The following is a 71,332-nucleotide window of genomic DNA, read 5'->3' as shown; positions in this document are numbered from 1 at the left end:
TTTTTTAAATTAATTGTGCTAACTCCCACTCTCCCATAATCTCTCTCTCTCTCTCTCCCATAATTTATGTTTCAACCGTTTTTTTTTTAAAATATAATTTTATGTTTGAACATTTTCTTTTCTCTCTCTAAACTAATTATATGGTTTAAGTGTCTTAACTATTTCTCTCTCCCATAATTTTCTCTCTCTCTCTCTCTCCCTCTATCTGCATTTAAATGTCTTAAATCTTTCTCTCTCCCATAATTTATGTTTGAACCGATTTTTTTATTTTTTATTTGTAATGCATTGAATTGTCTTAATGAAGAAAACAAAAGGTTTTCAAATTCTCTATTTCTCTCTCTTTATTTAATTTTCTTTTTATCTTCTCTTGCTTTATGTTTATATCTCAATATGAGACAATTAAAATGTATGAGTTTTATTTGTAATATATTTAATTGTCTTAATGAAGAAAACAAAAGGTTCTCAAATTCTCTCTTTCTCTCTCAGTTTATTTTTCTTTTTCTCTTCTCTTGCTTTCTATTTATATCTCAATGTTCCTCTATCAATTTCACACTCAAATCAGGAAAAAGACAAGACTACAAGAGAGAGGTAGAGAGAGTTTCTAATCATTGTTTCTCAATGATTTCTTTTCTTTATTTTATTTTTTTGCAATAACAGTTCTTTTCAATTTTTCAATCGTTATTTCTCAATGAAAAATTATACTATTCTCAATGAAGAATATAATAGTTATTTTCAATTATATTAGTATTTTCATTTTATTCGTTTTTTTTTTTTTTATCTTTATTTTCGGTGCTTATGTCCTTCCATTTTTGTTTTTGTCCCTTATATCTTTTTCTAATTTTTTTTTCTTCTCTTACTTTCTATTTATATCTCAATGTTCCTTTGTAAATTTCACAATCAATTTAGAAAAAGACGAGAGAGAGAGAGATTTGCATTGCTGTTTCTCAATGAAAAATTATACTACAGTTCTTTTATATATATATATATATATATATTTTTTTTCTAGAACAGTTTTTTTCAATTTTTCAATCTTTCAATCGTTGTTTCTCAATGAAAAATTATACTACAGTTTTTTTTTTTATTATTTTTTTTATCTAGAATAGTTATTTTCAATTAGTATTTTCATTTTTTTTTCCTTTTTTTTTTTTTATCTTTATTTCCGGTGCTTATGTTCTTCCATTTTTTTTTTGTCCCTTATTTTTTTTTCTAATTTATATATTATTTTTTATTCAAATGATTACTTTTCTTTGGTAAATTTTACATTGAACTCAAGAAATAATAATGAGAGAGAGAGTTTCTTATCGTTATTTTTGGTTGATAATTTTTTAGTTTGTACATGTTGTTGTTCATTGAGTAATTTAATTTTTTTTTTATATGTTTACATGCTTAATTAATGGATGACATTGGTTTTTAAGGTTTCATTGAAATCGGAAAACGTATACAGTAAAAAAAAGACAATTCTTTCAATTATATTAAAATTTTATTTTTAGTTTTTTATTTTATCTTTATTTAATGTATTTATGTTCTTCCATTGTTATCCCTTAAATTTTCTACTAATTTATATATTATTTATTCAAATTGAATATTTTTCTTTTGTAAATTTCACATTGAATTAGGAAATGATAGTGAAAGAGTTTCCTATCATTATTTTTATTTGTTTACATGCTTAATTAATGGATGACATTGGTTTTTAAGGTTTCAATGGAGTCGGGAAACGTATACAGTAGAAAAAGACAATTCTTTCAATTATATTAAAATTTTATTTTTAGTTTTTTATTTTATCTTTATTTAATGTATTTATGTTCTTCCATTGTTATCCCTTAAATTTTCTACTAATTTATATATTATTTATTCAAATTGAATATTTTTCTTTTGTAAATTTCACATTAAATTAGGAAATGATAGTGAGAGTTTCCTATCATTATTTTTGGTACGGTGTATGATACTTTTTTAGATTATGTTAATGTTCATTGTGTAGATTTTTTCGTCTTTATTTTCCTGTATGTCTTAAAATTAGTTTCATTTACTTTATATATGTGAAGGATGGTTGTTAAAAAAAAAAAATAGTGGTTATGTTCTTCCATTTTTTTCCCTTAAATTTTATACTAATTTATATATTATTTATTCAAATTGATTAGTTTTCTTTTGTAAATTTCACGTTGATTTAAGGAAAATGATAGTGAAAAAGTTTCCTATCATTATTTTTGGTACGATGTATAATTAGATTATGTCAATATTCCTGCCAGTGTTTTTTTATCTCTTTCATTTTTAAAAAGAAAAATTAAACTACCAACATTCTTTTGTTTACAAAATTAGTAAACATAATTGTAATAAAATATCAATATGCTCATATATTTTAGGACACTTCTTTATTTTTGTTCGTGTAATAGAAAAATTTCTCAAAAAAATTGTTTATGAGGATAAAGTTCAACTCCTAAAGACAAAAGTTTACCATAATGGATTGTGTAATGGAGGAGAAGTGGTGTCATTGTTGGAATATAATGATTAATCAATCATTTTGTATAATTGATTAATCTATGTTTTTATTTTGAATTTTTTTCCTTTATGTTTCGTTTTAAACTAAATATATGGGAACAAATATTTAATATGTTTCAGTTTATAAGAACTAAAATTTATGAATTTTTAAATTTCTTAGATATGTATTAAGTAAAACTATGGTTTAAAAGGATCTTATGAACATTTGTCATTTTTGGTAGCTAATTAGTTTATTAAGAGAAGAAAATAAAAATTGTTGTTGATAATCTTTTTAAAGACTTTTTGAGTAAATTACAAAATAAAAAAAAACCCGGCGCGTAGCGCGGGCTCTAAGCTAGTAAAAAGTAATCTTTGAGAAACAATAAAATAATCACCTAGTGTGCTGCAGTAAATAGTAAAATTGTGCTATTTACTGTAGCAAAATTTGCATTTTAATTACTCTAGAGCTTATCTGTCGGAGACAAAAAAAAACAAGAAGTTAAATGTTGCTATTATGAGTCCTTTAGCCAATTTTTTGGAGTTGCTCTTAAATAGCTAAAATAGTTAATGTCGTTGAACATGTTCTAACTACCTGGTCCAATCGATACAATTGCCTAAATCGCACAGTATTTGACTAGGGTCCGTTTAAGATTGTAATTTCAAAAAGTATGATTTTAAAATGTGTGATTTGAATTTTTATTTTTTTTAAAAAAAATGGTTAGCGGTTATTAGAGTTACTAAACGCTAACCGCCGGTTAGTGGAGGCGGGTAGTGAATTTTACTAATCGCCTAGGTAGTTACGTTTAATAGTTTTAGCCAATAACCGCTAACCGTAACCGTCTTTTCACCCCTAATCTCAAGAGACAAATACATATCTTTGAAAAAATATTAAGGTTTTTATGAGAGGAAGATAACTCAAAGTTAAGCTTTTAAAATTAGACAACTTGTGAATTTGAACCTTAAAAAGAGAAGGTCTATTGCTAATTAAGCATTTGAGTGATTTTCAAGACTTGGTGAATGAGTTGATCACAATGAAAATAGTGGTAGATGATGAATTGCAAGAACTGTTTCCCCCTTCCGACTCTGGGTTTAGTGCTCTCCATATACAATGTAATGAACGGACCACTAAATTTGTCATTCATTTGAACATTGTCAAAGGGAATGATGTGAAATTTCAAGACTCCTTATGACATTGACTTTAAATCCTAAGAGTATTGAAGTCTCAAATGTAAAGTTGAGGTCACTTTGATTCATCTAGGAGTCAACATACTTGATGCATTGGGTGATTACATGTAGGGTTGTGGAAACTCCATCCTCAAGAAATAATCTAAATCATTTGACTAGATGATAAAGATAAGAAATTTTCAGTTGAGATAGATTTAATGGAATAACTATTCTAAGCCCCGGCCTGACCATGACATTTTATTATGAGGTACTAAAATACATATTCTTAATGAAATATAATTTCACAAGTGAGAGGATAATTATATGATTAAATTGGATACTCAAAGATAAGAGGTAATGAATTAAAATGCCAGTCTAAATGAATTTATATCAACTATGGAATATTTCATAGAGCAATCAAATGTCAAAATAAGAATTATTTATGGGATTAGTTGAGTAAATTCGAAAATATTTACAAGAATTCAATTACAATTATTTAGTAAAAATTAATTGTAATTAATAATAACCCGTAACAATTCATAAGATAACAAGTGTCACTGGTGTATTGGAGGTAAAAATATATATTTGAACGAAGACTAAGTCAATGGTCTCCACACCCCAAAATGGACATCAATATGATCATTACTCTTACTGATGTACATGATACTAGAGCGAGGTTGCATAGAAACTGGCTGGCTTTCATGCAGAGACGGGACTACGTACATGCAGACGGGAGTGGCCCACCCCCAGTTTTGAATTATTATTTTTCATTATTAATTATTCTTTAAAATGTGAATTTGGGCCAAAAATTATTAGTTTGGTCCCGACCCATTAAAAAGTCAATCCAAAGTTTGGTCTTGGCCGGACGATAAAAAACAGTTCAAAAATTTTAAGTTTTAATACGCTTTACATTTGTGTTGCGTGACTGTGTGTGATGTTTATCTCTGATAAGTTTTAATACACTTTACATTCAGGGGATTAAATTAAAAATTGAATTATATTAAAAAATAATTAATTTTTATTTTGCTTATATTTTCTAACATTGAATGAATACTATATATATATATATATATATATATATATATATATATATAGTCTTTAATTTTAATATGTTTCCCATCAATTACTTGGTCCCCTATTTAAATATATTTTTAATTCATACTTTGGCCCCCTATCAATAAAAATTCCTGATTCCGTCTCTGCTTTCATAGCTAATCTCTTATATATTAGTCATTCCCTGCAATATAATTTCAAATGGAAGCTTTCCATAAAGGATTTGGCTTCCATATATACTTTTGTTTTAATAACAAGAATCTTCTCAAGTTTGAAAGAAGGGTAAAGCTATTAAACATGCATGGTTTAAGCACCGTAGACTAAAATTAAAGATTTGTGTTGCCCTGCTCAAGAATATGCAAAAAAGAGTGAGAAATTTCTAACCTATATGAGCGCATGTCATTTACTGTACAAAGCAGATTCCATGCAATATAATTTCAAATGAAAGCTTTCCAGAAAACATCATCAAAACATGACATTTTTTGGGCCTCAGAAGTCAGATCTTCATAAAGCTTGGGCATCTTCCCTGTAGGCCATAGATAGGATGCCCATTGGTGTTCTTCACAATTCTATTACTACGTACATGGAAGATGGAATTACTGCATTAGCTTGAAACTCAATCAACTTGAATTCAGTTCATATTTAATACATGAGTCAATCGTGAACATAAAATTAGTCTCAATTATTAAACGAACTATACTCGTATAAGCTCGTGTAACTTCATTTTTATTATTTTTATAGCATTACTTTTAGTTACGTAATTAGAACATCTTAAGGATAAACTATCTTCTGAATATAATAGATATATTTTGAATTATTGTTATTGTGAGTCTTGATATTAATATGTGTGTGTGCATAATGAATTTATATACATACTCATCATTGATGTACTTTATATAAGGAATTAATAATTAAATTAACTGAGCAACTCATGAATAAATTGGAGTTTGCTCAAAAAATAAATGAATCAAAGCTCGAACAAATTATCCAATTCGGCTTGCATGTGTTCGAAATAAAACCTAACGAACAAAACTTGAACATTTAATAATCGGCTCGATTACAACCCTACTCCCGACCAACGAAAGGAAAAGAAAGCGTTGCACAAGTACTAACCGATGTGCAAGCATTTACATGACATCCCACTTACATAAACATGGAGAAATAGCAAAACATGCTCATGCAGCGAAATTAAATGAAAGATAAATGGTTTATTCACCCTTCGACTCTACAACTCAAGCAGTGGGAAAGGAAGATTCCATGGCGATGCCACATAGACCTTCCTTAGCATCAACATCTCTTTCCATTCTTATGTATCCATCTTCGCCCCAACTGGTTCCCCATGAATTCTTCACCAACCAATACTTCTTCCCATCTGATTTCCCATAACCAACTGCAGTGACGCCGTGGTCCAAATCTTTTCCACAATCTCCTGTGAAGACCCCCTTGGAGTAAAACTGGAAGGGGTAGCCGCCGGCATCAATGGCAACAGAAACCGGCTGGTTGGCGACCGCCATTTTCAGTGCCTTCTCGCTATTGGCAGTCACATCTTCATATCCTGTGATCTTGGCCGCAGAGGATGCTGTCTCGCTCTTGCTGCAATTTCCGTCTGATCCCTTGTAGGGATACTTGTCTTCAGTTGTAAGGCCTTTGTTGTGGATGATAAATTTGAAGGCATTGTCCATTAGACCACCTTCACAGCCTAGGTCTTCCCCGCTGGTGTCACAATCAACTAATTCTTGCTCGGAAAGAGATACCAACTTTTTCTTTTGGATTTGGGTGATTCCTTCGATGGCTGCAACCGCTGAAAATGCCCAACAGCATCCTACAAATATTCATGCTCATTGTTAAAATAACTAGAGAATAGAAGCTTGAGGAATGAGGAGAATATTACATATATAATCAAATTTTAAATGTTAGAATAAGTGGCTCATATTCTCTCAGGCACTGAACTATTAGTATGGTTGACTAGTTGTCGAAGCGCAGAAGTACGGTACGGGGTATTTTGGGGTTTTTCAAAATACATCCGTACAATTAAGATTTTCCTATAAGTATATTATGTTGTAACCCTAAATCAAAGAATAGTGAAATATAGTTGTACTCTCCTGTGAAAATAGGCACATTATCGAACCACGTAAATCTGTGTCTCGATTTTCTCTATCTTTTTCTTTTCATTTCCATATTATTCATCATTATTGTATACAATAAGAACAACAAACATCCCTCAAACTCAAGGTGGTAGTGTACACAAGATACGAAAATGTTTAAGTGGATGTGCTTTTGTGATCATGAACACATCAGTCAACTGATTAGCAGATAAAACAAGACAAAAGCGGAGAATTTTTTGCTCTGATACCAATCTATACAATATTATAAGGATATGGAGTATCTTTGCCTTACCACATTCGCCCTGGTCCTTAACAGGAGTAACAGCTCCATACTGTCTCCAATCAACTCTAGCTGGCACTCCAGTCATGTTCTCATACCTGAATGGTGTCATTGCAGATGGCCTAGAATAGGAGGACCTCTTATATCCATTGCGAGAGGCCCGGAATTCTTCATTAGTTTGATCTGCAAACTCATTGATGCGCAGCTTATACGGCCGATTCCCAGCACTGTTGAAAGACTCAATGAAGTCCACATTTTGCTTGAAAAGCTTCAAACGCATTTCCTTCTCTGCATTGTTCTTGTAAGCTCGGCCATAATAAGCCATCCATTTTTCATGTCTCTCTGACATGGAGGCTTCATGCAACGTTCGGCTGGTGGCTTGGCAAGCCCGTATCGCCAGCAGCACCAGGAAGATAAATGCTCTTGCAGCTGTCAAAGCCATTAATTAATTCTTTTTCCAACCTGTTTAATTGATAGTTGTACGTTTCTGATGAGATTTTAGAACACAAAAAGGGATTCAGTCACACTACAATCATTCAAGAAGAAAGGGGTATATATAGAAGATTCCTGATGTTTCTGCTTCAACGCAGAATCCCCAAATAGTAAGCTTTGGAGATGAAAGATGTGGAAGGAATAATGGTCAAACCTACAATCATTGCTACAATCATTGATCATATGTTTGACTTTTGAGGTGATTAACAGCATCTCTTGTTTCTCCTACTAACACTACTGCCCGTAAAAGTTGCCTAGGAATTTGGACTGTTTCAACAAATCTTACAGAGTCTTCACATTGTGAAGAGATTCTGATACTAGGATTCCATGGAAAGCAAATATTGGACAGAATGTATCTTCCACATGGTAAAAAGTTGTCCCTGGTCTTAATGCTACATTGTTGCTGCCATACAACAACAGCCTAGGATATTGGCCACTGTTGATCTACCTAAAAATCTGTCTTTCACTAGGAATATTGCTAATGCATATTAGGATCCTCTTGGTTTTAAAGAAATAGTAGATTTTCAAATTACGTAATTTTGGTTAATTTTAGGCATCGAAACCCTTGAAAAATGCCATATATTAAAAATATGGTATGTTATAATTGAAACTTGAGTATATTTTCATCAGGTTCTTACTCTCTATGTTGCAAAAAGCTTTGAGCCAAAAATTGTCTTTTGATTTTATGAAGAAGAAGCGTCTCTACAAAAATGAAAATGAAGCTTTTTTGGAGGATTTTTTTTTCTTCTTTTGGTTAGCTCGATAAGTACTGCCACATTTTTAATAGATAACATTGTTCCAAGTGTTTTGATGCTTAAAAATGGCCTAAATTAAGTAATTTGATAATCTACAATTAATTTTAGAGAAATTGTAGAAGATCTTGATCCAATTGGGGTTAATGCATATTAGGATGCTCTTGGTTTATTCATTTCATGATTAAGATTTAATGTTGTAGTATTTAGTATGATAAATATGTTGATACGCTATTAAAGAAATTAAATGATGTGACATTATTTACATAATTAGATGTAACATTGTTAAAGATCCTGGCCTTGTCCTGCTAAATGTCTCGTGTTGGTAAAGTAGTAACAACATTAATAACTTAGCTCGAGATTTCCGGAAATGATAATACTGCATTTTCTTGTTGTTTCAAATTAGACAGTAACAATTAGGAAAAAATTAAAAAAATGTTAGACAGTAACTTCTCTTAATTAGGAAATAATTGTATAGTAATCACCCTCAAGGTCCTAAAAATTAATATTTTCGAATTTTTTTAATGATTTAGGCATGAAAAACCTAGGAAAAAAAACCCTTTTGCCCCAAAAATTTGTTATTGGATACTTGATTTCTATTTTTCTAACTATTTGAAATTAATCAAAAAATATATATTATTATGTAATGTACTCCCTGATCACTTGAAGCAAAATGCATCAAAATTTGAGTTTAATTCTAAGAAAATAAAGCAAATAATTTACCAAAACTGAACAAGCTAAGGAACAAAGGATTCGTAAGAAAATAAGGTAGAATAGCTCAACTAGTTGGCAGTAGTAAACTATTTTTAAATAAGAAAATACTAAGTGTTCTTCTAGTGTTCTCATGGTGTTCTCCCACCTATGATGTGACTTTTAAAATCATCAATAGTAATTATATTTTTTTATAATTAAGCGCCCAATGGTTTTTTTAACGGTTCCTTTGCATCAAACAAAAGTAATTATATTTTTTTATATATAAAAAATCCTAGTTAATTAATTTGTGGCAAAAAATATTTCGGTGATCAACGTATAATATTTTTTTAATAAAAGGGAGGTAAATACTAAATAACGTGTAAAATAAGAGGAGAACATGGTATAATTTCACGAAACCTTAATGGAGCTCAATGCAACTTTTCCTTCCGAGTAAACTGGCGTGTATAGATTGGCAGATTTTTATTTTATTTTTTTAAGAAAATTGTTAAATTAGTCTCAATAGTTTAACCTTATAACAAATAAATCTTTGTGGTTAAAATAAGCTTATGTTAGGCTATGCGGAGTCTGGGTCCTACAGTTGAGAGGGTCATGGTCGAGAGTTGGGCATCTTAATTGCACATGAGTAATTGAAAGGGTCATGGTTGAGAGTTGGATATTTTAAATGCACATTGGTAGTTGAGGGACCTGGATCCTCTCCATTTGAAATGGAGCGGAACTGGTTAGTTGCTTTTAGGGGGGCAGTTTTGTCATTTTATTTTTTGGGGACAAAAATGTCCTCTTAAAACAACTAAATGAATTCCCTCCATTTCCAAAATCCTTCTCTGTAGTTTGAGAGGTTCATGGTTGAGAGCTATGCATCTTAATTGCACATGAGTAGTTGAGAGGCTCATTGGTGGAGCTTGCCTATAAAAGGAATGATAGCTCATTTGTGAAAAAGCATTCCTAGAGAGCTAGAGCATCAAGTGAGTGATAGCAAACACCATTCCAACTTTAGAGAGAGACATCTCTTGTAAAAAGAGTGAGATAAGCTTCCTTGTAATTTTTCCTCCCCAAGTATAGTGAAATCTATGCAACTCAATGGATGTACCTCACATTGAGGGAACCACATAAATCTTGTGTTTATGATTGCTTGTGTTTCTTTCTATTTTTGCATTCACGATATTTCTGCAAAGTGGGAATAGTAAAATTTCCCAACAGCTTACAAATCTCTATAGTATGGATTGGCTACGTAACAAAATGATCCCTTCATACAAATTTCAGCTATTTTTTCAACAAATTCCTTGTGAAATACTATTTTACCCCTAAAATAAAAAAATAAAAATAAAAAACTTGGTTCGAGGGTGGTTGGACTAGCCCCATTGCTCTTTGATGTGGTTCAACTGTCCCCTCCAACCAATTTTGAAGGTGACCAAACCGTCTCCATTGATTAATCTCAAGGAAACAAATCACTCTTACGAGTAGTTTAAACATCCCATTCGGCCAATTTTAGAGGTGGTCAAACCATTTTCAAAACTCTTGGCAGACTTGTCCATCCTTATAATCGATTTTGGAAGTTGTTGAACTATCGTACTTGAAAAGATGGTACGACTATCCCTTCTAGCCAATTATGGAGGCAGCCAAATCCCTCTCATAGCTCTTGGAGGTGGTCCGGCCACTTCCAATGTCAAATTCTAGAGCTATGAGCATTTATCTGTTATTATGTCAACCCACACAAACCAATTTCATAATTTTTTTATTCTTTTTTAATGCATAGCAACTGGTTCACTAGTCGTTTGCGGTTCAAATTTAATAGTTTGTATTAAAATAAGTAGGGCTACTCTTCACACCCATTTTGCACCAGATAACATGGCTTGTTTTAAATGGCATCTACTAAAAAATAAATAATAAATAAAATAATTAAAAAAAGAAAGGGGAAAAGTCGAGCACTTATGAACGCAATCTAACTACAGCAACAAACTTATATACCAAGCATTCTACAGCATTTGAAGATTGGCCTGTAAGGTATAGCCTGTCTCTGATACTGTGATGAGCATAAAGTTGCAAAAATGTAAATCAAATTGAGCTACCAGTATTGTTACATAATATTCACCTGTAATCAGAAAATAATTTCAAATTAACAGTAAGAATAGGAAATGCAGCACATTCATGGGAAGTAAGTAGAATATGATACAACTATGGACTGAGAAAAAAGATTGAATTTCTGTAACTTTTACCTCAGGAACAATGGACCTACAAGCAGAAAGGCTTCAATATCCACATCAAAGCAATAACGCTTGCCCCTGACCATCATTTGAATGGTCAAGCTCAGTAACATTTGCACTCAAATGTTTGCCAACCGCATCGGCTAGAGCTTGTATTAGGGACTTGGGGTCAAATATTACACCCACTTTTGGATCATGTATAGAATCAACAAATATCTGCAAAACTCAATTTGTTTTAGAATCTAGGTCCACAAATGAAGCAGATTGTCATCGTTAAGTCAAGTAACTACATGTAAAATGATTAAACATAGTTTTCTGCTTAGACTACTAATCCTTATTGAGGCAATACTAAAATTCTTCCGAATACAGAGCGCTTAAAATTAATAACACCATAAGAAATCCTGCCCGGTTGACTTTCAAGTTCCAGCTGTTAAATTTCGGCCTCATCAGGCAATTCTTCTGGCACCAGAAATATTCAAAACTAGCATTTTGATCAGAGGTGCTAAATCAGCCTCATTGGGGAACTTCAGCAGTCTAGGGCTAGTTTAAAGAAAATTTTCAGGGACATGCCCTCAGTGCCTCACCGTAGTAACTCTGAACAAAACATTAATGTCTCATCCTGGAATTTTCAAATGAGTAATGCTTGATTTTAAAATGGAATATGGAACTTCATAAATGATATTTCCTGTAAGGATGTTTTCTTTAGCACTTTTTTCTAGCATACTAGTCAAAACAAATGGTAAGAGGCGTACATACCACATCAATGATTCCTTGAGCAGCCAAGCATTGAACATCAACAGGAATTTCACCATCTTTGGGGACCAAAAGTGTATTAATGTACTGGCTTGGCTGCACAGAAACATAAACTTCAAATAAAGTTAATAAACGACATGTTTCCTCTGATCTCAACATTTCCTTCATTCTAGTTAACCAAGGAAGATTTTTTTCTTTACCTATATAGTACAGTCCCTATCATAAAGATAAATTTCAAAAAGCCCGTTGTTGCTGTAAAGGGTGAGTTGATACTTCTATAATGAAAATCTCACTATTCAGCAATTTGGGGAGTGGAGGGGCTTGGGGATAGAAAGAAACCATTCATCAGACCTATGGATCACCAATGTGGTAAAAAGGAGAAAAAGAACGCCAACAAGAGGACATGGCAGAGACACTGACATCTCTCAGAGGAGGTTAGACTCTGTCCAGAGGAGTGCAGCTCAATTTTCAGAAACCCCAACTACAAGCTAAAATCACCTTTAGGCATGCAGTATAGAGAGGAAGGTAAGATAACTGCAGAGAAGGCAAGTCTAATGGAGTCTAAAGAGGAGAGGTTAGATAATTACGCTCACTAGCCCCTGGGCTTGGGTCAGGTGTAAGGAGTGGGGGATGGGTTGGTTAGGTGTTAGGCTTAGAGAGAGACAGAGAGACAGAGAGACAGAGAGAAAGAGAAAGAGTATAGTGATTACTTGAATTACTGAGGAGAGAAGAAGAGGGAAGATAAATAAAGGTCACCCCTGGTAGTTGGCTGTTTGTGTCAAGTGTTCAAGGATACCAGAATCATATGAACTTTATTTTTTATTTTTTTATTTTTTTATTTTTTTGAACGACATATGAACTTTATTATAAGAATGGCATTTCCAATGACTACAGTGATTTATCATTCAGCTTCAGTCTGAAAGGAGGGAGCAGTTTTCAAGTTACTCTAAAGTCATTCAACCTAATAATTGAAAAACTTTGCAAGTTACAAGTCTAAACCCACTGTTTATGGCATTCATTTTACAGGGCAACTTTTAACTAACTTCTACAACAAGCATCTCCATATTCATCAACAAGCTGCTGATCTTGAGAATTAAGGTGACAGCAATTATATACCATGTACTAATTATAAATTAAACTTGCTTTCTTATGACACAATCAAAAGTTAATAGAATGCAAGTTACTTCTGATTATGATTATTGAATTTAAACAGAACACTTGATTATCATGCTACACCACACCAAGTCACTCAGCAAAATTTACTTCAAAGAATTACTGTATCTACTCACGTACAAGGTTTTTTAGACAATTCTGAGCATCTCCATATGTTCGGTTCAGAGCATCTGTAATTGCAGTTACGAAGCAAGATGCTGAGAAATCACTAGTTTCTCGATCATGTGTACCATTTAACAAAAGAACCTGATATCCAAATGAATTAAATAAGTACAACACATGCTGAACATTGCAAAACATGGAATGTCGACGTCCATGTCTAAAATATCACATTATATATATATTCCAAATTGCCAAGCAAGAGATACTAAATTCAACCAACCTAGCCATTCTAAAGGTGTAATTTTTCAGGGAAAACGCTATCCGCATTTACATTATCACTCTAAAATGACTAGTTAAGTTGCAATTGAAGCTCCCTAGAATTGCTTATAAAGCCCAGTCTCACCTAGTAAGGGATTAATGTGGAATTTAACATCCATGAACTATTTTATAATCCACCTACTCTGTGAGTTATTCATCTCCCTAACATGGGCCAGGGATGTTACAAAAAGGCATTGGCATATCCCATGAATAAGAAGAATGAGCAATAAACCATATAACTTGTACTAGATAGTCACATGTATCAAATAACTTGATAGCGTGATGGAAAGATACCTTGCCCTATGTGAGTTATTCATCTTCCTAACATGGGCCAGGGATGTTACAAAAAGGCATTGGCATATTCCATGAATAAGAATGAGCAATAAACCATATAACTTGTACTAGATAGTCACATGTATCAAATAACTTGATAGGTGATGGAAAGATACCTTGCGGCAGGACCTTGAAGAAATAATCTCTCCAATGCCTAGTAATACCTAGAAATGCATGATCAATCAGAAAATATAAAAAGTTAAGTTTCTGATGTTGCTTAACAAAATTCACAAATTAACTGCTGATAACAAGCTGGACACGAGAAAGAAAAACTTAGGTGAATGAACTTCAAGATTTGGACAAGTTCATAAATCAGATTCAAGAGATAGAATTGGTAAACAAGCTAGCGTACTTATTTTGATGTGTTGTTTCACTTGGGCCAATAAAAAAGGAAAATATTTCAAAAAAGCAGAAATCTTCAAAGAAAAGTTCTGAAGCCTACTCTCCTCCACTAATTTATGCCATCTTCCCTCTTTTCTTCTTCTTTATCTAATTGCCATTTTTCTGCTCTACTGTGTTCTCCAGCCATATCACCAGAAGAACTGGTTCCTTTAATATTACAACTTTCTATAAATCATCTTCCTAACATAGCTTCAGCCAATAAATTTCTTCAGCACAATTATTAATTTCCAGCAGCTTCTCAGCAAATTTATATTAGCCTTTTTCAAACTATAATTCAACTACAAGCCCTAAACCACTGTCCAAGCCCTAAAATCATATTTTCCGAAACCTTTTGAACCACTAATTAAGCAATAAAAGGTAGCTCAATCCTGTTCATATTCGTAAATACACCAGATAAGTGTTTAAGGTCAAAACAACAGTTTTCTTATTCATTCGTGTATGCCAACTTGCTGTGATAGAATATATGAATAAAACTGACAACTCAAAACTACTGGGTCAGTGTGGTTCCAAATGTTGAGAAACCAACACTCGTTGGGTCAATCATCAATGTTGTGCTATGTAGTCTGATGAAACCCGACCCAGTCAATATTCATTAAAAACCAAATTTTAAAACTCATTTAACCATTTTACCTTCCCCAGATCTCCTACTTTTTCTTCTCATCACTCGATGTCGATCCTAGATCTCTCTCTTTGGTTTCCTCTGTAAGTTAGTGTTAAGGTTTGGAGTTGGGTTTGGGAGGTTGGAGAGAAATGGGGAAACAGAGAAGGCCATGGTAGCGTTGGTGGTCATCGTGTTGATAGTCTTGTTTGGTGCAAATCGGGTGAGGTCGGGTGCAGTGGATCACTGTTACAAGGAGACCTGCCATAGTTGGATCTATTGCCGCCACTATTTAGTATGTGCTTTCATATCTTCCTTTTTCTTCTAAATTGCTTGGTTGTCTGCTGTTCTAGGATGATCGACTTTGTTCAGATCTTCAATTTTCTTCTAAAATTTCTAGGTTGCTCTAATATTCTGGGTCGATAGGCTTTGTTTGTTGCTGGTCTTGGTGTTTTGGGAGATGGAAGTATCATTTAGTATTATTTGATAATGTTTTTGAGAGAGGTGAGCATATTTGGGAATTTCGGGCTGGCGTGATTCGGATTAGTGGGTAATAGCCAATGATTGGGTGCCACTATGAAACAATCACGATGGGAAAGTCATGGGTTTATGGGGGTGTGGGTGTCAGGTGACTTTGATTTGAGTTGTCAGGGATGATGCCTAAGAATTTTCAGGGCCATGGGATGGGGTTGTAGAAGAGATGACGTTTGGTAGGATGGGCCAAAAACGAGCAGAACCAGATTCAAAAGAAACCCAAAATAGGCCAAACATGCCAAAATGTAAGGACCCAAGGGCAGAACTAGAAGGTTCATAAAACCTGAATTGGGCAAGACGGCCACTGACATAATGGGCCCAAACAAATCAGACAAAACCCAAAACCCGACCCAACCAATTAGTTGAATCACTCTACTCCAACAGCAGTTGATGAGGCACAGTTCAAATTCCAACCACCAATCAGTGCAGTTTGGTGGCCAATTTTCAATGACTGACTGTCGGATCAATTGTTGGAATCCGGCGAAGTCCAACTGATCAAGTTAGTGCACACCCCTATAAATATTAATGTTGCATGAAACAAGATGACTATAGACAAATTAGCCTTCTGCAAAGTAAAGAGGTATCTCATGGAGTAAGCAATACAGTCCATATGGCCGCCCACATTAGTTTATCTTAGCATATGCTAGCAAATGGTAATAAGGTAGTCCAAAGTATTAATCATCATTATCTCTCATAATTTATCTCACATATGGTAGTAAAATCATCAGAGTGCCATAGCATAAGCAAAATGCTAGCAAATGGTCAAGAATGTTACCAATGATGGACAATTGGAAGTGAAGAGAGATCCCATAGCATAAACAATACAGTCCACGCTACTCAACTGGTCCAGGACAGCTGGGTTTGCTGCAGGGAAGACCTAGTCAATAAAAGAATTGAATTATCAAATGGTCAAGATATCAGGAATTAGTGCACATATTACAACCAATAACAGGCACGTTTCAGGCAATTAGCAAAGGGATGAATCATATAATGGCACCGTTGCCAAAACGCTGCTCTTTTCTATGCATTCCTTTTTCTTTCGTTTTTTTTTTTATAGTTTTTTTAATGCAGGACACAAATGAAAAAGCTTTTTTAGGAAAATACAACCACACATCAATATGGGACTGAAGCCATGACCTCACCCTCTACCCCTTGTTTATGGAAGGAAGAATATTGCCATTTTATCCAAACACCATTGGACCTATACAGGGTTAAATATTAAGATACAGGATTGAGTTCTTGCAACAAAACCATCTCTAATACTACATAAGACACAACAATGAAACCTAGGATCACCTCATGCAGCAAATTACTGCCCTCACTTGACATGTAGAACACCCTCTTTATTCTTGAAGGAAGCGCTGGAACTGAAGATCTTCCCTATAATGAGAATTAGGCAGTTGAATAAATAAGAAACTTTGTGCAAAATAATTAACAAAAAATGAAAATCCTTGTGTACTATAACTAAACCAGAAAATTATCAGCACAGTGCCAAAACTCAATCAACATCATAATTCTTTAGAACTCGTCCTTGGTCCCAACACCTTTTTTTTTTTTTTTTGGCCCTTTAGATAAGCAACATTCATCAAAAGACTCCAAGGAAACACCACCTAAGCATAAAGTTAGACAAGGAAGGAGAACTATCACCACCAGTAACACCACCCTGACCATTACCATTGCAAATGACACCAATACATACCACACCAATATCACCACCACTAACACCACTCTCCTCACAGCCATTGCAACTGTTCCCACCAACATAAGTGTTTAACTACTGCCCAAACGCTTTTGATAACCCTCGTCTGGAAAATCCTCCATGGATGAATCATACCATTAACATAACTCAACAATAATATAAAATTTGACTTCCTATGATGAAACAATAGCAGCATACCTTATTTATAGGTTCCATGTATCCATGACTTGGATGAGAAATTTCATTCTGACCTCGAATTATAGTCCCATCCTGACAGTAAATTGAATGCGAGAGAATTAGCAGAAGATATTATAGTGCAAAAACTGGGATATTGCTTATCTAAAACCAGCATCATTTCTGCAAACTATAGTTGCATCATTTGGTCCGTTAACTGAGCTAAAATACCAGAGTACAAAAGTTAATCATTTCCATACAGCTATTGATTGCTAAGTAAAAATGTCCCACAAGTTAACACAAGCATTTCCGGGAAAAAATTGAATCTAGGAGACAAAATTCAGAAACTGATAAAATACCACTTATTCTAAAAACTTAAAATTCATAAAAATTGTGACTTGATCACTTAATTAAATATTCTAATACTCTTCCTCACATGTGGACCGAAATTTTCATTCCACAAGTCGGGCTTAACGTGTGAAATTTTTCAAGGTAAAATAGGATCAAGGTTCAAACTCTGGACCACTTACTTTGCTACCATAATAAAATATTATTTATTCCAAAATCTTAAACTGATAGAAAATGGTGAAATGAATCACTTAATCAATATTCTAATAACTACATGAGGCACTTGTAAATGTAAGGATTCAAATACATTAACAAGATCATGCCAATTCATAACCTCTAAATAAATCAGTATTTCCAAGGTAAGAGGGGGAAAATCAGAATATAGAAGAAAGAAAAATAGCTTTATTTATATATATTCCAAACAAAGTATTAGGTCTACCGCAAGAATCACAGATTTGTTTTAATTTATAAAATAGCAGGTTCAATAATGTTTTTATCATTTGCTATAACTCAAGAGAGTCTGATCCCAATACGATTGGGAAATTATGATCAACCTTAGTTACCCAGACTTAAGATATCCTCAAACAATCTGACTGTATGCTATTTGGGTCCTCTTGTCAAAGATTACAAATGCATCAGAAACAAAATTCGGCTAACAAAAAGCACAATAAATGAAAATGTACCATATATCAATTACACATGCAATACAAACTAAGCAACACATATCACAGTCCTAGAATGCACATAGAAACAATAAAAACTTTTAGAGTAAATCTGAAACATGGAATATAAAACCATTCCTCAAAATAAACAAGAAATAGAATTTTCTCCAAGAACAGAAACGAACTTAGTTTGCATGACTCTATTACCATACTTGTCCACCTTTTATAGGTAAGATATGATGGAGCTAGATACCTACAAATTAACACTTTGTCTTCCATGGATGAACTGACAATAAGGCGTCTTGTATATACTAGCAGATACACATGTAAATGGTGAACCAATACGCAATTACAAAAAATAAGCACTTATGGTATACCCATACAAATTAAAATGTGGATCAATAATCATCATACCCATAATTCACATCCTAATGTAAGCCTGTCATTTGTTGATATCACTGGGAGGACCATACTTTCTGAAGGAATATCTGAAACACGTGAAAACAAAAATATTGCAGCATCTAAAGACTGAAAAAATATGCGTGCTCCTGCAAAGAAGAAATTCCCAATGCTGCAAAAATTATGAGACTTGGTTAAGTAATGATAATATCAGAGAAAAAATTGAACAAACATCAGAATTAACTATGATGCAATAATTTTAAACTAGTACAGCCCTCTCTAGAGGCAAGTCCAAGCACTAGCAGTAGAAGCTAGTCGCATTTCTTAATCTTAAAATAGGACTAGCTGATAGCAATTCAGCAGCAAAAACAAAAGATCATTCAATTAAGTGTTTTAGGGATGCATGATCACAATTCACAACCACACTAATAGTCTATACACTCAAAATAAATTTCACATCTATTTTCTTTTTGGTTACCAGGGGAGGGGGTTAATTTGATGGTTGGAAATACTAAGATAAAAGTTTTCCTTCAAATTGCGTTGAAAGTATTTCCTACAACACAGCCTATTAAACTAACATGTATCCAAACTGTATGTGTTTCTCACGTGCATTTTTTTTTTATAAGTAATTTTTTCGCCCCAAGGGGAGGGGGAAGGAAAGATTTGAACTAGTGTTTCTCACATGCATTTTTAATTGAGCACATGATTCTCACAAGTATTTTTAAAAATGAATGTCAAAATCATATACATTTTGGACACATGTCAATTTAATAGACTGGGTTGGAAGAATTGAGAAAAACTTTGTTCAAACACTAATATTGTTATCTTCCACACCCCCTTCCCTTATAGTCATTACTTGAAAAAATTTATGATTCTAATGGAAAATAGGCATTTCACTTACATGTATTACCCTTTATCAAGAAGATAGCCATCAAAATTTCATAAAGGAAAAGGCATTACTTATGTGACAAAAAATTGGAACTCAAATAGAAATAAAGTACCTGCCATTCCTGAAACAAAATGATTCATCAGACCGCCGGAGAATCTGTGTTTGAAATTCCGGAAAAATTATCAAATTTTTCATGCCAAGCATCACATTGAGAAGTTAAAAGAGCAGTCAAAAATGGGAAGAAGTGATAACTGACACATGAAAACCATAAAATAAATAAATAAATAAAAAGCAGTCATGAGGGGCTAAAGAAAGAACTATGCAAGCAATATTTCATAAAAAAATAAAAAAATAAAAAATAAATAAAAAATTATAAGTTTTATTTATATGAAGGTATGAATGGTTTAACTTGAACCTTAGCATAAATTATCATATTTTGTTAAGTAATTCACTTCCAAATACAACACATCTTGTGTGAATATCCTCCACTTCTCCTATAGTTACCTAGAAGTATTTAAGTGTACCCGTACTACATAATGTGATATAATAAACAATAAGGAAAAAAAAAAAAAAAAACTAATCAAGTCCAATAAACAAGTAACAATAACTGGAAGCAAAAGAAGTCCAAAAAATTGGGTTAGAAAAGGAAATATTAGAGCATGAGCATACGTCTCTTTGACTAAATTGTTTAAAGGTGAATTGGCAACAAATTTATTTACTGGCAATCAAGCATATGTCAGATTATTCACCTGATTCTGAAAGTAAGCCAAGAAAGCTCGAATTGTCTCCCTGTAGGGTTTCGACACACCATTCCATAGAAAATGTTCTCCTTCGACGATATTATACCTGTCAAATACTTAACTCAGCATACCATACTCAATATACATAATATTGAGTAACACCTAGCAAGTAAATGAGATCAACTCAGAATACATAATATTAATTAAATGGCACAAGTAAAAAGTAGACAATGGACTAACTTCATTGTAAAAATGAAAAAAGAGAAAGTATGGATTTAACTTGTACACTATCAAAATATAATTTCTTTATAAGTAACAAAGAATATATACCAAGAGTTGAAAGCGCACATTCCACAATCAAAATATTACTAATAACCAAAGTATATAAAACAAAAGATAACGAAATTATATGTCAATTAGTAGCTTTCGCCAACTTCAATGCTTTACTTTAGAATAAACATGTAAATATATGCACTATGAAAAGCTCACATACATAATGCATTATGTAATATCACACTTCTTTGAATTATTTTCTTAATTAAAAGTGTATATGTAATGACCAAAAACAAAAGCGTTAGCCACATCTTTGCTATAACTCTAAAATGACTAGTCAATTTGGAGCTTCTCTAAAATAACTTATAAAGTTCAGCTTCACCTACTAAGTAAACAATGTAAGACTTAGCACGCATGAGCATTTCTTATAAATTGCTCACTCTCTATGTGAGCATCTCAAGTACCATATGGCGTTACTATCTGACTTTGATACTATTTGTAATGACTAAGAAAAAAGTGTTAGCCACATCTACTCTATCACCCCAAAATGTCTAGTCAATTTGTAACTTCATTAAAATCGCTTATAAAGCCTAGTTTCACCTAGTAATAAATAATGTGAGATTTAACACCCATGAACATTTCTTATAAACCACTCACTTTCTATGTGGGTTACTGATCTTCTCAATTTGAGATTAGGGTGTTACAGTATCATCTAAACTGCAATGCAATTACATTTATGGTTTATGAGGAACACTGAGCATTATAAATAAAGAAACATGGTTAAAGAGATTTAGAGAAGTGAGAAAGAGAGAGAGAGAGAGAGAGTAATAAGGTACAATTTAGCAGGGATTCGTCACTAAGAGCAAGTTTGGGATTGCGTTATGAAGGGTAAAAAGTACTTTTAATACCTAAAAAGCTATGCCAAACCAAAAGCTGGCCTATTTGGTAAAAAATTCTAAAAGTACTTCTTTAACTTTTTTACTCTAAAAACTGTCAAAACGCACTTTTGGCAGAAGCTTAAATATTTAACTTCGGCCAAAAAGCGTTTTTTGACTTAAAAGCTCTATTCCTCAAACACAATCTCAAACATACTCTAAGTGAAAAATATACAACACAATTATAGTTGTCTTATCGCATTTCAAAGTTCATTTTTACGTTACTAAGTTCCATTGACATGAGGACAACGAATTTCTTCGTCCAATGCAGTCCAAACATGGAATACTAGAATGCTTGGCGCTACATCCAAAATGCAACATGTACATAATAAGCTAATCATCCAGAAGGATTTCTACCATTCTGATTTGGCTTGTTGTGCATCAAGCGGTAAACGATGACCCAGCAATCTTCGGACAGCAAGCGACTCAGCAGTACTTTGATCAGACAACCTCAAACACCTCGACCGTATGTCTCCAACAGCCGGACCACCTAAAGCATTACCAAACCAATCAACCTCCACACATCCTTTACACAATCCAAAACTTGTTATTTTCGATGTTTCTTCTATTATCGACAAAGGACTAGGTTTGCAAGTGATTAGAAGACTTACCGAGGACACGAACAATCTCTGCAGTACTTCCTCCGTCATCGGAAACAGGGAGAACATGCGCAACCCGAGTCGTGAAACTCTTTAGCTCTTCCACCACACCATTAAACGCAGTCCCACCTGCAAATTAGACACGCAAAGTTGTTATCACATTTCAATTTCACCAAACAAACTCATCGTAGTTATTACTCTTAGAGTTTTCATTGTTGGCGTACCTGAGAAGACGAGTAATGAGGGCTGGTTAGGGTTTAAGTTTGAGGCGCAACGGCAACAATGTTGGTGGGTGGGTGAGGAGCGAAGCGCAGCCATGTGAGGTCTGTAGTAGGGGAAATGGGAAAGAGGGCAGAGTGTTTTACACGAAAGGAAAGAGGGACCCAACAAACTGTCCGCCATATTCCCGCGTCTCCACAGGCCCTAAATCGTTGGGGGAAGCTTCCCCGAATGACCCACTCCACTCACTCTGCTTTCAAGGTCCTTCAAATGGCAACAAAAACAAAACAGAAAAAACAAAAAATAAACCGCTTGCCGATGTCTTTTAAAGGGTGTTTTTTATTTGTTTGTTTAAAAAAGTATTATGAGGTGACTTAGGGTGCGTTTAGGATAATAATTTCGTAAGAATAATTTATATTTTTAAAAAATATTGTAAAACGTAAGGCATTTGACATTGGGATTTAAAAAGCACTTAATTTAAAATAAAAAAAAAATTAAATCTGTAATTTCGATAGGCAGGTTAAGGGGTGCTTATTTAAAAATTAAAAAAAAAGTACAAATTTAAACCAAAATTAGGATTTCGCATAACAAATATGGAATATAAAGGTGAAAAGTTTTTTTTTTATGGGTTCATATTTGAAAAGTATTTTGTTTTTTATAATGTCTTTTTGTTTTTAAATTGTTTATTAATAATTTCGAGAAAAATATTTTTTATTTCGAGAAAAAAAAAATAGAATTATCTTCAAAACCGTTACCAAGAAAAACCAAATTATTTATTAGATGTAGAGTTTCTAGTTAAGATGCTATCACCTGATTTACTTTGGACATAAATTTTTTTTAAATTAGGTCGGAGAAATTTTCTGTAAATCAGTCTCTACGCACATATATTTTTTATTAATGCTATTAAAAAAGCATGTGAAACGCAAATGCTATTTGAGGAATCCACACAGCCTTTTCTTCCATAGAAATTTCCAACCCATATATTCATTTATCTACAATTATCTAATTATCCAACAAAATCTTACCTTTTGGAAATGAAGTTGGAAATGGTTTGAACTTTGAAGACACAATCTGCAATAAAAGCATAAACATATGATATCCTCCACCTTTATAAGCACTCGCTGTTTCTAACTCAATACATTTAATAAAAAAGACTAATTTAACTCAATTGTTGATCCTCAGTTTCATCTGGCATAATCAAGGCTGCAAAACCAGTGGAATTGCCTAGTCATTTCATCCTAATATATCTAAACAATCTCCCACTCAGACTCACTGAATTCTGGGTCTAGGGAATCAGGTCTTTTAGCATGAGTTGATGATTTGGAACTTTTTCCTCTTTGTTGATCTAATCCTGTATCGAGATCCTCATAAAAGGTTGCATGCTGCTTATGATTCTGATTCTTCAGTAACCTTATTTTTGAAGCAAAAGCTTCCCGTAGTTTTTTCTGAAAGAAGCAAGAAAGTAAGAGGGATACATCAGTTATTGTCCATATTGCATTGCTTTATAACTATCCCACCACTCAACTTCTCATAAATAAACTGTTGTATACAAATGCTTAAGATATTTGTGCCAAAGTACTGCCAATTTGCATAAATTGACTTGTGTATGTGAGAGAGAGGGGAGAGAGAGTGGAAGAGAAAGGAAGAGAGGCATACCTTGTAAGACCCAACTTTTGTTGCTTCACAAGAGATGGAGCAAAGTTCAGTACTTTCCACCATAATGCAACTTCCACCAAGCTTCACCATATCAGATGATTGAGCAGTTTGTATGCCTTGCTTGGTAACATCATCATCCCTAGACTCTTCATCAATGGAGCTATTGAATGTTCCTGGAATGATGCAACAAAACATTTTTTCCTTTTCAAAAAGTAAGAACGGAAAACCATTGGGATATCAATAATATCTCAACGCAAATAGATGAAATGAACTGCAGAAACATTGGTAGAGAGCATTAATAATAGAAAGAGAAAAAAAAAAGACTAGTTACCAGCTTCTGCATAAGACAAAGCCTCTGATTCATAAAAATAAGACCCCCAATCCACACACGCACAGACAAAGAGAGAGATCATGATGATATAAATACTTACGAATTGATACTGCTGAGGTATCACCACAACTAAGTTCAGCATCCATAACTTTATTCTCACAGGACTCAACCAAACTAACAGAGTCAGGGGATGGTAAGTCGCCAGAGTTACAAGCACGAGCATCTATCTCTTCCCCTCTTTTCATAAAAGAGTTAGACCCTTGGACATCATTTGAGGCTGGGAGTAAAATCTTGGCTCTACAATCCAGTACCATATCATTATCAGCATCGAGTTGATGAGATAACAGCACCTTGCTTGAATCTTTATTTCCAGGGGGGATTATATCTGAAATCTCATGCTGGATTTGCTTCTCCTTAACGGCAATTTCTTTGGTACCAACTTCTGGCTCTATGGTCATCCCATTGATCCCAATATCCACATTTTTCTCCAAAGATAAATCAATATCCATGCCCTTAACAGGTTCAACAGAAGATGAGTGTAGCAAATTATCTACTCTGCAAGGTACCTCTTCAATATGCTCTTCTTCATCAATACCAACCGTTGGCTTTACATAGGCTGTGGCCTTGGCATTTCCTCCCACACCTGAGTGAGAACCGTCCTCTTTCTGTATATCCAATGATGATGGAAGAAGCATATCTTGCATGATTTCTGACCAAAATTGTCTAACATGGTCACGCACCGTCTGTAAGTGATCTCCAACATTTTTAAGTGTGTCCTGCTCAGGAAAGCAATCAAGTATAAGACAGATAGCAGCACTGGGAGCAGACTTAATGTAAGAAGAGCTAAACTAAAGATGATGCAAAAATGTGATGCGGTGACTTGAAATACATCAAGTCATGTGGCCCACCCGTCTTTTCTATTTTCAATTGGTTTTGGAAATGACTAGTGACATAAACTCTTTCTCTCAACCGACTTGAACTTGTATAAAAAGGCAGCCTGCGAATGTGAAAGTCAGAGAGAGACCAAAAAAAAAAAAAAGCAGCCACTCAATGAGAAATAGAGAATGCATTGACAGAAAGAGACGTAGATGCCACATAGCAAAGAATTTTATTTTCTTTGTAAATCCACAGGCACTAGAGAATTAAAGAGAGTTTTTGGCCTTCTCTTCATTGTAAAATAATTCTCTTTCGTCAGAGTGTGAGATTTTGGTCATATTAGGGCTTTGAATTTTGAGTGGTTTTCTCTCTACTACTCTTTGTACTCCATCTTTTGCAAATGGATTTTCTCTTGGTAGTCTCTGCCTGTAGATGTAAGCTTGTTAAATCGAACCATGTTAAATTTTGGGGTCCTGTGAGATTGGGATTATGTTCTTTTCTGCTTCTTTGAGATCCTAAAATTATTTTTCACAACAAAGTTTATGGGATAACAGTACCTTGCTTGAATCTTTATTTCCAGGGGGGATTATATCTGAAATATCCTGCTGGATTTGCATCTCCTTAACAGGAATTTCTTTGATACCAACTTCTGGCTCTACAGTCATCCCATTGATCCCAACATCCACATTTTTGTCCAAAGATAAACTAAGATCCATACCCTTAACAAGTTCGACAGAAGATGAGTGTAACAAATGATCTACTCTGCAAGCTCCCTCTTCAATATGCCCTTCATCAATACCAATTGACTCATCATAGACTGTGGCCTTGGCGTTTCCTCCTGCAGCTGAGTGCGAACCCTCCTCTTCCTGTATATCCACCGAAGATGGAAGGAGCATATCTTGCATGAGTTCTGACCAAAATTGTCTAACAGGGGCACCCACCGTCTGTAACTGACCTCCAACATTATTAAGTGCGTCCTGCTCAAGAAAGCAATCTAGTATAAGACAGATAGCAGCACTGGGAGCAGACTTAATGTAAGAAGGGCTAAACTAAAGATGGTGCAGAAATGCAACAAGATGGAAACTACACAGCATGACACATCCAAATCAGATCAAATTTAAGCATCTGAAAGATCACTAAAATGTTTGAGCGTTACTTACAAAAGGACTCTTTTAGCATTACTTTATCATAAGTACCTTTTGAAAAATAAAAGAGAGCCCAACACTCAGGAGACAACTTGTCAATTATGCAGAATTAAATGAACTAGGACCCAAAAACTTCATCATTCAAACTGACAGCAGATTAATACATATTTGAATAGAACAATACGTGGAGGTTATCAAGAACTATATGTTCAGGAAGCAAGATGAGGAGACCATTTTCATTCAGTAGAATGCCAAAAATCAACCACCACACATAACGCAGGGGTCTTAAAAAAGTTTAAACAGGAAATAAAAAATGGTACCTGGCCCATGATCTCATCCACCTCCAAGCACATGGCTTCAAGCTTATGCATCATGTTCCCAACCCAGGCAATCCCTTCAGATCTGTTCTCCATACTGAACACAAGCAACCATGCTTAAAAAATCCGCCTTTTAGATGCAGAACAAAGTTTTAATTTGTTCACCTTCTACTAAGAGCGTTATACTGCAGCCATTCAGATTAATGAGTACTCAACAAGCACAAAAAAAATATTAGCCGTATTTTGGGTTGCTGGACCATATGCTAAAAAAAGGGAAAAATGGAAAACATAAAGCAGATATAATCCAACCAAGTGAATGTAACATTTACTTATCTTTTCAAGAAAGGCACAAAATGAATTTTCATAATATGATTTGCCAGCTAAAATCAAGTGTAAAAATTACATATAACATAGGCATTAGCTGGCCAACTGTTGCGTAAAAACATTGATAATGTCAATCATTTAGACTGAAATTACTTGGGCCATTCTTAAAGAAAACAAGAATCTATTAGTACCATCCACAGCAACAAAAAGAAAGCGCATCAGTGCTCGATCAGTAAAGTCCATATTTGGAGCATAAGAGAAAGTATTAAACATGTTGGAACTAACCGAATAATAAAATATAGGGGTAATTGTCCATTCCCCCCATGAACTACCAATCGATTACCATATACCCCTATCAACTACCAACTTTACATTACGACCCCATCAAACTACTCTTTTGTTACCAAAACCCCATTTCCATCAGTCAAGGTCGTTAAGTCGGATGGTCAATCCATCACGTGCGCGTAAAGTTGGTAGTTAATGGAGGTATATGGTAATTGAGAAGTAGTTCATGGGGGAAAAGATAATTACCCAAAAAAAAAAAAAATGCATACGCATTCAAGGCATGTGACGCGCACGTGATGGGTTGACCGTCCGACTTAACGACCTTGACTAACGGAATGGGGGTTTTGGTAATGAAATGGTAGTTTGATGGGGTCGTAATGTAAAGTTGGTAGTTGATGGGGGTATATGGTCATCGAGTGGTAGTTCATGAGGGAAAAGGATAATTTTCACTAAAATATATGTACATGATCAAACTTTGGCCTCAATATTGTCAGTAATCAAATGATCTTGGTTTCATGTTGCAAATTCTCACAGTAAAAGTAAACAATAAAAAATTCATATCAAGAATTAAAATCAAATAATTTATGAAACCTTTGAAGTGTGATCAAATACTGAGATTGGGCCAAAAACCAACCTAGTTACTTCTTGCAAAATCTAAGCCAAAATTCTTCACTTCCAGGAGCTTTCGAACAGCCCTATGCCAGTGCTATATTACATTACCAAAACAAAGAGAAGTCATGCAATGATCAACTCTAAGACCGCAAGTATCGATCATGCTTTCGAGAATCGAGTAAAATCCCGACTTCAGAAACTTATTCATGCTAACCTCAAGAATGATTCAGAGATGCTTTCACGAAAACCGAGGTTTTTATCACCAAACTAGAAAAATGACAAGTACATTAAAATCCAGCTCCAAACCTTTGTTAGCCCACCATTAACATAAGTTTGATTGTCAGATTTGGAGTCCTTTAAATTGAAACCTTGTCAATTATCAGAACTCAACAAAACAGCTGGGCTAAGTTGGAGAAATTCATACAACAACCAGAAACCGAAACAACATTAAATATAGAGAAACCAAAAGAACATAAGACACAAGACCCTTCAATTGTTTTCTCCTCTGTCCCTCACTTTTCTCAGCGACCAAACATGGGGAGGGACAAGAAACCTATTGAGTCAAAGATACCCAAACTCTAATGATCAACTATCAAAAGCACCCCAGAAAAACCATAAACCACCAAAATACCTAAATTCAATAAGCTCTTCAAAGGCAACACAAACTACCACCATGAAAAAATAAGTAAACCTCAAAGTACAGATGATCAACATGCCAAAACGCTTCTAAAGTCACTGCAAGCTACTATAAGTTAACAAAAGCAAGAGACCCATATGCCGTACAAAAACATAAAAGCCATGAATTTGATCACTCACAAGTTCCAAGAATCGACACCCATGAGCAAAAACCTTGACAACTCGAAGAGTTCGAGGAAACCCAAGTCAGCAGATGCTCAACAGACCATAAAAAGGTAATAAAGGAAGAAAATTGAAAAAGACTTTACGACGGCCCAAGAAGACGCAGAGGTCCCGGCGCAGCAATAAAAGAAGCGGAATGAAAGAGTGAGAGACACATAGGAAAAGTCAATGACTGGTTCAAGAACAAAACACTCTTTAGGAGTCAAACCGATATCTACTTCTTTATCATCGCTTAAAGTGATTGTTTCGTAATGGACTCCAACAATAAATGCTGTTGACGTTTGTAGGCATAAAAGTTTCTCTTTGCATCTACACCACTGATGAGACTAGATTTCTCCTTGGAATCTATTTTATAATTAAGAGTTGAAATTGGTGCATTTAATAATAAATATACATAATATCATATTATTTAAATTATTTTAAAAAATGCGTCAGCACTAAAAATTCAATAGTTGATAAGCATTGTATAATTAATAAAATATAAATTAAGCATTTTAGAATTACTTGTATGTTAATTATTGAAGTACTATAGGACATCAAAAAAAAATTGTGCTCCAAATTAATTCAAAATGTAGAGGAACCAAATTGATACTTTTTCTTCCCTTTCCAAAGGAGAGTGAAAGTTGTAACATGTAGTTAAGTCCATGTTAATGCACTTTCCAAGACAAGAAACATTAAGTTAAAGTCAAGCCAAGTGGTATTGTCCTACGATTGAAGAGAAATACTATACTTCTCAAATTAAGACTAATAGGCCGTGGCACACTAGTTTTATAAGATATTTGTGTTGTATATAGTATTACTCTTTTATTTTCTTTGTAATGTTTAGGGAGGTTAAATTTGTTTAATTATTCATCAATTATAATTTGTCTCCATTAAAGTACAATAGTGCACTTAAATAGCCTTAATGAGTAAGGGTTTAGGTTTGCCATTTCAAAAAATGCAATTTTAAAAATAGAAAATATTCAACTTGTGTTTTAAAAACTTAACTAAGCGGTTGGCAAAATCGCAATTTAAACTTTAAAATCGCAGTTTATCCTTTTAAAATTGTGTTTTTTTGTTTTTTTAAATACATACTTAGCTAGGATTTGAAAACAAAGATTTTCTAGTTTTTCAAATCGCAATATTTTAAAAAAGCAATCCAAACGATTTATTTTTTGAGATTTGACTTAAAATCGCACTTTTTGTCTATGAAATCATAATGCTAAATACAACTTAAACCTAACCCTAATTTTTGTTGATGTAACCTAACCCAAATTTCTAACTTTGGGCTAAGCCCATTATTGAATTACAAAATAACAAACTCTTAAAAATTGAATACTACAAACTAATAGAACTAAAATAAAAATACATGACCCAACAAACTCGTCTTGTCCCGCATCACAAGGTTTCTTATGATTTCCTTATTAATGGTATGGAAATTAGGCATTTGAAATATGTAAAAGATGAAGGGGAACATATATGAACCACAAAATTTTATTTCATTTTTTTTAACTAAGAAATCAAGGTTTATGCTTAATTAGCCTTAAAATGCAGCAAATACTTTATCATCACTTAAAGTGATTAATTGTTTCGTAATGGACTCCAGCAATAAATGTTGTTGACGTTTGTAGTCATAAAAGCTTTCTCTTTGGTCCCTAAAAGGTAACTCAATCGGCAATGCATTACGCCTCATAAAGCGGAAGTCACTAGTTCGAATCCCCTTGTATGAACATGTCAAAAAAAAAAAAAAAAAGTTTATCTTTGCATCTAAACGACTAGATTTCTCCTTATTTTATTTGGAATCTATGAGACACTTTTCAAAATACTAGTGGAGGTGGCACGTGCAATGCACGTGCTTGATTTTCTATGTTATATATCACTATAATTGTTAATATTATAATTGATATGCATATATTATATTATAAAATATATTTAATTTCTAAATTATTGAACAAATATTTATTAAATTTTCTAAACAAATAAAGTAAAATTATTAATTAAGTAAATATGATATTAAAAAAGAGTTAATTTACATAGTAGACATATATTGTTACTTCAAATCAAAGGGTATATATATATATAGCACATTCATGTTCATGGTTTTTATCTCAACCAACTTATAGGTACATAAAATTGTAATTTAATCAAATGTTTTCTTATTATAATGCATTATAGGCCTTGAAAAGCTATAAAGTTTAAAATAAATTATGTTACCATGAATAGCAAAAATTTAAAAGCATGCATGTATGAATTATCACCATAATAGTATATCTACTTTTATATTTTCCTTTCAACAATCCTAATAACTTGTACATAAATATTACCAAAAACATGTCACTATCAAAGCATGCAACTAACTTAATCCAACCAAACTATTAGCTACTACAATTAGTTTGTCATGAGTTTCAAAATACATAATGAGTTTCAAAAATGCATTTGTTTGTCTTTATCTTGCACACTACTTGATACTAAAATTTGTTTCAAAATACATCGCTTTGCAATTTAATTGGTCAAAGGAGTAGATGATGCTAGCAATTCTTGAGTTGTAGAAATTGATTCATCTTCATTTGATGGCTCTTGAACGGTAGTAATGTTGAATCTTTGGCTTGGTCCTCCACGTCCATTAATCAATGTAGCTCTTAGCCGAATAATGAATTCTTGCTCCGAAGAAAGCCTTGCAAGGCTTTGTATATTAGTAATGCCCTCCTATTTACAACAGAATAAAAATAAGATAAGTTTGATGAATCATAAAAATAAGAAGAAAAAAAAAATGAAACAAAGATAAAATTGTTTAACTTTTTTTGTTTAACTTATATTTAGCTTACATTCATGGTATATTAAAGGAGATACTACAAAAGTGTAAATTGATAACTTTAAAAGCAAGTGAATTGTCCTACGTACCCCCTATCATCTCTTCCATTATGATCCTCAAGTAAATTAGAGATACCATTATACTTTATTTTCAAGACATCACCCTCTGGTCTCGACAATACGACACTCACGATGCCATTATCCACCACCACCTTAAAAACAATATTTATAATAACATTTTAAGATTGAGAAATAAATAAATAAATAAATAAAAATGATTTCTTATAAATTATATTATTTTTATATTAACATTTTAAGATTATGATCAATTATAAAAAATGTGAGAGCCAATGCATTTACTTGATGCATGGCGGCCAGTATGCAGCTCAACGTCACCAGATTCTTGGTCATTCACGTTCCATAGAATTCTCCTGCATTAATTATATATAAAAATAAATTGTCAAACAAAAATATATTATAAGTAAAACAGAAATGTTAGGAATCAATATTTTCTCAATATTTAATCCATCTCATCTTACAAATCAACCATTATGTTTATGGACTTATGTGATTAATTTATTAAATTTGTAAGAGAATATGAGCCAAATATTAAGTACTTATTGACCCCTATCATTTCTCATGACACCCCAATATATAAGTACCATAAATCATCACAAATATAAAAGTAATTATTATGTATGTGTTTAATTAGAGAAAAGAAGAAACATAAGCAATATTCCGATCGAGAATGTTTATTATATTTCTACTTAAAAAAAAAAAAAAAAAAAAAAATCAAAGAAGAAACATAACAAGAAGACAAGAAAAAGATGTGGAAGAAGAAATAACCTAAGTAGGGTGGTCTGAGAAGAGGAGTAGAGCAGCAAAGTAATTCCTATGCATCCAACAACCCAAATCCATTGCCTTACTTTCCACTTGAAAATCAATTTCCTAAAAACAAAAAACACAGAGTACTGTTTCACGATGAAGATGTTAGAATATATATATAATGGAGTTTAAGAATTCAAGTTGCAGTTGAAGTTATCACCTAATTACTGTTGAAGTGTATCCTAGTCCTAGTTGAAGTGCATTTGTTTATTTGTGTTATTCTAATCTGCCTTAATTCGTATTTCTGTTATAAATAGGACTTCAAAAAAGGATCAAGGGAATGTTTGAAAGTTGAAACCTTGATAATCTTAGCAAATTTAGGAAGCCATGAGTTTACTACGTACGTGTCAAACTTATGACAAATTTAGGATCATATGAAAAATTGTTGGCCATTGACAAATATGAATTGAAAACTTAAGGCCCTGTTTGGTTTGCGGAATAGACCCTTAAAATGTAATAGGGTTAGTTATTTCTTTGTTTCATTGTTTGATAATACACTACTCCTGCGAATAATCTATTCCCATGGGACTGAGTGGCTTATTTAATCCTTATATATGAGATTAAATTAATCGTATAAATTGGCACAAAAAATCCCACTCTCTCGACACCCATGCCGGTTCTCAAACTACAACTCTTCTTCGCAAGTGCAAGGTATCTCTCTCTCCATCTCTTCTATCTCTTATCTCTCGCCCCCTCTCTCTAATTCAAACACTTTTTTTTTCTTACTTCGATCTCTCTTCTCTTTGTTAGGATCTCTCTTTTCTTCTTCTCTATTTCGATATCTTTCTATTTCTCTACAAAGAAACAATTTTTCATCCTTGTGGCTCCTGACATCACGGAAAAGACAAAGCAGGGAATAGCTTCACGGAAAAGACAATCTCTCTGTTTCTCTACAAATAAACAATCTTTGTTTCTCTGTTTCTCTACAAATAAACAATCTCTTCTCTCTGTTACAATTTTTTTGTTTGTGTTTATTATTCTGTATTTTTTGTTTCTCTGTTTGTGTTTATTTTTTGTTTCTCTATTTTTTTTATTATTCTGTTGCTCATTTGTGTTTCTCTGTTTCTCTACAGAGAAACAAAGATGTGCTTTTCGTTTTTTTTTTTTTTTTTTTTTTTAAATGGTGATATTGTGATTATGTGATTAATTTATATAAATAATTTTGTAGCACAATTGCAAAATGAAAAATAAAAAAATAAGGCCACATACTAAAGTAATTAAAAACAAAAAAATTATAATATAGCTCTTTATCTTTCGAAAATAAATAAAGAAAGTCCTTAATAATTTAAATTATATTTGTATTATAAGGGCATTTTAGAAAATTTGATCACAATATGATTCCATTTACCAACCTATTCCATTGTACCAAACGAAAGAATACATTTTTAGTGTTCTATTCCAGCGTTACAACCAAACAAACAAATATGAATAGCTATTTTATTCCACACTCTTCTATTCTCATTCCCAATAGTAACTATTCATTTTTCAATGAACTAGACATTCCACGAACCAAACAACATGGATCATACAGTTGTACCAAAATTTGACAAACTTTACATCTTGTACTAGTTTGGAACAATAAACCTGGTCCAATAATTTTTGAATTTTCTCTTTATTCCTGATGCCTCCTCAACATGTTGTGCTCCTAAACATCGAGGGGGCGACAGAATGCTTGAGAGTCACAAATGGCCGGAGTCAAGAGAGAGGCCAAGCAGAGGAAATGGCTTAGGGTTGTAGAAGCCATGGTGTGTATATCTTAGTGAGTGCAGACGTCAGATTTGAAGAATTCCAAATGGGGCATAAGATTTATAGTTAGACAAGGATTGATGCAATTTTTCATTTTCTTGAGAATGCTAGAGAGAGACATGCATCATGCATGCCATACTACGTGCCTTTGAGGATGTTTGAGTGAAGTATGTCAACATCTTTCCTCTATTGGCCATATAATCATCAAGGGCCATGTAAACAACATTTTCATATAAGGGATATCATCTTAATTTTGTGGTTTTGGATGGACACATTTGTATTAATTTATAATATTTAGGGTTAAATACTATTCGAGTACATGTGGTTTGCATCAAAATTAAATAGCCACTTGCGTTTTCAAAAATATCGCAAATGGTATATGTGGTAAGCCAATAAATTCACTTGATACTTCTATCAAGATTCCATTAAGTTCTTTAATGAAATGCCACATCACCTTTACACGTGGAGTGGTACCTGAGTTTTGGGTGCCACATCATATATATATTAAAAATAAAATAAAAAAAAAAACCAAAAAAAGAAAAAAGAAAAAAGAAAATACGCTGGGGTGGCCACACCCTAGGGCCAAACCCTCAAAAAAAAAAAAAAAAAAAAAAAAAACAATCTTTGGGATGGGCACAGATCACCCCATGAGGGGTGGCCCGACCACCATTTAACAGGGGTGGTTCACGCCACCCCTTGAATGGGGATGGTTCGACCACCCACCACCGGGGCCGGCTGCTTGGGGTAGCCAAATCACATCCCAGGGGGCTACATGGGGGGCAGATTCATCCCACTAGGCAGGCCCCAGTATGGGGAGGTGGCCTAACCATTTGGAGATGCGGGGGTGATCCACCCCATACCAGTAGGTTGGGGGGTGGTTTGCCCGCCGCCTGCGAGATTGAAGTTGACACCCCTAGATAAGCGGCTTGAGGGTGCTTGACGTAGAGTAAAAGCGTGTTGACCACCCAATGGGGTGGATTCGGCCCCGCCTAGTGTTTTTTTTTTTGGTTCTTTTTGGATTTTAAATAATAAAATATGATTTTAGGTTTTTCCTTTTTTTTTTTTTTGGATTTATATATATATATATGACATGGCACCCAAAAACTCAGGTACCACGCCACGTGGCACCCACGTGTAAAGGTGACGTGACATTTGGTTAAAAAACTTAACAGAATCTTAACAAAGGTACCAAGTGTGTTTATTGGCTTACTACATGTACCATTTGCGATATTTTTGAAAACCCAAGTAGCTATTTGATTTTGGTACAAACCACAGGTACTGGAATAGTATTTAACCCTATTATTTATCCACTAGCGTGAATGGGTTTTTCTATCAGAATATTCAATATCCATTGCCGTGAATGACTCTTTAACTAGAAAGTAACTAAATTAAACTCAGAATAAAAAGGTAACTTTAAAAATGACACAATTAGCTAGTTTGGTTTAATTTCCTAAAGTACATATATACATGTTTGTATATAATTATTCTTATGTTAATACTCTAATAAATAATTTGCTACCTATGAAGAGAAGGAAGAGGAGAAATGGAGTCTTGACAATTGTAATACGGTAAGTAATCTTGATAGAGAAATAACAAAATATTTTTGTATGTCGATCAATGCAAGATTATAGAAAGAATTTTGGGGCTATGTTCCCATTTAGTTTGGCATATCACCAGGGACGGAGAGAAGAATTTTATTCTTTGGGAGGTGAGAACTGCTTGTTATATGTAACTTTAATTTCTGTGTCCAATTAAGATTACTTGTGGTTGAATTCTCAAGGCAAAGAATGGCCTCCCTATTAAGAACAGGATCTTCTCCAATTCATTTGAACTTGAGAAGATTCTAATTCCTTTACGGGTGCATCTCTAAGTCCGAAATTTCTCTTGCACTACATATTTATACCTTATCTAGTAAGTTATTTAATCTTCTTCTTAATCATACTTGTAAGAGTTTTTTTTTTTTTTTTTAAAAAAAAACATTTTGTAAACCTATAATTTCTCAATTTAGGAAGCCATGAGTTTACTGCGTGTCAAACTTTTGACAAATTTAGGAGTTTCATATGGAAAGTTGTTGGCAGTTGACAAATATGAATTGAAAAACTATTTCCTACGACAAGGATCATGCAGTTGTACCAAAATTTGACAAACTTTGCATCTGGTACTAGTTTGGAACAATAAACCTGGTCCAATCATTTCATTTCCTACAAATTGGGTTGTACGGAAATCTTTTTTTGTTTGATTTGGTGTAAATTGATTTTTGAAAAATAATTTTTATATATTTTAGTATTTGGTGCGACGAAAAATAATAGCCAATAAAAAACAATTTTGATTTGACAAAAAATCTTTTTTAATTTTCATAAAATTGTTTCTATTTTTTTAAAAGTATAAACTTTTTTTTTTTTTTTTTTGGTTTAGTTTCTCATTCTCAAATCGTCGGACCTCTACTAAAACACCATCGAATCTTGTTGAAATCCTATCAAACCACCATCGGATCCCTACTAGGCCTCCACCAGAACCTAGTCAAGCCATCATGAAGGCTGGTGACCCCACCGGGACTTCGCAAGGACTCCACTGGGACCCGTTTGGCACTTTGACAGGACACTGCCAATGTTAAGGAAGAACACCGACTAGCTTCATTCACTAAGCCAACAAGGCAATCACAATTGACATCTGCAGCATACTTGGCGCCAACCTGATCAAATACAGACACAAAGGATAAGTCATTCACTCTCAACAGGACTCAACCTTCTCTACTATCATTGAAGATCAACTTGGACTCTCCTAGAACACTTGCAGATAAAGATCAAGTTATTATCATTAGCTAATACATGCTTGCACATTTGTATTCTTAAATCATTATCAAGTTAAATAACAAGTGCGATTTTAAATCAAATTGAAGAATTGTTTGAGATTGAGTTTTTTAAAAATTGTGATTTGAATGGATGCGCTTTTTTGAAAATGTACAATTTTAAAATGCTAAATTACTCTTTTAAAGGTCAAATCGCGATTTTACCAAACATATAACTGTGTTTTTAAAAATTACGTTTTCAAATTATACATTTTAAAATCGGTATTTTTAAATCGCACGTTTTGAAATCGCAATCTCAAATGAACCGTAATTGTTAACTTGATAATCATCCTCCTCTAAAAAGCCTATCTTGTAAAGTCTTGTTATAATCAATGAGAATGCAAAGAATAATCATTCTGCCAAAAGTAAAGATTACTTGCTTTCTTTCAGTCGCGACTTGCTGGGACCTCGACAAGACACCTTCGGGATCCCGTCGAACCTTGTCGTGACACCGCTAGGACTAGTTGGGACACTATCGAGCACTCGCTCGGACCTCGTTGGGGCTCCGTCGAGCCCTTGCCAGGGCATGTACTTGTGTGTGTTTATGGCGGGTTCCATTAAGTTGCAAAGGCCCGACATTGTCACCACCAAAACTTCGCCAAGATTCAAATTTCTAGGTTAATTATACATTGTATATGCGCAAAATTCAGGATAATGTTCCAGCGAAACACATTTTCTTGAAAAATGACTTTTCCTGAAAACATTTTACAACGGAACCTAGTCGGCCATTGGCTTTGGGGTTGCCCATTGACTTGTTTTTGTTTTCTTTAAAAAAAATATATACAGTTTTATATATTTATATATATTTTTTTATTAAGAGTGACATGTGTCGCCATTTTATTGGCGTTGATGTGACATCTAACAGAATCAGTCAAATGTTTCAACGTAATTTGACTATTAATGAGACTAATTTGTTTTTTTGACATATCACGTGGACCGTTGGGTTCACTTATGACAGGAGAGATTTATAATTTAGACCAACTACAAAGACTAATTTTACATTTTTTTTCTTAAAAAAAAAAGTGTTTTTCACATGCAATGTACTCGTCACTTTTAGAAACTGATTTGTATGAAATTTATGCAAAATTCATATACAAATCTTAGTTTCGAAAAAATACAAGAGACCTTTAGAATCCATTCAACATATTTTTCTGAATTGCCCCTTCACAACAATCATTTGGAGGGGTTGTCTCTAGATACCTCAGTATTCAAAGTGCAACCCATGATTCTTGGATCAAGGACATTTTAAGGTCTCGCAATCAACTTGCCATTGCTAAAAAGGACCCCAATGAGTTCCAAATTGTAATTGCAGTTACTCTGCATCAAATCTAGTTGGCCAGAAACCAAGACATTCACAAGGCATCAAATCTATGCAGACTCCAAATACCAATTAATGTGGAATTAACAAATAAGAGGCAATAAACAATTCAAGCACCAAAATATGCAAAGCAATAAAGCAATCAAACACAAGATATTTTGGTGACGAAGAGGAAACCTTTTAGAAACCGTTCTAAAAGTAAAACCTCTCCGAGGCAGCTAAACTCAGGAAATCACTATCAAAAGATTATCTAGAGATTACAGACACTAGGAACACTTACAACCCTTTGCAAGACCTTGGCTCGGTAAGATTGAGAAGCCTACAACTCGTCTCCTTGCTCACAATCTTCTTTAACGTGATTTTCCTTTACCGGATCCTTCCGATAGATTTCTCAATGAAGCACACAAAATCAAACTAACATAAATACTCTAAGAGTAACGATTTATAGCTCACAACATATGATCACTCTTAGCTCAGCCTCTGACGAACTCTAGGGTAGAAATTCGTACCTCTCCAGTTCTATAAGGATGTATTTATATCAAATACAATACCCTAGACCTGGGCCCACTTAAAAACACGTTTTGGGCATAAAACCTACAGGGTGTCTGGACAGGGTAAGTGCCTGTCCGGACAGCAACCTACGAATGCTGTCTAGACAAGGCCTACTTTGGGGAACATTTTCAGCTTGCTGGAATTGCTGTCCGTACAAGCTATTTTGCTGTCCAGATAGCATTGGTAGAACGAGCTTGCTCGAATTCAGCCTTGGCTTGTGAATGGATCTTGGTGCTTTCGAACTACCGTTTTGAACACCGAATTAGCCAACACAAGAACTACAGAGGGCATATCAAGGCATGCCAAAATTCCACTTATGGCTCATAGATTTGGCATCCCCCTCTCTAGGGGTCTGTTAAGGTAAATTATTGTCCTTACTGACTCTGATTGATCCATTGTCTTGTCCTCATTAGTTGTCTTTCTCCTATGGATGCTATTGTTGGGGAGGCACATGTAACTCTCTATTCTTGGAAGTGGACTCTTTAACCATCATATTTGCAATCAATAAATCCAATCTCTTTAAAGAAAGGGCATTCTCCCCTATCCTTGAAGATATTCATCAAGTTGCAAGCTTTTCAAAATTTGGATTGCCTTTGAAATGTTTAGAATTGCAAACTTTTGTGTGCACACAGTGGTTAAGTAGGCCCGCTTCCTATCTTATGTTTGAAAGTATTTTTAAGTTTTTTTTTTTTTCTCTATATTGTCTCTTCTATCTAAATTAATAGTGGAAAAGACCCCTATGTTTAACTTTCCCTCTTCCTGGTTTGTTTAAAAAGAAAAAAACTAGTGTGATAACCCTAGACTAAGAGAAAAATATGATTTTCTTTTAAGAAATACTACATATCGCACAAACATCCTATAAATATCCCACAAAACTAACGTTACAATGACTAGTAGCCATTTGATCAATCCTTGTTAAAAGAGAAAGTCTACTAACTACTAAACATTGCCACATGTTAAGTGTTAAAATATTCATATTTTAACCCCTTAATTTACAATAGTTAAATTCTTAGTTTTGTTAGTTTGTGCAATTTTACTTCGTTTTTGTGTTTTATGTCTTTTTATAAGTTTTTGAAGAAAAGAAAGCATTATGGAAAATTCAAGCTTAAACGGCAATTTTGGGAAGTTCTGGAGGTAAGGAAGTCCACACTCGAGCCATGCAGCCATGCGGCAATGCGCTCGAGCACACATTGCCTAGGCTTGAGCGCACCAACGCTCGAGCGCCAAAGCCAAAGAAACAAGCGTAGATACGCTCGTGCGTACAAGAGGAATATGGGATCGAGCGCACCCATGCGCTGGAAGGAAAACCAAAGATGGCCAAGACTCATTTTCCTTTCAAAACTTGGATTTCCAAGCCTTAGTTGTAATAGGACCTAGACCTCCGAATTTCCTAAGGTTTCTAGAGTCCTCCTAAAGCCTATAAATAGACCTCTAAGCCTCACAATTTTGACAAACAATTTCAAGGGGAAGAATTGGAGGCTCTTCAAGAAAGCGTTTTTCGGGTTTATTCTTTTCCTTTTTATTTTATTATGAAGATGATTAGCATCAAATTCATGTGTAACTAAATAGTAAATACTTTAGTAGGGCTAGATTGAAGCTATAATTATGTTTATTTAATATTTCAATATTGGTGCCTTTGTGATAATCATATTGTGATACTTAACTTGATTAATTCTTGTTTTATCGAATTCCTCATATGAAGGTGCTTGGCCAATGCATGTGGTATGAATTAGTTATTTAAGTCAATTTAGATGATCGAATCCTTGGCTTGATAGAGTAACAAAAGAATCTCCTCACGGTTTCTTGGGTTAATCAACATGGAAAACCAAGAGTAGACATCCATGCCCTAGGTTCCATGTGTTCGTCGATTTCTACAGATTTATGCTTTCTTAAAAAACAACTTAGTAGATACCCATGCTAAATCTTTTAAGAAAGAAAAGAATTAGAGTAGACACTCATGCCTAATTCGTTGTTTAGGAAAATTAATAGTTTAAGGAGTATACACCCATGCCCTTAGGTTGACAAACATTAAGTATTTATAATATAATTAGAACATTAGCATATTGTTATATTATTTGAGCATGATTAGTGGTGGATATTAAAGCCCTACCTTTTATCTTTATTAAATCAAAAATCAATCTTTCATCTTGTTTTATTTGCGGAATTAATTTTAAGTATAATTTACACAATCCTCGTGGGAATGATATCGTACTTGCACCTTATACTACTATTTTGATCTTGTGTACTTGCGAGTTAAAACGTACATTTATTCGCCTATTAATTTAGGTGGATATTTGCACAACAACACATAAACTTTATGAGATATTTATGAAATGTTTGTATAGTATATAACATTATTCTTTTATTTAATTTCTTTGTCATGTTCAATGAGGTAAAATATGTTTAACTATTCATAAATTTTAATCACTCTCCATTGGAGTACAATAGTTTGCTTAAATAGACACAATGACTGAACCTAACTCTAATTTAACTGAAATTGGGTCAACTCCATTATTGAATTACAAAATAACAAACTCTCAAAAATTAAATGCTACCAACTAATAGAACTAAAATAAAATTACATGGCTCAATAGGCTCGCCTTGTCCTGCATCACAAGGTTTCTTATGATTTCCTTACCGATGGAAAGGAAATTAGGTATTTGAAAGATGTAAAAGATGGAGGGGGACATATCTGAAATTAGGTGGGATACCAGTATAACCATAAAAAAATCATTTCCTTTTTGAACTAAGAAATCAAGGTTGATGCTTAGCCTTAAACTACAACAAATAATTTTTTTCTTAGAGCTACATACAATTGTACATGATAACTATATGTGACTATGTGTTCCCAATAGGGGAAGCAAGACCTAAAATCTCGTAAATCATCAAGCTCCTGGAGGCCCTTCTAGACGAAGGTAGTCATACATGACTCCTTGAAAAGTGTTTCCACTTCTTGATTGTCTCAAATAGATCGTGTTGTTTCCTTCATGGAATAGATTACTTGTTGCAGTAATGCTATAAAGCCAATACAACCCATGGATTCCATGCCTCGCAATGGCATTGTCCCTTCCTATAAATCCTGTTGAAAAGTGAGCAGGTTGGGCGCTTGCGTCGTTGAATCGAACCTTGCAATCCAATCATCAAAACCCCATAAGCAAAATATATATTAACCAAAAAGGAAAACAAAAGACTACCTATTTGGTTCACTCAATATAGTTATCTAGATCCAATGTAATAGGACAGCCCTATGTGTTCGAGCAGTTGTCTAGACAGCCCAAACACCCATTCTAGCAGGTGGGGCCTAGGGTATCCTATTGCACATGATTTGGAACTGTGTTTTGTACCTGTACTTCGGCTGCACTGGCTGATGCCAAGGCCAACTGGAGAGTGTAAGTTCCATTCTTGTTCAAATTGTGAAGTTCAAATTTGATCTGCCATGTTGTTGATTCATACGTCCCATTATTTATATTCCTGTAATGCAATATTAGAACCAAGAATTTTGATAAACAAATAAAGGAGGCATGCAAAGAAAAAGAAAGTTGAAACAAATATATTTATATACCTATTAACATGAGCGAAGAACCAATCTTTACGATAATCACTAACATTGATGGTGTAGATGAGATCCTCATCATGATATAAATCTGTATATCGGTCCCACAAACCATATTGCCTAAACCTGCCAATTTAAATTATTCAAAACTAAGCAATAAAATGTAATTAAGATTGCATCAACAATTTGTGATATTGGTGCATGTGACTAACTTTTCTGAGTGGTTGTACAACCGGTTAGTAAGTGTTGGATATGGGTCTGGTACATAGAACTCTGCGGCAGTGCGGTCAGGGATACCAATTTCCCATAGGGTTGGGCCATGTCTTGGAGGCTCATACACGAGGGCTCCCATTTTGATTTCCCAACCTGCATTAGATGTCAATAAATCTATATCAATCACCAAGTTGAATCGAAAGCTAGTTTGTATTGGATCTAAGATATTCTCTAATAATATTTAAAGTTTAATTCGTATGCCACATATGTTTGGAAATGTTTGGAATACTACGAATTGATGTGACAAGTCAAATTTTTTGCTTAATCATTTATCAATTAGAGATTATTATGTCATTTTGTAAATAATTTACAATAAAAATTGTATTACCCATAACACCACTAGATGAATTTTATTATAATATTATTAACTCATTTTCTTATGGTAAAAAAAGTAGATGTATCTTGCATCTTAATGAACAAGGATTGATCTGCAAGCACTAAAAGCCATTGACCATTAGTAACGAACAAGCAACAAATTAAGCTTTATCAAGTTGTTGCGTGTTAGAACAAGCAAGGGGTTTACGTTGTCAAATGCTATGGTTTGCTCTTTAAATTAGCAATATATAACATGTGCTCATTTATATGCTTACCTGGTTTAATAGTAATATTGGTCTCATTTTTATAATCCCCAATAATACCAGGGACCCATGCATACAAATTATAGTCTCCAGGTCTGACATTTTTGATCACGAAATGTCCCTCATTGTCAGCTTGGGTCCAGAATTGATATCCCTAAAAGAAAATTAACAAAGAAACATAATTTATAGCTAATTAGTGCATGATTAACATTCATAATTAATTGAAACCAAAATTATGTATGAAAAAAATACCTTGCTTTCTCTTTGCCATGACCCCACCTCTCCAGGAGTTGCCAAACCAACATAAGCAGATCGCCCCCAAATTAATCTCTTACTAATGTACCTTTTAAAGCAAAATAAGTGAGATAATCTTATGCATAAAAAGGATTCGGCTAGGTGTCTAATTTTAGTTGGACTTGAAAGTATTGGAGTTGGAACACACTTTTTTTTTCTTTTTTTTTTTTAACCCAATACTTGTCTCAATCTTAACAAATCTCGTTTCAAGTAGAATTGAATCCGAGCTTAACCGGCTTAAAAAATACACAAGTAGTTAGGAACATACTTGTCACGGATAAGCAATTGACCCGAAACTATTCCACGTTGATCAACAGAAGGGAAATCTCTTGATTGAGTGAAATTATATGGCCAGCTATCAACCTCAAGCAACATCTAATAAAAATCAATTGTGAGTTAATTATTTCATAATTTAGCTGAAATTCGAAGAAAATAATGTCTCAATTTAATCATACCTGCTTTTTAGCGTCTACCCAAAGCTTTTGGGAGTCAGTTTTACTAGAAACTGAGTTAAGATAGACAAATATAGGGCCAAAAACTTTTTTCCATGGTTCTCGATCTTCAAATTTCATCTCTAAGTCCTTTCCAGAATAGTGAGTACTCATAAACATCTGAATATGGATAACCAAATTAGAACGTCAACAATTCTATTAATTATAAAAGAAAAAAAAATGAATGCGTTACTTTATTACTATGAATAAAGCTTACGCTTAATTTTGAGTGTTTTTAGGAGTATTACAATATTTATTGTAAATTCGTTACAAATTAACATTACAATCTACACGATACTTTTCATGCCAGCTATCCAACAATTAAATTTATCTATTAAATTTTAATACTTAAATTATTTTATTCATATTATGACATGTGACATTTATATTGAAAGCTATGTAAATTTGTTTTAGAAATTATAGTCAAGCGTTTTCCTTTTAAACCCGCAATTTCTCATATCCCGTTAGAGTGATGTTAAATATTACATTTTATTTCACAACTATTCGTCACACTTCATGTACATTTTATTACTCCCACTTTACACCGGTGATGTGGCATAAGCTGGATGGAGTTAGAAAGTCTTATGTTTTTTTTTTTTTTTTTTTTTTTTTTAAATGACCATTCAACCCATATAACATCAACTAGTGTGAAGTGGCTGTAATAAAATGGGTGGCAATAATAGATTTATTCTTCTATAAAATCGTTAAAGGCACGTGGGAAATTTTTCTTTGTACGAAATAAATTAAAACATAAGTGGATAATTTCATTGACGTGGTAGTGAGTTATGATAGGTATGGAATAGATGGACTTACACAGAGAGCAGTAGGGCCCACATGAGAGGTGAGTTCTTGCTTGATAGGGCCAGCTGAACGAAACTCTTCACTGGGTGTTATGATCCAGAATCCAACAGGCGGGTCGAGAGAAATCCACCCATGAACTTTGTTGTCTTTCACCTCTGATGAGTACTGATATTTGTCATCCACCTCTCCTCTAACTCTAGGATTGGTTGTATTGGTCAAAAGAACAGCCTCTGGGTAGGCTAGGGCTTGACTGTTTTCCCGGTCCTTCTGTGTTGGCATGATCCTTTGCTTATCATCCGATAACGCCATGTAGTGAAATCTGACCATTCATTTTCAAATATATTTATTATGATTATTCTTTATTTTATATTCATTTTTAAAATGAAATGAATAATTTTTTATTTACTTGTCCTTTTTGAGCTTGAAAACAGCTCTAATTTGACCCAAATCCACCTTCGGCCACCCTTCAACGCGCTCAAATATTGCATATGTATAATATCCTGAAATTCCACGCCGCAATATGTACCTACAAAATTAAATATGTAATTCTATATTAAAATTACCACCCGTTAATTAGTTCCAAAATTGATAAAGGAAAGAATTTGCACACGTACCTTCTGTCTACGTTTAAGGGAACACTTCCTTTTTCATGGGAAGAAAGATTCCATGTCTTACTAAATGAAAGCTCTACTTGGTCCTTGTGCTCAGTTACAATCTTAAAGTTTGTTCCTGCTATTCTGCAAATAATTCACATCCATGTACATATGTTAGTTTGGAAAAAACATATTTTCTATGTAGATCATACAATTTCATGCAAGTATAATGTTACTATTCTCACTTATTTATTCAATTAATTTCATGCTAATAGGCGTGTTCTAGAAAACTACTTAACACACGTCATGTCAGTCAATGTAAAAAAAGTATTATAACAAATATGTGTAAAAAATAGTATTATTCAATTCATGCAGGTATTGGTTAGGGAAGAGAATTGAATTACCTCTCAACAATTCCCTCACGACCATCCGGCTGATTCCAAACTACATCCCAATAACTAGAGGCGCGTGTTCAATTTTGCCAAAGAAAGAATAATAAGTAATATATATATATATAACATGACAAAATTTAAAAGCAAAATTTAGGTTACGTTAGATACGTAGAATGACTATTAGATTAAAAAAATAATAATAATTGCGTATATTGAAAATAAAAGAAAACAAAATAGAATAACTTTAGAATAGTCATTTCCTCACTGGCTATGCAAATGACTATATTCTAAGTGCCACCAATGTTATTTTATTCTACATTCTTCCATTTTTAATAAAATTTATATTATTTTTTTAATGAAATAATCATTCTACATACCAAACATACCTTATATATATATATATATATTAGGTGCAAGTGAATGAACCTACCCCATATATATATATTAGGTGCAAGCGAATGAACCTACCCCCTATCATCTTTTTCATTACGATCTGCAAGTAAATTACTGATTCCATTGTACTTTATTCCCAAGACATCACCATCCGGCCTCGACAATATGATTTGCACCAGGCCATTATCCACCACCACCTGAAAAGTATTGTTTATCTAATCATTAAGATATTTATATCATTTTAAGATTGAGAGAAGAAAAAAAGTGCATGTGGGTAATGATATATAAATGCTATATTAATTCTATTCTTTATATATATATATATATATATATATATATATATATGTGTGTGTGTGTGTGTGTGTGTGAGTGAGAGAGAGAGAGAGAGATTGTGAATTTGTGATAATATATATATATAAAAGAGAAATATTATTTTGTATATTCTCAATATATTCAGTTGGGGTGACATATTTAATTTATTTTTAATTAAGATTACTTAAAAAAAATACAAAATAACATTTATATATATATATAAAAAAAAAAAAAAAAAAAAAAAAAGAAAAAAAGAGATAGCCAATGGATTTACCTGCTGATGGCGGGTATACAGCTTCACGTCACTAGATTCTTGGTCTTTGACGTTGGAAAGAATTCTCCTGCATTAATTATATATATAAATATATTTATATAAATTTGTCAAACTAAAATATACTGAAATAAAATTTAATTATTAAAAGCAAGTTTAATAACTCAATAATACGTGCACGTTGTACTATGCATGCAAGAGAGAGAGAGAGAGAGAGAGAAGCAGTGGTTTTTCTGTGTCATATTTTTCCCGCTAGTCATGCGCCGTGAATTGCGGGGGTTGGACCGGGAAGCAAAAGGGTCTGGAAAGAATGAAGGACCCGGCCCTATTGGGTTGTGATTGGCCGTGAAGGTGGAAAACTGGTCAATATATAGACGTAAAATACTTAAGAATGCTGATTGGAAGACTAGTTAATTAATTCCAAGCAGCATTCTAGTTACGTAAATGAAATATTGACCATATTTAATTTATTTGTTGACCTACCACATATACACACTATCAAAAAAAAAAAAAAATTGACGTGTCTACAATAACATATTTTTTGTCACGTCACTAATTATTGGTATGGTAATTATGCCACGTCAAGAAAAACTTTATTGACATAATATATATTGTAATATAATATCTCAAGCATCTTTAAAAATAGATTTAACGACGTTATATGACAACATGTGTATACTGTCTTCCTCTCATGCAACACTAGTGCACCAAAGAGAAACAATTCTTTTTCTCTCCACGTTTAATTCTTCTTCGCACTGAATCCCACAAATCTAGTAGTAAATTTACAAGAATTGGACGGAAGGAGGACTAATAACATGTCTCATGCAACAAAATGGTATACTGAGAGCTTATTTGAGATTGCGTTAGAGAGTATAAAAAAATGCTTTTAGTTCCTAAAAAGTCATGCTAAACAAAAGCTGACATATTTGGTAAAATTTTTTGAAAGTACTTATTTTACTCTAAAAATGATCAAAACGCACGTTTGGCAAAATCTTAGAAATAAAGTTTTTGCCAAAAAGCTTTTTTTTTTTTACTTCAAAGCTATATTTCTCAAACGCAATCTCAAACAGACTCTGAAAAAGTATGTGATTTTACTTCATTGCTTTAAGATCCTTTTTTTTTTCAAGTTTTTTTTTTTGGGGGATCAAATAATTCAGATTTTGTTGCTTCAGTACTATTTATCATATTAAGTCACTGTTTTGTCAATAATTAGAATATTTTAAAAATAGTAAATATCGAGGTAATAGAGCACTTTAAATTCTTGAAATTATTGGAATTTAAAAAAAATTATACCTGAAATAGTACTCTAAGAACTCTAACTTTAATAAAAAACACGAGAGGAACCATATGCTTAGAACTAGCAAAGAAGAAACATAAGCAGTATTCCGAGAATGTTTTGTTATATTTCTAAAAGCAAAGGCAAAAGAAGAGGAAACGTAAAAAGAAAACAACAAAACCAGTATTAATTAAATATTTCTAATGCATGGCCATAAATTACGAGACTGTTTGTTAATTATATGCTAATGATAACTCGTCGGCCGGCCGGCTCCATCGCCTGCCACGGGTTTCTAAGGCTCTCAGACACCGCCGGACATCCTCTCTCTCTCTCTTTGAGTAAACTAGAGGGAGAAAAAGAGATGAGGAAGAACCTAAAAGGAGCCTTGTCAGAACAATCAATAAGGAAGAAATAGACGAGCAAATTCACTCCTAAGCACCCAACAAGCGAAAGCCAATGCCTACTCCAGTTTACCTTCTCCATCTTCACCTGAAAATCAATCTCAGAAAAGCGAAAAAAAAAAAAAAAAACACAAGGAGAGTAGTGGTTTATGATGATGAAGAACTCCAATAAAAGACTACAAATGGCTGACATTTAAATAGCTTTATTCAGAAAACTGTTGGAACCTTGACAATGATAGCCAGTCGTTATTGACTTTCTTTTTTAATTAATTTATAAATTTATTTATTTATTTATGCATCCAAGTGAAGGAAATGCGCGCTGGCCTTGCTTTCTGGGTGCGACTTTAGGGGTAGGCCCAGTCTTTGAAACTACAAAGATGGGTAATTTAATTTAATCCTAGAAAGATTAGTTTATTGAATGTTCTTATATGTGCCAAACTTTTGACAAATATGGTAGTTTCATATGGGAAATTGTTGGGTGTTTGTTGACAAATATGAATTGAAAACTATTTCCTATGGCACAGGGGTCATGCAGTTACACCAAAATTTGACAAACTTGACAACTGGTATACTTGTTTGAAACATTAATCTGGTCCAACATTGATGGGGCAATTTACTTTTCACGGTCAAGCCAGCCAAACATTAATAAAATCAAAATTTATAAGGAAAACGTGCATAACCTAATAACTTTACAAAGCTCTTGCTATCAAATCTCTAATTTTTGCTATTATCTTCATATGTTTTATCTATTTTTTTTTTAATAAAAAACAAAAACAAAAAAAAAAATCTAAGAGTGGTTCTACCAAACCCATTTTTTCAAATAAACAAATTAATAAATAAATTTTGAGGGGTGGTTAATTGCGGGCTAGCTAGAGGGGGCCACCCCTTGGTTTCTCGTTTTTATTTATTTTTTACTAAGCGTATCTTTGTTATTGGGAGGGACATTGACAACTTTCAAGCAGTTTGGACAAAAATATTGACAACTTTTTAGTAGCGTAGGAGAACATTGTCAATTAAGTAATAGTTTGAGGAGATATATATGTGAACTTTTTCCTTTTTTTTTTTCTTATAGGTGTGGATGTTCTCTCGGATAGATATGGTAATCAACATAGAATACCTTACCATATAAATTGAAACTTTAGATCATAAATCATATTTGATAGAAAAAAAAAAAATAGAAAAAAGAAACTCAAACAATAAACTTAATTTAATATATTTCACTTGTACGTAACTCCTGATGATCAGTTCTTATGAGTTTCTTTCTCATCATATATATATATATGATCATTCATCACTCAATTTTTGAGGTGAATCAAGTCATTTTTATTCAAGTTGAATTAAACAATTAATGGAATTAACATGGTTGAACTTCTAGAGCGCGCGTACGTGGCTATGAATAAGATGAATGGGATGATAAAGAAATAGATATATATGAAAACAAAATATTCCTTAATATGTTGTATTTTTCTCATTTATATATATGAAGAGTAGACGAAAATGCAATATGATTTACGTTTCAAGTTCGGGAATCATATCGTGTTAAACGTACCCAGGAAACACTTTTCAACTAGAAAACCGTTACCTTCAAAGCTCAATAGTCAGGTTTAAACCCACTATTATCGCCTTGACTGACGAAAATGTTGTATGAATTCAAAGCGTATCTACCGCAGCAATTTACAAATTAAGAGGTAGCCAAACCCAACTTTATAATTACTTGCTCAGAAAGAAAGAAAATGAAAAAGAAAGACTTGTGACTTTTTAACGGTCTTATGACATACGTAAAGAAGAAAGATACCTTTCATTGACAATAATTTAATAAATGGGAAAAACACACTTAATTCATGCCTGATTTACACTTGACCCAAAATAACATTGGCGCCTATAAGTATTTTCTTCTTTTAGTTGGTACCTTCCGTCAAGCATTTGACTTAATTATATATTAATGTACTAATTTTTGTTTGAAATACCCAGATTATTATGATTTTTGGAGTTTTTTTTTTTTTTTTTTTTTGACATGTCCATATAAGAAAAGAAAAAGGTGGAGGGAGATTCAAATTAGTGGCCTTCATCACTTCATGAGACGTAGTCTCAACTGATTAATCTACCCATCGAAAACAATGATTTCAGGAGTTAAAATGAAGGATTTGTCATTCAAAGTACTTTTTTTTTTTTTTTAAAAAAAAAAAAGTGAGAGATGAGTGTAGCCAAACCATCTTCTTAGGTTTTGGGTTGGTTTGGCCACCTCCAAAAAATATTTTAGAGGTGGCTGAACAACCTCCACCACCCTAAGATGGTCGGCCATGCACGTATCATCTGCAATGACTCAGGTATCATCATGAATAGCCTATCATTAGCAATGTGGAATCGATTAAAGCTCTTACATTATTTGTGACAACTTTTATTATTATAAGCAAGGACAAATGTTGTTGGTGATATATATTAGCGATGACACTTACGTCGTCACTAATAACCTTTATCAATGGGGCAACAACAACTTATTAGAGATGATAGGTCATTGTTAAAATTCATCAAGAACGGCTTTTAGACTTTTAGCGATGACTTTTTTGTCATAGCTAAATACCAAAATTCTTGTAATAGACCCCTCACTTCCTTTTTTTTTTAATTTTTTAAAGTTTTTTTTGTTTCTTGAAGGGTAATTTGGATATTTCATGTAAAAAAATGTGCACAGTCATATCACTTGCCAAGTTTCCATCAATTTTAACACTAAACTCTAAAAAGAAAGGATAGTTCAAAGGGGACAAGTATCACAAATGGTATTTTGGGGCTATCCGCAAATGACATGTTTGTCCATGGGAAAAGTGTATTTTTCCTTGAAGAAAATGTTGTCAAACAAGGGTGAAAGCAAATTAATTTACAATTTAGGGTAGCTGAACCATGTCTCAACCTTTTTTTTAAGACCTTGGATTTTGACGTAAAAAAATTTCACGCATAAATCACACGCAGCATGTTGAGGGTCCTAATTAAAAAGAACGTTAGTTCAAAGGGGATCGGATAAGAATGTCACAAATGATAATTTATAGGAAAAAGTCAACATACGTCCTTCAAACTATCACCTAATCAATAATGTTTTCCCAAACTTTATATTACGATAATGTCCCATTAAACTCATTTGTTGTTTTCAATGATAGGTAAACAAAATACCTCGCTTGGCTTCAACCAAATTACGCAATGTTACTGCAATTGAAAGGCTGATCAATACCTTCAGTACTCGTTTTGAAGTGCCATCTTTTGCTTTCTTTAAGCCGACTCTGGACCTAAACCAATCTCGAGAACCCATTCCTGCTATTAAGAATATAATCAAAACAAGGATCAAGAAAACATCCATCAAATTCATCAAGTTTTAGCATTTATAATGTCCTGTTTTTCTCACCGACCAACCAGACAATCATGTCTTGTTACAAAATGTACGACTGCCACCCAAGTAATAAATACAAAAAACAACTCATATTTGCATTATTAACTACGTTCAATCATAGAAAAGGTATCATATTTTCCAAACAATATGCAAATTAACACCCATGCATGCACAACGTACCAGATAATAGCCAGGCTCTGAAAGAAATGCGCATGCAGCCAAGATCTTGGAGCAAAAAGGCGGGCGGAGACAGTATTATTAATAGTAGTAAATTAAGGAGCAGAAAAGCTTGTTAAAAGAATAAAAGGACCCATAGCTCAACACAAGCTTGTGTTTATCTTTCTTTCATTCCTTCTTTGTTGTAATTTTTATTTCTATTTTTCCTCAAAAGATGTTCAACAAGAACTATCTCTCTCTCTCTCCTCATCTTCTTGTTTGTTGTTCTGTCTGTCTCTCCCTCATCAATCAAAGCTACAACTCTTGCTGATGTGAATGTTGTGCTGTGTTATGGTGAGTTGGTGATGTCTGTACGTGTTTTTTCTTTGGTTTGAGAATTAATTTAACAAAGGGAAGCTGAGGAAAAGAAAAAGAAAAATGGAGAGAATTCATTAAAGGGATGGTATAGAGACAGCAGAACAATCTGTGACAACTGACAACTTACTTTGGATTTACTGTTTATTACTTATCTTTCTCAAATGGGACTTCACAATCATTGATAAACATTATTCATGTAATTATTGTTTACTGTTTTATATCTGGCTAGGTGATGCGAACCTCAATCATTGATAAACATTATTCATGTAATTATTGTTTACTGTTTCATGTAATTATGTAATTATTATTACTTTTCTTGCATCTTGCTCTTAATATAGGCCCAACTGGAACATCCAATGGAGTCTTTAATGGTGCTTGTTGATTCTCATCACTAGGATTTGGCTCCAGTTTTTCTCAAAGCCGGATTGGTTAGAATCTATGCCTAAGATCTATCTGGTGGTTACACCATATTATAACAATGAGACCCCAAGAATTTATCATCATTTTAAGAAAATTCTCAAAGTGGTTTTTTTTTTTTTTTTTTCCTAATCAAGGAAATTCTCAAATGGTTGAATATGTATTAGGGTGACTCACATCACTCACTCATGCCTTGATCAGACTTGAGAAAAAATGCCTGTTATTTTCATCGCCTAGGCTTTTTTTGCGTTGTTCTTAGCAAACAGGTGTTACTATTATTACGTTCAAATAGAATATATATATTTAGTCTCTCCCGCTTACCTTTTTTTAATAGGAAAAAAATAAAAAGAGATCGCAAAATGCATGCAATTGCACATATTCATGGCTTGAGTTTTTCTCAAAGCCAAATTGGTTAATAATTGTGTATGAAGTGTAATGCTAAAATGAAGACGAATGTCCTCTTAATTATATCCTCCCAAAATTAACGTAGCTTTCAAAATTACCATTAGATCAAAATCCAATAATATCTATCACAAATCTAATTATAATTTTAAAAGCTGTGTATAAAAGAAGAACACGGGTTTTCTTTTTAGCATTACTCGTGTATAAAAGGTGTATAATGGTTGCAATTGGTATTAATTTCCTAATCACTTTCCCTTTCAATTATTCAACTCACACACACGACGTGGGACCAAATTTCTCTCTACCAAGCTTTGACAAGTCTTTCTAACCATGTTGCTAAATATGTTGTATTCAGCCTGAAAACAATTACACAGCCAATCCTCACACCCACACTGCACACATGATGTATACTTTCAAGCCAAACAAAATTATTGATCGAGAAATTAATTAACGGTATATTTGAAATTCAAGATAATTCAAGTGATCTCATTCTGTCTAGCTACCTATCTCCTAGATTTAGATAATGTAAGACTATAATAATTACATACTAAGAATTAATTAGAACACATTAATACAATAATTCACAATATTGGACATACTATATATATATAGCATACGCAATTTGTTGATGTGATTAGCCAACTTCTGCAAATTAATAGCACTTGCTAACAAGTTTGCTCTTCCTCTCTTTACACCTCACAAAAACCCCAAGAAATTGTCCATACTATTAGAAAGCTTAAATTACAAGATCAAGAATATAGCAATGACAAGAACTGCAATTGTGCCAACAATTCACTTGTTCTTGCTCATCCTCCGGACATCGCAGTCAAAACTCTCTTGCACTTTCCAATGTTCATCCACATTCCAAGCAGCTGCAACAGAAAGAGGGAAAATTACAAGTACTTTATAAACTTTTTATTTCAAATAAAAAAATACATCCCACCTAAAAAGTTCCATAATTTAAGTTGCACTCCTATCATACCACTTCTATTCTAAAAGATGTTTAGGGATCGGACTTAGGTTCCGTTTGTGTTGATGTAAAATATTTTTTGATGTTTGGCGTGTATGAAAAATTACAATTTATATATATATATATATATATATATATATATATTGCGGTCCCAATCAAGTGTCAGGGTGGCCCCAATAGGTCTTTGTCGCGCCCCGGTCAAGTATTGGGGTGGGTCTTGATGGTGTCCTTGTGGGTCTCAGCGAGGTCCCAGTCTGGTCTCTACGGGGTCCCGGTCATGCTCTCGATCAAGTCCCGGCAAGGTCCTGAGAGGGTCTCGTCAATGTCCCGGCCAGGTCTATCAATTTGAAAATAAAATACTCAAACTCAGAAAATGGTTTATAGTTTTCAAAAATGAAAACCATTTTTCGAAAATTTAAGAGGTTTTTTCAGTCAAACCGAAAAATATTTTCCATTGACTATTATTTTTCGTCGCACCAAACACATGAAAATATAGAAAACATTTTCTAAAAACCATTTTACCTCAAAACTAACAGAGCCTTAACTGAAAAATCAATAACACCGAGACCAATTTATACCACTACTAAACTAAAGGGATTAAAAATGTACTTGACCCAAGATAATGAGACAAGGATATTGTTATGTTTGTCCTTACAAGATTTGATATAGTGCTATCAACGTTTTTTATAAGTGTTCTCAATACTAACTACTTTAGGCGGAGCGGTTGCGGTTATGAAAATTCAATAACCACCTAAGGCTGACAAAGTTTTTTGGCAATTGGTCCAAGGGTGTTCTGGCAGTGGTTCGACGATTGAAGTATAATAAGTTCAAACTCAAAAAATAGTTTATGGTTTTAAAAAATGGTTACCATTTTATGAAAATTAAAGAAGTTTTTTTTATCAAATAAAAATGTTTTTTATTGACTATTATTTTCGGTCACACTAAACACTAATTAATACAAAAATTATTTTACATCAAAACAAACTAACAAGAATTTTCTTAATTACCAGGTTTATTGTTTCAAACTAGTACGAGATGTAAAGTTTGTCAAATTTTGGTACAATTGCATGACCACAATTTTCAGTTAATATTTGTCGTAGGAAATAGTTTGTCGTCGTAAACTATGGGCTTCCTAAATTTGCTACGATTATCAAGATTTCAAACATTCCCTTCCTTTTCTGAAGTCATATTCATAACAAAATTACGAATTACGGCAGATTAAAATAACACAAATAAACAAATATACTTCAAACAGAAGACCCCACTTAGGTTGTTAATTTCTACCACATCTTTTTGTTGTCTTCCTTTTACCGCCGTAGTGTTCCTTTTTCGTCTCTCCACGTTATACGTTACGAGGTTAGAGTATGTTAAGAATCTTATTTTGTCAGTTTGTACTTAGAAGTGATTAAAAAGGATGTTTGGTTCGAAATAGGTTTTTTTGCCCCAGTAGAGAACATTCGCACCTCTTTGGCCAAACGTTCGAGGTCAAAGCCTTTGTCTTTTAGTCAAAATATTTCACTGCAGTTTCTCTTTTGAGAGGATGAGATCTCTGAGTCTTGTTCTAAGAGAAATAAAGTTGAGAAGCGAACCATGGAGTCAATTACCAGTTAATTGATTTTATTGGGGCATCACAAAGACATTTGAAAAGCATCATAAACGTTTGTTGAAATTCACAAAAAAAAAAAAAAAAAGTTTTGATACCATGTAAAAATATATGAGTGAAAAGAAAATATGAAAGAGAGAAAGTGGAAACGAAGACAGAGAATGAGATTGATGATAAAGCTACATCTTTACTATTGATGACGTACACAAAATGTCTCTATAAGAAAAATGTGGTAGGTGAAATGAATGAAAACATGATAATCATATAAGGAGAATTGATTTCAATAATACATCAGAAGTAAATGACTAAATTAAAGAAAATATCAATTAACCTAGAAGAGAGAATATAAAATATTTTAACAGGCAAAAAGATGAACCCGTAGAAGGGGCCATTCTTTGCCTTGAGAATCCAACGGCAAGTAATCTTAATTGGACACAAAAATCAAAGTTAAATATAATAAGCAATTGTCACCTCCCAAAGAATAAAATTCTTCTTTACGTCATGTGTATGCCAAACTAAATGGAAACCTAGCCCCAATATTCTTTCTTCAATCTTGCAATGATCGATATACAAAAATATTTTTTTATTTCTCTATCAAGATTACTTACCGTATTACAATAGTCAAGACTCATTTTCTCCTCTTCCTCTTCTTCATAGGTGTGCAAATTATTTATTAGAGTATTAACATAAGAATAATGTTATTTAATTAGTACCATATAAATGGATGGTGTGACAATAAAAATTAGCCCTTTGAACTGCACTTGAAAAAAAAAAAAATGATTAATTTTCATTGTCACATCATTCTAGTTATATGGTAATAATTTATGTGTCTACTAAATAGAATTACTCTTAGGATTCGTTTGAATTTGCGATTTCAAAATATACGATTTAAAAATAGCGATTTTAAAATGTGCGCTTTAAAAATGTGATTTTTAAAAACGTAGTTAGAAGTTTGGCAAAATTACAGTTTGACCTTTAAAAACGTAGTTTATCCTTTAAATTGTGCATTTAAAAAAAAAAACACACTATTACCTACGATTTGAAAACATAGAAAATGTGCGTTTTCAAAATCGCAATTTTTTAAAGACCCAATTTCAAACGATCTATTTTCTGTGATTTGGTTTAAAATAACACCTTTTTTTTTATGATGTCACAATGCCAAACGCACCTTAATATAATACATACACGTGTTGTGATGTTACAAACATTGGTCATTATTTCTCATTGATTTTTTTTTTTTTTTCCCTCTTGACCATTTGACATCAAGTCTTCTTTATGAGTTTTATGAGGAAAAAACTGAATCTATGGCTTGACCGTTTGTCATTAGATTATCTTCATTATTTATTCATGAGTTTTATGAAAAATATTTCATCTTACGTTTTCTAGCCGTTTGTTATTAAGTCACCTTCATGAGTTTTGATTTTAATGGTTTGTCATTTATTCATAGGCTTTAAGAGGAAAATTTCATCTTGCATTGCTTTTTTACCGTTGGCTATTAATGGTCTTTAGTAAAAGCAATGAGCTCAATTTTTTTTTATAAATTAAGCCCACCTACCAGCATCAAGGACTCACTTCTTAGGCTCCAAAAGAAAATGATCATACAGCATCTAAACCCATATTCTATTTTTCCAACAAATTTTCTTTTCATAAGCCATTGAGCTATAATTTGGTCTTCCTTTCTTCTTTTTTTTTTTTTTTTGTGTGGGTTTGTCCCTCATCTTCTTTGATCAAAGGGTTGTTTATTTGATCTTCGTTACTTGAAAGTGCGTCTTTAACGAAGGTACATGCTATAGTCTAATCCTAGGAGGTTGCGTGTCAAGAGATCTAATCCCACCGAGTTATACACTCCGGGAGACACGAAATCAACCTTTAAGAACAACGCTCTAGCGTGATTCTCTAGCTTCGAGAGATTTTTCCTTGCTCTATTTTTTTGATTTATTGTATTCTATTTATCTTATTGTTAATTGTTCGGATTAATATTATTTAGCATCAATAAGAATTTTTGAACAATCCATTTAATTTTACAACAATCTTAAAGGTTGAATATGGATGCACAAATTCTTGCTGCTGCTAAAGTTCTTCCAGATGCTTCAAAAATTAAACCCTTTGATGGAATAATTTTAAACATTGGCAACAAAATGTTCTTGCAGTTATATTTTACAAAAATTTCTAGTGTTCTAACTGAGCCTAGACTAGATGAGGAATCTGAAAAACAATCCAAAGAATTAAGAAATTGGGAGATGGCTAATACATTATGTGTGAATACTATATTGAATTCTTTATCTAATGAATTGTTTGATGTTTATTGCAATTTTACAATTGCTAGAGATTTATGTGATGAATTAGTTGGTAGATATGTGATTGAGGATGATGGTACTAAGAAATTTGCTGCAAGCAATTTCTTACATTTTCAAATGACCAATGAAAAGAATATTATTTCTCAAATTCATGCATTTCATAACATAGTTGCTAAATTAGCCAAAGAAGGTGATGGTCTACCCAAAAGTTTTATGACCCAGTGTCTTGTTGAAAACTTACCCTACTCTTGGAAGGAGTATAAACTTCATTTCAAACAAAAGAAGACTTTCATGAGTCTTCAACAAACCAGAGTGCATATTAAAATAGAAGAAAGGAATATGTCTTTATAAAAGGTTAACAAAGCTAAGAAAATTATTTACAAAGCTAATTTAGTAGAAGAGAGATCTAGTAAGCCTCCACAACACTACAAGAAATTTGACCATAGGCCCAAAGGAAAACCTTGGAATAATAAGGAAAGATTCAACACATCTCATTCTCTAATACAAAAGAAAATGGTCAATTGTTTTGTTTGTGGCAAAGCAGGTCATTATGGAACGGTATATAAGCAAAGGACTACCAACAACTACAAAGGATCGATATCAAAAAACAAGGCAAATGTGACGGAAGTGGAAGAGATCATTGCAACTATTGTATTCGAAGGTAACATGACTATGGAAGTAAAAGGATGGGTGATTGATTCCACATCTACTAGGCACATTTGTGAAAAAAAGAAGATTTATCCTCCTACACACCAATTAAGGAAAATACTAAGAGGGTAATTGTTGGAGACAATAGATCTGTGCCTATGGTAAGCAAAGGGAAAGCTCTCTCCAAGCTAACTTCGGGTAAAACCCTTTCACTCTCCGATGTTTTGCATGTTCCTCATTTCTGACACAATCTTGTTTCGATACACTTGCTTGGTAAGGCAGGACATAAGGTTTTATTTGATGGTGGCATTGTTACCTTAACTAAACATGATGCGTTTGTTGGTAAAGGCTATGAAGATCAAGGTCTTTTTGTATTAAATGTTGCTAATATTATTAATGAAAATTCATCTTCTTGTGCTTACTTGGTTGATTCTATTAATATTTGGCATGACAGACTTGGACATGTAAATCTTGAGTACATCAAGAAAATGAAAGAATCCAGAATTATTAATTCACTAAATGAAACCAATATGGATAAATATGAAGTATGTGCTGAGACTAAAATCACTAAAAAAAACCTTGTAAATCTATTACAAGAGAAACTGAACTTCTTGGCTTAATACATAATGATTTGGGTGATTTATAGCACATAATGACTAGATGTGGTAAAAAATATTATGTGATATTTGTTGATGATTACTCTAGATTTACTAAACTTTATTTATTATGATCCAAAGATGAAGCCTTATAAATGTTCATAAAATACAAAATTGAAATTGAAAATCAAAAGAATAAAATGATTAAAAGACTAAGGACCGATAGAGGTGGTGAATATGAGTCTAATCCTTTTAAGGAATTTTGTGAACAAAATGGCGTAATACATGAAGTTACACCTCCTTATTCACAGGTATCTAATGGAATAGCTGAAAGAAAGAATAGAACTTTGAAAGAAATGATGAATGCTATGCTTGTTAGTTCCGGGCTACCCATTAACATATGGGGGGAAGCCATTCTTTCGGCTTGTCACATTCAGAATAAAGTGCCTCATAAGAAAACCGGTAAAACTCCTTACGAACTTTGGGAAGGTCATAAGCCTAGTTTAAAATACCTCAAAGTGTGGGGGTGTTTGGCAAAGGTTATGCTACCCGAGTCTAAAAAGAGGAAACTTGGCTCGAGAACTTGTGATTGTATTTTTATTGGTTATGCTTGCAATAGTTCACATTATAGATTTTTTGTTATTACGAGTGGTGATTTAGATTACAATACTATTATTGAATCTGAAAATGCTATTTTCTTTGAGAATGTGTTTCCTTTGAAAAATAAGGAAAAATTATTGCATGAACCTTCTTTTACTTCTAATGAAATTGTTGATGATGTGCAAGAATTGAGGAGAAGCAAGCAAGCTAGAACGGAAAGGAATTTCGGTAATGATTTTATTGCTTATATTGTTAATGATGATCCAACATGTTATAATGAAGCAATCAAATCTATTGATACACCTTTTTGGTTAGAAGCTATTAATAATGAATTAGATTCAATTATATCTAACCATACATGGGAACTTGTTGAGTTACCTCTTAAGACCAAACCAATTGGTTGTAAGTGGGTGTTCAAGAAGAAATTCAAACCAAATGGTACAATAGATAAATACAAGGCGCGCTTGGTGGCTAAAGGCTACAAGCAAAAACAAAATATTGATTATTTTGACACTTATTTTCCGATTACTAGAATTGCATCTATTAGAATATTATTTGCTATTGCTTCTATTTATAAACTTGTGATACATCAAATGGATGTTAAGACTACCTTTTTAAATGGTGATTTAGAAGAAGAAATTTATACGGAGCAACCCGAGGGACTTGTAATACCCGGTCAAGAACACAAATTTTGTAAATTTGTGAAATCTTTGTACGGATTAAAACAAGCTCCTAAACAATGACATGAAAAATTTGACAAAGTGATGTTGTCTAATGCTTATTCTATTAATGGTGGAGATAAATGCATTTATAGCAAGTTTAGTAAAAAAAAAAAGTAATAATGAAGGTGTCATTATTTGTTTATATGTTGATGATTTGCTTATTTTTTGAACCAACATTAATGTTGTGCATGAAGCTAAAAGATTTCTTTCATCTAATTTTGATATGAAAGACATGGGTGAAGCTAATGTTATATTGGGCATTAAAGTTTTTAGAGATAATAATTGTATTACTTTGTCTCAGTCACATTATGTTGAAAAGATGCTAAAAAGATTTGAGCACTTTGATTATTCACCTATGTCTACACCATATGATTCTAAAATACACTTGGTTAAGAATTACGGTAATAGTGTTTTACAAGAGAAATATTCACAAATCATTGGTAGTTTAATGTTCTTGACAAATTGTACACGCCCTGATATTACATATGCTGTTGGTAGATTAAGTAGATATACTCATAATCCTAGTGTTAAGCATTGAGATGCAATTTATAGATTGTTGAGATATTTAAAGGACACAATTAATTATGGTTTGTCATATTGTGGTTTTCTTGCTATATTAGAAGGGTATTGTGATGCTAACTGGATTTCTGATTCAGATGAGTTAAAACCTACCAATGGCTATGTGTTCACATTAGCAGGAGGAGCTATATCTTGGAAGTCCTCAAAACAAACTTGCATAGCAAGATCTACAATGGAGGCAGAATTAGTTGCCTTGGAGAAGGTTGGAACTGAAGCTGAATGGCTAAGAAGCTTATTGATTGATTTGCCTTTATATGCTAACCCAGTTCCACCTGTTTGTATTTATTGTGATTGCCAGCCTGCCATAGCTTGAGCTAAAAGCAAGATCTATAATGGGAAAAGTCGACATATCCGATTAAGGCACAATATTGTGAAGCAGCTTATTGAGACCAGTGTAATGTCCATGGACTTTGTGAAGTCAGAAAGGAATTTCGCAGATCCTTTGACCAAGCCACTAGCAAGAAGGCTAGTGAGTGAAATGTCGAAGGGGATAGGACTGATACCCAAATGATGACATTGTGATAGATATCCAACCTCTGTGATTGGAGATCTCATGAATGAGGTTTAATGGGAAACAAAGTCACAAGTGATCATGGTTTGGTACTGTCATTCTATGTTATTTCACTATCTTGTTGAGAAGATTATTGATGAGTCCATCCCTATGCTGTAAGACAGTACAAAGACACAGGGTGATTAATGATGAGTTTAAAACTCTTAATGGTTCCATAGTCCCTACCTGTTGGGATGGGGTGTTACTTGCACACACTCTTGATGGATATCACCTATATGAGTGTGGAGGTGGTGCCGCTTCCTATGAGACTTTGGTATGTCTCTAGAGCAATCATGAAACCTAGGGGCGCATGGCCTATATAAGGCGCCAACCCGCAGAACAACCCAATTTTTTTTTTTCTTTTAGAGAAAATTATGTGGGTGATAAGTTTGCTCAACTTATGGATTTGGTTAAAAGAGTCTAACTCTACCACAATTTATTAAGTTTCTACTTATTTATCCTAGGTGTGGTTAAAACTTTCAGATACCACATCGATGCATGCTTTCAATCTCCTTTTACTCTTGTGTTTGTAACATGTGGGGGATTGTTGTGATGTTACAAGCATTGGTCATTATTTCTCATTGCCTTTTTTTTTTTTTTTTTTTCCTCTTGACCGTTTGACATCAAGTCTTCTTTATGAGTTTTATGAGGAAAAAACTGAATCTATGGTTCGACCGTTTGTCATTAGATTATCTTCATTATTTATTCATGAGTTTTATGAAAAATATTTCATCTTACATTTTCTAGCCATTTGTCATTAAGTCACCTTCATGAGTTTTGATTTTAACGGTTTGTCATTTATTCATAGGCTTTAAGAGGAAAATTTCATCTTGCATTGCTTTTTTACTGTTGGCTATTAATGGTCTTTAGTAAAAGCAATGAGCTCAATTTTTTTATAAATTGAGCCCACCTACCAGCATCAAGGACTCACTTCTTTGGCTCCAAAAGAAAAGGATCGTACAGCATCTAAACCTATATTCTATTTTTCCAACAAATTTTCTTTTCATAAGCCATTGAGCTATTTTTTGGTCTTCCTTTTCTTTTTGGTGTGAGTTTGTCCCTCATCTTCTTTGATCGAAGGGTTGTTCATTTGATCCTCGTTACTTGGAAGTGCATCCTTAACGAAAGTAGACACTATTGTCTAATCTTGGGAAGTTGCGTGTCAAGAGATCCAATCGCACCGAGTTATACACTCCGGGAGGCACGAAATCAACCTTTAAGGACAACGTTCTTGCGTGATTCTATAGCTTTGTGAGATTTTTCCTTGCTCTATTTTTTATTTATTTATTGTATTCTACTTATCTTATTGTTAATTGTTCGGATTAATATTATTTAGCATCAATAAGAATTTTTGCACCATCCATTTAATTTCACAACACACACACACACACACACACACACACACACACATATATATATATTAATTAAACCAAATTAGCTAATTGTGTTGAGTAATGTTACAAGTCCCTCTTGTGTCCATCTAAGGATGATGTGACTCTTAAAATTACTATTGGCCTTGTAATTAATCACTATTAGATTTTGATCAAATTGTGATTTTAAAAGCAACCTCATTTTTTTGGGACACAAGAGTGACACAAAAGAGACTTCTAGAATTACTCAAATTGTGTCACTTCTTTTAGTTACCTTTTTCTTCTGAGTTTAATTTAGTTACTTTCTAATTAAAGAGCCATTCACGGCAATGAATGAATATTATGATAGAAAAACCCATTCACACTAGTAGAAAAATATTATAATTTAATACAAATGCATCCATCCAAAACCACAAAATTAAGATGATATCCTTTATATGAAAATGTTGTTTACATGGGCCTTTGTGATTATATGGCCAGTAGAGGAAAGATGTTGACATAATTCAAAACATCCTTAAAGGCACGTAGCTAGTATGGCATGTAAGTCTCTCTCTAGCATTCTCAAGAAAATGACAAATTGCAACAATCCTTGTATATAAATCTTATGCCCCATTTTGGAATTCTTCAAAACTCACCTCTACACTCACTAAGATTTGTATACCATGGCTTCCACAACCCTAAGCCATTTCCTTTGCTTGGCCTCTCTCTTGACTCTGGCCATTTGTGCCTCTCAAGCATTGTGTCACTCCCTCAGTGATGAGGAACACAACATGCTGAGGAGGCATCAAGAATGGATGGCTCATCATGGACGCATTTATAAAGAAGTGGAGGAGAAAGAGAAACGCTTTTCCATATTCAAGGCAAATGTGGAGCGGATTGACGCTTTCAATAATAATAGAGGCTTGGACCAAAAATACACATTAGTGTGAACCAATTTATAGACTTGACCAACTAGGAATTTTGTGCCATGCGTAACGGCGACAAAGGAATGCTCTCCTCCTCCAAAACTTCATCTTTTAAATATGGAAATCTCACCGACATACCGCCTTCTGTAAACTGGAGACAGAAGGGCGTTGTGACCCCTATCAAGGACCAAGAGAACTGTAGTAAGTGATATTAATTAATCATGATGATTTATTGTTTCTAATTATTAATTATTTGTTCACTTTAACTTTTTTGTTGCATAGGGTGTTGCTGGGCATTTTCAGTAGTGGCCGCTATGGAAGGGATTAACCAGCTTAAAACTGGCAATTTAATTTCTTTGTCAGAGCAAGAGCTTGTGGACTATGAAAATAAAGGAGAGGACCACGGCTGTAATGGTGGTTCAATGGATAATGCCTTTCAATTCATCATACAAAATTCTGGACTCACAACTTAAGCTAATTACCTCTATGTGGGTGTACAAAGCATTTGCAACTTGGGTTGGCAATTTTGACACGACCCACGAATTCGACATGAAGTTATCGGGTTTGGGTCATAAACAGGTCAACCCGTTTATTTTGTTCTTGACAGGTCAACCCACGGGTGACTTGCCACACCCGTTTAAATGATTTTTTTTTTAATTTTTTTTTAAAAAAGCCCACATGTGCAGCCTTTAGATTAAAAGCCCACTTTAACCCAAGCTTACTCAGCAGCCCATACGAAGCTTCCTCCTTATTCTTTTACTCCCAAAACTGCACGTTTTGTACCTTGATAAAATTGTTAAGCACTATATCAATAATGCGTGCCAGCTGATTTTACCCCCATGCAATGTGCTCCACGTGTCCAACTTTATTGAATAAGCTTCAAATCTATTTTCACTTCATCGAGAATGTTCCTGCCTTTCTCTTTTTGCAAACCAACCCTAGTCGTCTCCTTCTTCTTCCTTTCTTTTCACCCTAATTCCATCTCTTAGGTTTAACTCCTCATATTAAACCCTAACATGCCGCCGCTCGCCAGCCTCGCCCCTCTCTCTCTCTCTCTCTCTCTCTCGCGTCTCTTTCTCCCTCTCCGTCTCACTCCTTCTCCGATCTCTCTCTCTCTCTTGCTCTGATTTTGTCCTCATGTTGACCAGTTGACACGGTAGCCCTCTAATTTTGGCATTTCATGTCCAGGTTGGAGATTTTCACCCGTTTACCTAAACGGGCCGTGTACGGGTGGAGGCTAATCGGGTGGCGGGTCATTAAGGGTCGGAAACGGGTTGACCCGTCAACCCGTTTTGCCAGCCCAGTCTTGCAATGCCCAAAAGACTATTGAGCCTGCAGCCATAATAACCGAGTATGTAGATGTGCTTGCCAACGATGAGAAGGCTCTGTTGCAGGCGGTGGCCAACCAACCGGTCTCGGTTGCTATTGAGGCCAGTGGGGATGCTTTCCAATTTTACTTGAGTGGCATCCTCACTGGGACGTGCGGTACAAGCCTAGACCATGGTGTCATTGCAGTTGGGTATGGCACTACCGCTAATGGGACAAAGTACTGGCTGGTTAAGAATTCATGGGGCACCAGTTGGGGCGAGGGCGGGTATATAAGGATGCAAAGGGACATTGATGCCAAAGAAGGCATTTGTGGCATTGCCATGAATGCTTCTTATCCAACAGCATGAAATTAAGGAGAATGGTGCATGGCTGCTCCATATATATTAAATATTACTACTCCTAGATGTGGATAATCAATATTAAGTAATTTGGATAAACCTACAAATTGCATTATGCAACCTATCTTTCAATAAAGTTTCAATATTTGTAAAGTGTGATCAGAAATGATGCATTTTGTTGGCTTGCTTACTTGCAGCCATGGGTGGGGTGTGTGTCCGTGTGCCTTCCTGCAGAGAAGTACCCTCTACCTAATCTAGAGGAAGTAGCCAAGATTTGGCATGTTCAAATGAAAGGAGGTCTCGGTAATTTTTTTAGGGTGAGTTTCATTATAATTTTATAAATAAAAAGATGTGATTTTAAATAAAATCGCAAAAAATAAATTATTTGAAATTGCATTTTAAAAAAATTGCGATTTGAAAACGTAGAAAATCTACGTTTTTTTTAAAAAATTGCGATTTGAAAACTTAGAAAATCTACGTTTTCAAATTGCATGTAAGAAAATTTTTTTTTTTTTAAACGCAGAATTTTAAAGGGTAAATTGCAATTGTAAAGGTCAAACCATGATTTTTTCGAACACTTAATTGTGTCTTTAAAATTCACGTTATCGTACTTTTTGAAATTGCAAACCCAAACGGACCCTTAGAATTATAGGGTTTACAATTCCAAAGATCATTTATTTAGACCTTGTTTGAGATTGTGTTAGAAAGCTGTGCCAAATAAAAAGATAACATGTTTGGTAAAAAAAATTTCAAATGTATTTCTTTGACTTTTTTACTCTGAAAATGGTCAAAACACATTTTTGAAAAAAAATTTAAAATTGATTTCTTTTTTTTTTTTCTCAAAAAACTCTTTTTCATTTTAAAAACTTTATTTCCCAACACAATTTCAAACGTACCCTTAACATTAACTGCCTAGTAAAAGGAGTAACAAGCAGAAATGACTACCAACTTATGAGGGAAAAAAACAAAATAAGCGTCAGCCAAGAGTAGCATAGCCAGTATACCATTTCAAAATGAGTAACAAGCCGGAACTGAAAGATTTTGAGAAGTCTCTGTTTGGTTAACTTATCAACAAAAGCAGAGTAGTTCTTTCTATTTATAACCAAAAAGAAAGTTTTGACAATAAGTTTAGAGAAGTAAAGAATACAAAAGAAAAGCTTGGTGATACACGAAAATGAAAGGAAAGAAAGAGAGGAGACTTCAGCTGCATCTTATGTCACACGAAACAATGTCACCAATCAGCGTAAAAATATGAAAACCAGTATTACACAATCCTCTTCTTAAAAAAAAAAAAAAAAGAAGTTAAATACGTATGTTTGCTCAAATGAAAAAGTAAGTTCAAAATCATTCGTAGGGCTAAGTGAACAAGAACTTACCAAATTTGAAGCTGGACGACACTTGAACAAACGTACGTATATTCAGCTTTTTCAATAAGAGGATTGTGCAATACTCATTTTCAATTTTTTTTTTTTTTAGAATTTTTTCTGCAGAAACAGCGTTGTGCGTGAGGAAGAAGAAGGCAGAGTAAAACGACCATTTGTGTGTTGTTGTTGTTGTTTTTTTTTTTTTTTTTGGTTTTTATTATTATTATTATTATTTTGGTAAGAAAACTAGATATTTTGGTTCCTTAATAAGACCAAAAAACGTGGTATTTTTTTTTTTTACCTTTAGATATAATAGATGACCAGATTTAAATATTTGAAAAACTCGAATTCCTTAAAAATTAGAGGGGATCCAAATCCATAATGGTTCTAAAAGAGGCATTTAAACCAAATATCTAGTCCACCATAATGAACAAGTAGTACATGACTTCAAAGAATTTGAGAAAGGGAAGTCTTTTCAGGCTTCAGGGCAAGTATCTCTAGACCTCCCAAATGTGCCCCCACATTAATTCTTTGTTGTAGGAGAGTTGGATGTTACAGTAAACTGTGGAGGCACCTGTCCACTGCAATGGTCAGAATTCAACAAATGTAAGAAATCAAGCTTATTAATTATATCCCTTGGGGGCTTGGGGGACCTCAGATAAGGGAAATTAGGAATTAGGAAGTGAGAAGTCCCTCATGGGTACAAATGAGTACAACTATTTTAATGACTTGGAATAGACACAAATTATGAGAAATCAAGTTAGATATAAAGTATATATATATATATATACGCATGTGTATTTTGTGATTAATTTCCTTACAGTTTTATAAAAAAGTATCATATATTATGAGGGTTTAATTATTTAAATTGAAAATATAAATACTAAATTGACATTTAGAGCATTATTAGGAGCGGATCCGGATCCCTTGGAATTCTTAGGGGAATTCTAGTTTCTAAAATTTTAAGTCCAAACCATTTATTTTTATCTAAGAGTCATTATCTTGCTACGTGTTTTACTATTAATAAAATAATAATAAATTTTTAATAATATATTAAAAATTTATTATTATTTTATTAATAGTGAAACACGTTACATATCATTAAAAATTTATTATTATTTGGATAATAGCTCTTGAATAAAAATGAATAATTTGAATCTGAAATTTCAAAAACTAAAATTCCACTGAGAATTCCGAGAAATCCGAATCCTGCATTAGGAGCTTCACCAAAATAAAATTACCTACAACAAAAATAAAATAAAATTACCTTACTCTCAGCTCTGAGCTCAATCAGGCACTCTCTCCCAGCTTTCAATATCTCTTATAATCCAATTTCGGGGAAAGGACTGGCTTTTCTCATCTTCTCCATCTTCGTCCCATTCAGGTATTTCATATCTCTTTGGATTTGTTTAGTATAGTCAGTCCGATTCAGCTCCTTTATCTGAATCTGAGTTCAATCGGTTTTTATGTTTGACCATGCTGTACATATGTTTTAATTGCTTAGGATGATGGAAAATCTTGTTAGAGGCTTACTTGTACCCAAAATTGTTGTGGTTGAGTCACAAAAATAGACATGTGAAGAGGATGGTGGATCGAGAATTTGTATCTTCATTAACGTGATTTGAGATTAAGGGTTACTGGACATGGCCTTGTTCTTGACAACATTGTTATATATGTATGGATTTCTGTTTTATATGTAATTCTGTTTCATCGTCTTTTCTCAGAAATGCTTGAATTTCATGAGGAAAATATTCTAGGTGTAAGGTCAATGTTGGGATGACGATATTTGTTGGTGCATCCTGGTGCTAATAAAATTAAGGATTCCACAGATGTTTCTGTGGCTTTCATCTCTGGTAAATCTTTCACCTTGTTCTGCCCAGGGTGAGAGGGACCAGTTGGAAACTTTCGTCCCTCTGAAACTTCACTTTGATGGTTGCTTTATAAGTAACCCAGGGTGATTAGGGATTGGCGGTTTCCTTAGCGATCATTTGGGAACATTGAACTGTCTTACTTGAAGCTGATCAGCGAGAGAAATGTAGTGATGGTGGGAATTCTCACTATGCTTTGGGAGTCATTGAAAGACCTTGATTTTGATTTATCTCATGTGATTACAAAGTTTGGTTCTTCAGTTATTATGAGTGGGCTGAAGTTTGTATCAAGATGAATGGAGATTGTTATGGAATCACAAGTCGAAAAAAAAAGAATGAGTTGGCTAATTTTAGGTTCTTAGATTCAAGGAGTCTGGAAGTGAACTTTATGCAATAGGGGGCTATCATCTTGGAGAGTTCTAGTGGCTGTTTCCTTAAGTTGCTAATCGTTTTGGGTATTGTTGTAAGTGGCACTGGTTCAATGGCATCTTCCCTTTTCTTGGGTGAAGTAGAGTATGGTCCATTCCAAAGTTCATTCCCATGAATGTCAACTGCCTTTTATGGTTACAAATTTGATTATGATCCATTGCAATTAACGTACAAAAAAAAAAAACAAAAAGAAGTTAGTATAAGGAGATGGTGATTGTAAAAAGAAAGTTGGAAGGAAAAATAACGGCACAGAAATTTATTTGTTGAAGAAAAGAAATGTTGAAACTTCTTACAACCAAATAAGGGGTAAGGAAGAAAAGAAGACACTTCTGAAATAGCTATGAGCCTATGGCAAGCCTAAACAAAAACAAAATAAGGGGGTGCAACTGGAAAAAAAAAAAAAGAAAAAAAAAAAAGGAAGTGACATGGGCTTGTAGCATGACAAAATCAAAATCATAAAAAGATGTTGGAGCCACTTACAAGTCATGCGAAAATGAAAACGCTCGCAAGCCATGCAAAGGAAAAAAAATACTCACTAATGAAAAAACGAGTGGAAATTGGATACAAAAGCTAGAGATGCTGAAATTATGCAGGACTCATGCCACATGATGGCCTGCTTTAAGCAAAGCAATGAGAACAAGTGAGGTGTACTACAAATCATAATTCATTTAACTATGTTTGCCTTCTCTAGTTTTCAATTTGGCTCATGATAAAGGAATGAAATACCGACTGCGGATAAGGAGTGGAATAATTCGAAATTAGTTTTTAACTGGATGGCACCCTTGCCAACATTTGCTGGTTCTTGGTGACTGCTTTGATGATATAAGATATGGTTCTCTACCTGTAAATGATTTTTACTTTTGTAGGAATGTAAATTATGCAATATATGCAGTCACCTACCTGTGTAGTTGCATCTTACTACTTTTCCATCTTTTTTCTGTTTATAATCTTATTTTGATGTTTATTGTATAATACTTTTTGCTACCATACCAACTGGGACATCACCATAACTATATGCAGGATCCAGGTCTCTTAAGCCTTTTATTGCAGTGATGAGTATCAAGACATTGTACTTACAGGAAGTGAGTAACATTGCCTATTGATTGATGTTTGAAGCCTCTCTAAATCCCCAAATTGAGATATCCAGTGCAATGGCATCAGCTGTTTTGAAAATAGTGAATACCACTTTAGATTGGGTGACTTTTGCTTTAGATGCCCCTTCTGCTCGAGCTGTTGTTTTTGGAGTGCATATTGACGGTAACCTCTTAAACCTTAAGAGCTAACAGTGTCCTTGTCCACTTCTGGCTGATAATAGTTTGTTTAACTGTGTTTTGTCTTTTTACCTTCTGGTTGAAGGGCATTTATTTGTGGAAGTTCTTCTTTTGGTGGTCATCCTTTTCCTACTTTCCCAGAAAAGTTACAAGCCCCCTAAAAGGCCTTTAACAAAGAAGGTTTGTTTGACAGTTCAAATGTGTACTTTTTATCATGGCTGATAGTCTGCTCTTATTGATTTATTGGCCCTTAACTGCTCTAGTATTTCTTTAACATACTAAAGTTGAGAAGTCTTGAGTGTTGACAGGATATGGTATGACTAGCATATACTTTTCAAGCTGAAAGCAAAACCTTTTTATTTAACAACAATCAGCTGATCATGCTCTTCGAACAGAATACTCGGTAATCACATTTTTGCAGATATAATATGTAGAACATTTCTTCCCAATGATGATTGGTGTGCCAAAATACTATATTTGCTGCCAGTGGCGGACCCAGGAAATTCGTCCACGAGGGGCATGGTTTTTTTTTTAATTTTTTTAATTTTATTTTTTTTTTTTAAATGAATACAAAAAATAAAGTTTAACAAAAATATAACAAGCCAAA

The 71,332-nt window shown here is 33.6% G+C and overlaps 5 protein-coding genes and 1 pseudogene across 7 annotated transcripts in view; 2 read left to right on the top strand and 4 right to left on the bottom strand.

Annotated features, from left to right (window-relative positions):
- Positions 1–5,673: 5,673 nt before the first annotated feature.
- LOC132172300 (senescence-specific cysteine protease SAG39-like) lies at positions 5,674–7,604 on the bottom strand. Its single transcript, XM_059583775.1, has 2 exons — positions 7,090–7,604; positions 5,674–6,514 (listed from the first exon to the last, which is right to left on the bottom strand). Exons 1-2 carry the CDS (start codon positions 7,517–7,519, stop codon positions 5,925–5,927), a joined length of 1,020 nt encoding a protein of 339 aa, XP_059439758.1. The 5' UTR covers positions 7,520–7,604; the 3' UTR covers positions 5,674–5,924.
- A 3,371-nt stretch (positions 7,605–10,975) lies between these two features.
- On the bottom strand, positions 10,976–23,457 carry LOC132172299 (uncharacterized protein YNL011C). Of its 3 annotated transcripts, none has more exons than XM_059583771.1 (15): positions 23,412–23,457; positions 22,392–22,650; positions 22,180–22,296; positions 21,926–22,058; positions 20,370–20,466; positions 19,733–19,776; positions 18,747–18,903; positions 17,347–17,418; positions 16,746–16,829; positions 16,225–16,326; positions 14,032–14,079; positions 13,279–13,408; positions 11,993–12,102; positions 11,249–11,452; positions 10,976–11,124 (listed from the first exon to the last, which is right to left on the bottom strand). In XM_059583771.1, exons 2-14 carry the CDS (start codon positions 22,567–22,569, stop codon positions 11,294–11,296), a joined length of 1,431 nt encoding a protein of 476 aa, XP_059439754.1. In that variant the 5' UTR covers positions 22,570–22,650; positions 23,412–23,457; the 3' UTR covers positions 10,976–11,124; positions 11,249–11,293. The 3 variants fall into 3 exon arrangements, with proteins under 3 accessions (XP_059439754.1, XP_059439756.1, XP_059439757.1); XM_059583773.1 differs by having other exon boundaries at positions 11,993–12,085; positions 13,283–13,408; XM_059583774.1 differs by lacking the exon at positions 10,976–11,124 and having other exon boundaries at positions 11,362–11,452; positions 13,283–13,408.
- A 1-nt stretch (position 23,458) lies between these two features.
- On the bottom strand, positions 23,459–29,018 carry LOC132172298 (uncharacterized). Its single transcript, XM_059583770.1, has 6 exons — positions 28,749–29,018; positions 26,715–26,808; positions 25,807–26,226; positions 24,474–25,149; positions 24,043–24,215; positions 23,459–23,831 (listed from the first exon to the last, which is right to left on the bottom strand). The coding sequence occupies exons 1-6, from the start codon at positions 28,769–28,771 to the stop codon at positions 23,634–23,636; spliced, it is 1,584 nt and encodes a 527-aa protein (XP_059439753.1). The 5' UTR covers positions 28,772–29,018; the 3' UTR covers positions 23,459–23,633.
- Positions 29,019–41,645: 12,627 nt separating this feature from the next.
- On the bottom strand, positions 41,646–51,855 carry LOC132169747 (probable rhamnogalacturonate lyase B). Its single transcript, XM_059580730.1, has 17 exons — positions 51,720–51,855; positions 51,615–51,631; positions 48,530–48,645; positions 46,895–46,950; positions 46,373–46,508; positions 45,917–45,970; positions 45,534–45,656; positions 45,326–45,445; positions 44,932–45,238; positions 44,083–44,238; positions 43,896–44,002; positions 43,586–43,676; positions 43,346–43,487; positions 42,695–42,848; positions 42,492–42,608; positions 42,274–42,400; positions 41,646–42,054 (listed from the first exon to the last, which is right to left on the bottom strand). Exons 1-17 carry the CDS (start codon positions 51,853–51,855, stop codon positions 41,815–41,817), a joined length of 2,199 nt encoding a protein of 732 aa, XP_059436713.1. The 3' UTR covers positions 41,646–41,814.
- Positions 51,856–63,991: 12,136 nt separating this feature from the next.
- On the top strand, positions 63,992–65,909 carry LOC132170354 (senescence-specific cysteine protease SAG39-like; annotated as a pseudogene).
- Positions 65,910–68,399: 2,490 nt separating this feature from the next.
- The window catches only part of LOC132170353 (long chain base biosynthesis protein 1-like), a 9,568-nt gene continuing 6,635 nt past the window's right edge, over positions 68,400–71,332 (top strand). The window contains exons 1-3 of the mRNA XM_059581305.1: positions 68,400–68,541; positions 70,475–70,711; positions 70,811–70,905. Coding sequence (XP_059437288.1) covers positions 70,561–70,711; positions 70,811–70,905 — 246 coding nt within the window. The 5' untranslated portion in view covers positions 68,400–68,541; positions 70,475–70,560. The remainder of the gene's footprint in view (positions 68,542–70,474; positions 70,712–70,810; positions 70,906–71,332) is intronic.

The sequence above is a fragment of the Corylus avellana genome, chromosome ca2, assembly GCF_901000735.1.
Source record: "Corylus avellana chromosome ca2, CavTom2PMs-1.0".
Lineage (NCBI taxonomy): Eukaryota > Viridiplantae > Streptophyta > Magnoliopsida > Fagales > Betulaceae > Corylus > Corylus avellana.
The sequence above is the reverse complement of the archived record's forward strand: the minus strand, read 5'-3'. Positions and strand labels throughout refer to the sequence as shown.

Excerpts from the sequence above, each read along its gene's own strand:
- LOC132172300 (XM_059583775.1), bottom strand. The coding sequence starts at position 7,519 with ATGGCTTTGACAGCTGCAAGAGCATTTATCTTCCTGGTGCTGCTGGCG. Across the intron at positions 6,515-7,089 it reads TAAGGACCAGGGCGAATGTG|GATGCTGTTGGGCATTTTCA; the intron begins GTAAGGCAAAGA and ends GAATATTTGTAG.
- LOC132172299 (XM_059583771.1), bottom strand. The coding sequence starts at position 22,569 with ATGGCGGACAGTTTGTTGGGTCCCTCTTTCCTTTCGTGTAAAACACTC. Across the intron at positions 16,830-17,346 it reads ACATGGAACCTATAAATAAG|GGAAGATCTTCAGTTCCAGC; the intron begins GTATGCTGCTAT and ends TTCTCATTATAG. Across the intron at positions 13,409-14,031 it reads CTTCAAGGTCCTGCCGCAAG|GTTCTTTTGTTAAATGGTAC; the intron begins GTATCTTTCCAT and ends TTTGGATATCAG.
- LOC132172298 (XM_059583770.1), bottom strand. The coding sequence starts at position 28,771 with ATGGGTGTCGATTCTTGGAACTT. Across the intron at positions 24,216-24,473 it reads TACCTCAGCAGTATCAATTC|GAACATTCAATAGCTCCATT; the intron begins GTAAGTATTTAT and ends GCATCATTCCAG. Across the intron at positions 23,832-24,042 it reads CAAAAGTTGGGTCTTACAAG|AAAAAACTACGGGAAGCTTT; the intron begins GTATGCCTCTCT and ends TGCTTCTTTCAG.
- LOC132169747 (XM_059580730.1), bottom strand. The coding sequence starts at position 51,855 with ATGGGTTCTCGAGATTGGTTTAGGTCCAGAGTCGGCTTAAAGAAAGCA. Across the intron at positions 45,446-45,533 it reads CCCTTAAACGTAGACAGAAG|GTACATATTGCGGCGTGGAA; the intron begins GTACGTGTGCAA and ends TTAATTTTGTAG. Across the intron at positions 43,488-43,585 it reads CATGGCAAAGAGAAAGCAAG|GGATATCAATTCTGGACCCA; the intron begins GTATTTTTTTCA and ends ATTTTCTTTTAG.